Genomic DNA, 72,089 nt, shown 5'->3' with positions numbered 1-72,089 from the left:
TAAAGGCAATGCACGGCAGAAGGTGAAAATAGTTAGGAAATTGTTATAATATTGTAATCATGTTGTAATATGTTGTAATCATGTTGTAATATGTGTTATCATGTTGTAATATGGCTATTTCTCGTTGTGGAAGTTTAGCTTTATTAAAACAACCAAACTAGATGAGTGTGCGGAATTTTTTAAACTTGTGAGTGGTTTGGTTTGTTTTTTGTATATTTTAAATTACTTAATGGTTTACATGTTTTAGGTAAATGACTGGTTTGATGTATTTAATATAAGAACTCATTCGTGTGATAGTAGAGATCGAATAAAAGCATATGGTTTAGTATTAGATCAAATCTGCAAAACAATATAATTGACGAAATGACAAACTTAATGATGGACCTTACAGTAAAGGGAAAAACAAGTGTACTTCCATTTCAAAAAGGTAAATTAAAAGAAGGTAATTATGAACCTATCCCATAAAAATATAAATCTAAGCAAGTAGATACTTTTTAGGTGTTATTATGACAAATACATCCTTAAACTTACTATTTGATGACCTTAAGGTGAGATTCTAAATAAAATATCTTCTGACATATAGATTAAACCAAGATGTATTGGATAATTTTTTTTGCACTATTAGGTCAAAATGAGGACTCAACGAGCATCCAAATGCTTTGGAGTTCAGATACTAACTGCGTTCTTATCTTATATTCTTGGTAAGAATGAATGATCGTTGTCCAGCTTTGGAAATACTGAAGTGGATCCAACACCTGATATGTCTGACGAAGAAATTAATGTATGTGTCAATTATTTTTCTTCGATTAAGAATAGTTATAAACGAAACCGAAGGTCTACAGAATACTGTAGATAAAGAGTTAACGACACTGAATATGACGGATTGGAAAATTTGGCAGGATACATTTGCCACAAACTGAAACAGCCAGAAGACTACCTCTGCGCACGCAACCAATATACTTTGATGTCTCATTTAAATCATTGATGGTGTAAATGGGAGAACTAAAAAAATATTTCAGGCCGTCAATTCTTATATTATCATAGTAATTTGTAAAAATTATTTAAAAACATTACTCGATATGAGTGCTTTTGTTTCTTAAATGTTGTTTGTAAATAGCTAAAACTATCTTGGAAAAATCCCTGTTATTGACACGCTAACGGTCGCTAACAAAAACAAATTAAAAAAAAGCGATATTTTGGCTTTGACGAATTTTCTGTTTTGCATGACAAGACTATATTCTTAACTGCCATTTTTAGTTTTGCTATAGTAAACTTAGCGCCATTATTAGTGTTTAGTCTAGTTATGCTAAACTAAGCTATTTGGCTAGAAGTGAGAAATTAAGTGAGTTTTTCTTTATACAAATAAAACATTTCGTGGATAATAATGATACACTACTGATTTTTTAGAAAAGTAAAATATTTGCATTTGGAAACAGCAAAAAAGCACAAAATAAAAGAAGACATTTTTGCAGCATAGAATTAACTTAATACAGAAACTCTGCCTCTTCCTAGAATCCCGACTAATATAGTCTACTATAAAAGGCATATTCTCTTGTATATTTTAACAGTTCCTCATCCTGTCGCAGGGTTCTTCCCAGCAAGAGGACACAACGCATGCAATGCAGTGGACAAGGCATGACACACTTTGTCTGCTGCATTTGTACAATGAGTACAGGAAACAGGTGGGCAGTCTCCGCATAAAAAGCCTGCGACGGATGTATGAGGAAATCGCGAAGGAGATGCGACAGGAAACAAAAAAAAAAAGGTGTTAGTCCTTCCAATTGCGAAAATAGATGGAAGCATTTGGAAAGGATGTATAAAAAGGTCAAAGACAACAATGCCAAAACTGGCTGCGGTAGGAAGACATTTGAATATTGGGAAGAATTGGATGATATTTTAGGAAAACAAAAAAATATTAATCCAATTTTAGCTATTCCATCAATCGAAGTAGACAACAACCTGCCTGGGTCAGCGGCGGCGTCGACAGAAGACGAAACTGACATGTCAAATGTAGATGTTGACATGCTAGAAATTACAATGCATTCAAATAATTCAAATATACTGCCAACCACATCCACTCAAAAAAACGAATAGAACCAGAAAACAAGACAACAATATTTACGGCTGATGAGAATTGAAAGTAAACAGTTCTATGATAAGATCCTCCTACAAAAGACAAGAAAGAATGATATCTTAGAGAAACAATGTAATCAGTTAACAGATGCAGTAAATATTTTGAAAGAAATCAAATCTAAATTTTTGCCATAGTTTGTAGTAACGTTTTGAATACAGTGATGAGTGTACTAAGACCACCAAATTAAGGCAAAAGTCGGAAAACATAATCCGTTGTGGAATAAAAGAGATGAAATTAATAGATGTGGGAAATTATCAATAGAAACATAAATTTACATTATATTGATAGTTGCCACTGTTTGACTCTGATACATCTAAAGGAGGAAAACTATTATTATACTGTAAATTTATAGGTTTCTATTGATAATTTCCCACCTCAATAAGTTTCAACTCTTTCTATGTCACAACATATTGTGTTTTCCATCTTTTCCGTTATTTTGCTGGTTATTAGTGCGCTCATCACTGTAGAATAGATATTTAAATTTGTATATTATGGTGTCGCGAAAAAAGGTCGCCAACAATTGGTCGAGCGAAAAAATGTCGCGCACATTTGAGCGCGTATCAAAAGGTCGCCGGCGAAAAAACAGCGCCGACGAAATAAGGTCGCGTGCAATTGATCGCGCGAAAAAAGATCGCGTCATGTTTTACATTATTAAAACCATTCAATTGGTTTTCAAAAAGGTTCTAAAGAAATTCTATTTGCATACTTTAACTTTATGCATTATGAGCCGATTAGTCTTGGAATTCCATCTAATTACTTTTTAATGTATTTTGGATGTATAAGAAGATAGGAAAAATAACGTATATCTAAATACTTTTTAATGTATTTTGGATGTGTAGGAAGATGGGAAATATAGGAGAATGGGAAATTATTTCATATGGTATTTTCAGGTTATTCAAGTGAATATACTTGAAAATTGAACAATTTTTAACATGAAGAAAGTATTTTTTTTGTTCTACGTGAATAATTTTAATATATGGATCTAAATTCAGAAAGGTACTTTCCTTCACACTTTTTACAGGCTTAGGACTGTCAGCAAAAAACTGGCGTGTTTAAAAGTGTTTGCTCTTCCTAATCGGATATCGTTAAAAATGTACAGTAATAATAGTTCTATTTACAGTATATATTACATACAAACGAATACCAGGTACCAGTTTACCTATTTTTGGTATTTTCAGAGACCGGTAATTAGCATAATTGGTTCTTAGTAGAAAGTCGTTATGCAGATTAGTGAAGAATAAGTAGTTTAGATAAGGGCACCTTATTGTGTAGGTATTTATTAGGAATTCCATGAAGTCATTACGATAAGACATTATTGGAAATGCTAAAATAAATATTGTACAAAAGTTCTTTGTCTAATTGTGCGTTATTCACTAATGTGGTAATTATTATTCCATATTCGTGAAACGTACTTTTATTACTTTTTAATGTATTTTGGATGTATAAGAAGATGGGAAAAATATCGTATATCTTGTCATTATATATGTCAATATTCATTAGCTTGTCGATTTGTCAAGATGGTCTTAACTTACGTAAAGAGTCAAAAAGGTGCCAATATGTTGGTGTATAATGGATATATCCATAGAAAGGAAAAAACGATTGATCAAAAGACAATTTGGAGGTGCGCTCAGTACAATAAGCATAAATGTACCGGGAGAGTTCACACAGTGGGAGATGAAGTAGTGAAAAGTACAAGTCACAACCACGTTGCCGATGCGTCAATATTAGAAGCAAAAAAGGCTTGTAACAGAATGAAAGAACTGGCTCATCAAGTTGAACTAACAACACAAGGGATCATAGCTACCGTTTCACAAGAAGTGTCTGTGGGTGCAACTGGGCAGCTACCTTCTATTTCATCCCTAAAGCGAACTATTCAGAACACACGCCAAAGAGTGGAAGCTATTCCGGCAAATCCAAGAAGCTTAACAGAGCTTATTATTCCGGAAGAATACACCAGAAACAATAACGGCGAACCGTTTCTTTTATTTGACAGTGGTCCAAACGAACAGAGAATTTTAATATTTTCCACTGAAAGAAATTTAACTTTGATGGCGAGCTGTGAACACTGGTATGCCGATGGAACATTCACATGTACTCCTCTATTGTTTGGTCAGCTGTATACAATACATGGCGTACAGTATAGCAACGTTATTCCAACTGTTTTTGCTCTACTTCCTAATAAAACTCAGGCAACATACACTCGACTCTTCCATGAATTAAAAACGTTACGACCAGGTTTACGTCCTACAACAATAATGGTGGATTATGAAAAAGCAGCAATTAATGCTTTACAACAAGAGTTTCCTGAAGTCAGAATCCGTGGATGTTTCTTTCATTTCACACAATGTTTGTGGAGAAACATGCAAGGTACAGGACTGCAACAAGTTTATACAGAAGACGCGAATTTTGCTCTACATCTGCGACAATTGGCAGCCCTAGCCTTCGTACCTGAAGTAGATGTTGTTGCAACATTCGGAGAGCTACTGGACAGCGAGTTTTACACTCAAAATGAAAATTTACTAACACCTTTAATAAACTACTTTGAGGATGTATGGATAGGCAGATTGGATCGACGACAACAAAGAAGACCGCCAATGTTTCCAAGGAATCTTTGGAATTGCTTCGAATTTATAGAGGAAGATCTACCGCGTACTAATAATGCTGTCGAAGGTTGGCACAACAGCTTCTCCTCGATATTAAATGCAGCACACCCAAATCTATGGAAGTTTATTACGGGGCTAAAGAAAGAAGAGAGTTTAAATCGATTAAAAGTGGAGCAATACATAGCTGGAAACCAACAACCTCAAAAAAATTTATAAAGATACAGCGCGGCGAATAAAAACGATTTGTTTGCAATACGGGAACCGGCCAAATCTAGAATATTTAAGAGGAATTGCCCAAAATTTTCAACTGCAAGTATAAAAAACTAAAAAACAAAAAAAAATTTAAAAAAAACAAAAAAAAAATAAAAATTAAAAAAACACAAAAAAATAAAAATAAAAAAAAAATAATAAAAATTAGAAAAAAATAAAAAAATTAAAATTAAAAAAACTTTTAAACACGCCAGTTACTAACTGCCAGTCCTAAGCCTGGATAAAGTGTGAAGGAAAGTTAAAGTATGCAAATCTGTTATTAATATAAATGTATTCTTTAACTATGATATCTTCAATAAGTACTCACCAGTGACAATGTATTAATGAAATTGTGCCTGTTATATAATTTTTAATCACAATATCATTATTTTATTTGGGAAATTTTATTTTAATAAAGATGGTAGCCCTTAACCTACCCTATCTATATGTAGTATATACCCTGTAAAATATATTAAGCTTATATTAAAACTTACTCTTAAATAACCAAGGGTAAATTTTGCGACACTGCCAAGTCGTGAAATAATACCTCTAGGTACTTTCCCTACAACATTTACAGTTAAAATTACCTTAATTCGACCATTAAATTGGTCGAACATTTTACATGATCAATTTCAAATAGGATTATTTACTTCCAATTATTTTCCTATTATTTAAAGTGGAAAATAAAACTAAAGTCATTTAGAAGTCAATATTGGGTTGACGAAATATTTTTTACCAATAGGTTAAAATTACTAATAAGAAAATATTTAAGTGTTTGGGTCATTATTTAACAGCAATCCTTTAGTTCTATTGCATCATCTAAATCTGACCTAAGCCTGGATTAAGTGTGAAGGAAAGTTAAAGTATGCAAATGAAAACATATTTTCTGACGCGATCTTTTTTCGCGCGATCAATTGCACGCGACCTTATTTCGCCGGCGACCTTTTGATACGCGCTCAAATGTGCGCGAAATTTTTTCGCTCGACCAATTGTTGGCGACCTTTTTTCGTAGATCCGTATATTATGTATTATATATAAGGTTTTAAGTAGGTTTGGTATTTTAAATTTATTATTTCAATTATGTTTGGGCTTTTTAGATTTTTTAATAAAACAATTTCTTTTGAAATTATTGATGATTTATTATTTACCTTTAGACTACCAAATCAATAGCCCTTATCAAAGAACTTACAATGTGACACTTATTAAAACTTATCTCAATAACAATTTAAAAAGTTTATATTGTATGTTTTGGATGAAGGCTACCAATTTGATAGATTGTGGTTTTTTAAGCCAAAAACAAGAAATAGTTTCAGAATAAGTTTTATGTGTTGTTTGTGTTTCATTATAACCAAAAATAAACAACAATAATACTTCCTATCTTCTCTTATTTCATTTCTAATGGAACCCATACCCAAACTTCCTCATACAGTGTGTCCACGGATGGGGTGCTTAAGAGGAAACTATTTTATTTTTAATATTAGCGAAAAATGTCATTGACAAAAAGTTTTGCTTGTTCTAAAACCTCATAAAACGAAATAAAATTAAAGTTTTTCAAAACCTGCTTAATTTAGTCAATTTTGTTACGGTTTTTTTGTTAAACCTCCACAATTCATTCACATGTGTTGGACTGAAAGATATTTAAATGCTTTAAAACCCCCTGGTTACGCATATGGTAGATCTTTTAAAACAGTTGCTTCGTTCGCAACAGGTTGTGTTCTGTTGAGTTGTTTTAGGAATGTCTGAGAACATAGAACTGTGTGTGCCTTTTTATGGCTCACGGTCTTTGTGTAGGTTCTTGTCTCGTAACTGAGTCAACCATGGTGTACTTCGATGTTCGTTTGGGGATCGAATGGCATTGAGGTAAGACGGATGACATTCGGTCTGTCCATCTTGGTTTTTGGTCTTGACCACAGTGCTCGGTGTGTTGGCTAATTCTTTTTCCATCGGTTAGAAAATACGGTCCAAGTTTGTGAAAACTTAGCGTCTGGAAGAGTTTTGCCAGTGACGGATTTGGGGCCGTATATTTTGTAGTGCCGGTGGAAATTGTGACCTGTTACGAGCATAACCTCAACAACCTTCTCTGTTGGCCGCATAACAACCTCAGGTAAATAACTTTAAAGCTATATTAGGCTTATAGCATCTAGTATTTCTACTGTCTCGTACAGTCCCTGCTGACAGTGTATTTTCTCTCCTGGGTAGGCCAACTTCCTGGGGACACACTTGGGGACCAGTGGCTGTCCGCTGTCCAAGCACCAGTACCCAGCATCAGTAACCAGCGCCAGTAATCAGCACCAGTAGCCAGCCCTAGTAACCGACATCGACATAGTACCAGAGTAAGCAAGGACAGAGAAAGTCAGTACCCTTACAATATCTTTCTTTTTTTTATATTATACCATATTTTTTTTATACTCCATAGTGTGTCTGTACCTACCATTTTTGTACAGATCTAGGTCCTCCTTCTACCCTCATTGTACACCTGGATATAGCTATAACCAAGCAATTACAGGGTGTATATTGAATTGTACTTAGCTAATTCTACGGGTAGACCTACAGAAGTAGGTATTTGACACTAGAGGGTATAAATATTATTCACATTATTTTGGTATAAGAATATAAATATAGTATGGTACGGTACATATCTGATTCTTGCTGAACGTGGGTAGATTTCATTAATCAGGTTATATTGTATGTGATAAGTTAGGGTTTCTTTTTTTAAGTCATAACCATATTTTATATTTAATATTTAGTTTCAATAGTCAATACATTTTTCATATATTTCTGAGTCAATTCTCCATTTTCTGTTGTATTTTATAGTTTATGTTAAATAAATCTTTGTAGCTATTAGGTTGTTTCAATGCTCAGAAATATCCGGGTCACCTTCTACTAACCCATAATAAATCCCTGAGATGAGATAAAGAGATTTACTGAATTTTGTATTATATATTGTGGAATATATTGATATTCATTTTACTTATTCAGTAACATCTCTCGATCTTTATTTTCTGTAACAAACTGGCGCTTTCTTTTCTTTTGGAGGAAAAACAACGTGGTAGAAGTTGGTCTATGGGATTTTTGAGTATTTTAACACTTTGAATTTCAATTTTTTCTTTTCTCTATTAAAAATACAATAGTTACTACTTGTTACAATAGTTACCTAACTTATTACAGCATACGAACACATGAACACAATATATACAATCTGATTTACAATATTTATTTCCTTTCTTTTTTTTTATAAAAATTTTTTAGAACTGACCAGTACATATATTTATTGATATAGATTGCATACAAATATTTTTCCTTTATATCATTTATTGCTTTAACATTGAAAAAGGTGCTATAGTTATAAAAATATTTCCTAATTACATTTTAATAACAGTAAAAAATGAATAACCATTTTCAATTTCGTTGCAAAACGAAAATACAGCCGAACCATATTCCAGTCCAATCAGAGAGTGCTGCAAGCACCTCTACCGGTTTCGAAACTTATTAGTCTCTCATCAGGAGGCACATATGCTGCTCTCCCTGATCCAACCAAAACAAACCCCAGCATGCAGTCCCGAATTGCAACGAACGAAATGCCATAATAAGTTTCGAAACCGGTAGAGGTGCTTGCAGCACTCTCTGATTGGACTGGAATATGGTTGGGCTGTATTTTCGTTTTGCAACGAAATTGAAAATGGTTATTCATTTTTTATTTACATTTACTCTGTGTGGAGTATGAAGGGAACAAGTCTCGTTGGAACTTTACCGCGCTGAGCAGATGGGACGTGAATTGTAAATTGTAGAATTCCCTCATCTTCCTTAGTCTCAGCATCCGTATGGCTTGCAAATTGTAGAAGCCTCGGAGGTGTAACCAGAGAAGGTTCCCATTGTTTTCATTCTGGTGGGATATGCTATATGCCATTAGAGTGAAAACTTAGTCTTTTGCTAGCAGTTGCCGCTAGGGCATCTATGCCATTTCGTTCGTTGCAATTCGGGACTGCACGCTGGGGTTTGTTTTGGTTGGATCAGGGAGAGCAGCATATGTGCCTCCTGATGAGAGACTAATAAGTTTCGAAACCGGTAGAGGTGCTTGCAGCACTCTCTGATTGGACTGGAATATGGTTCGGCTGTATTTTCGTTTTGCAACGAAATTGAAAATGGTTATTCATTTTTTATTTACATTTACTCTGTGTGGAGTATGAAGGGAACCAGTCTCGTTGGAACTTTACCGCGCTGAGCAGATGCGACGTGAATTGTAAATTGTAGAATTCCCTCATCTTCCTTAGTCTCAGCATCCGTATGGCTTGCAAATTGTAGAAGCCTCGGAGGTGTAACCAGAGAAGGTTCCCATTGTTTTCATTCTGGTGGGATATGCTATATGCCATTAGAGTGAAAACTTAGTCTTTTTAATAACAGTGTTGGTTACTGACAACATTTGCTTTAAAGTAAGTTTTTATTAAATTTTACCATTCCAAATTATCAAACATTGCTAGGTCACCTTAATTTTTTGTCCTCAGGTAACATTGAGTAATTTTGTTTGTAATATTTTTTTCTATTGTTTTCACCCATTTTGAAAAAATGTGAAATATTTGTATTATCCACGTCCGTCTGTCTGTAACCACAACTCCTCCGGCAATATACCAGCTAGAATGACAAATGAGGTGTCAAATGAAAGCTGATAATCCAAGGATGGTACTAAAGGTGAGATATTTGACCTTGGCGGTCTGTCCGTCGGTCTGTACGACCGCGAATATAACTCCTCCATCATTATACCAGGTAGAATGACAAATGAGGTGTCAAATGAAAGCTTATAATCCAAGGATGGTACTAAAGGTGAAATATTTTACTTAGGCGGTCTGTGCGTCGGTCCCTCCGACCGCGAATATAACTTCTCCGTCATTATACCAGGTAGAATGACAAATGAGGTGTCAAATAAAAGCTTATAATCCTAGGATTGTACTAAAGGTGAGATATTTCACCTAGGCTGTCTTTCCATCGGTCCCTCCGACCGCGAATATAACTTCTCCGTCATTATACCAGGTAGAATGACAAATGAGGTGTCAAATGAAAGCTGATAATCCAAGGATGGTACTAAAGGTGAGATATTTGACCTAGGCTGTCTTTCCGTCGGTCTGTCCGACCGCGAATATAACTCCTCCATCATTATACCAGGTAGAATGAAAAATGAGGTGTCAAATAAAAGCTTATAATCCAAGGATGGTACTAAGGTGAGATATTTGACCTGGGCAATCTTTCTGTCGGTCCGTAGGACCGCCAATGTAACTCCTCTGCCATTATACCGGGTAGAATCACAAATGAGGTGACAAATGTCAAAGTTTAGTAAGAATGACTCAACATTAGTAAATTCGTATATCAATCCACGCAAAGTTACACGTAAAATTCAAATATCGTCTTCCAGTTCTACTTTCGATTACTTTGGGTGAAAACCTAGGACTTACGAAGTCCAATTACTTGTTTCTTAAGTGGAATTGGTTTCGTTCATTCCTTAAGAGGCTAGGTTTTTTAGTTATTTCTTTTGTGAAATAATTTGTATATGGTATGTCCGGATCTAGAGAAAGGTTTCCTAGGGATCATATAGTTACCTCCACAGAAGATTTTTATCAACCTAGGACAGATGTAGGACAGAGTAATGTGGGTTCTCGTACCTATGGGTTACCTGACTATTCTGAAGACAGAGCTTCTGATGTTCATCAACGGGGTAGACGTGGTAGTCGTGTTCATTTTTCTGACTCAAATTTGGCAGTTAATAACTCTACTAGGGTAACAGGTACTCAGTCAACTCCTTTGTTAGGTTTTAATGATCGGTTGAATGGGGATCAGTTTTCTTCAATGCGTGATGACTTTACTGTATCAGGTAATCTACAGGGAACACAAACTTCATCTACGAACAATACTAATTTACAAACAAGTTTGGGTAATTTTACATCGTCGACATCTACATCAAATAATTTTCAAGGAACACACTCATATGTGCCTAACTCAGACAATTTTAATCAACCTTTACCATCAAGCACATATTCATTTCAAAATATGCCAACTATATTAAACAACAACAATAATTCAGGTACACAATCTGTTATTCCAAATGTTGGTAACTTCACTCAAGTATCACCTTTAGCTTCATTTCAAGTTCCTCCTGGGAACCTTCCTTCAAAGTATATTGCTGTTCCTTACATTTTTCCTCAAAGTAGTTCAAGTTGTTGTTCGCGTGGTAACGGCATTGATGTTAGTAGATGGAATGTTAAGTATTCTGGAGAAGGTAGTGTAGAAGATTTCCTTGAGAGGGTAGAAGAGTTGCGTATTGCTAGGGGTGCTTCTAAAGAACAACTGTTTAGTGCTGTCCCGGATTTGGTGACAAATGATGCTCTTCGCTTCGTTAGAACACGACAGTTTGCAGATTGGGATGATTTTGCTAATCAACTTCGACTCATGTACCAGAGATCGGACGAGGATCGTTGGGAGGAGATTAGGCATAGAACGCAAGGTAGTGAAGAGAAAGTTTTAAGTTTTATTCTGGCTATAGAAAGCATGTTTAGAAAATTATCAAGTCTTCCTTCTGAAGAAACTCGCTTCGCAATCATACGTCGTAATCTCCTTCCATATATCCAGTCCCATCTTGCCATACAGCAGATTAAGAGTATCGAAGATTTACTTACGTTAAGTAGACAAGTCGAAGACACTGAAGTTAGATTGCAAAGGTTTGCTCCCCCTCCTACAAACTTTAAGTATCTTGTGCATCCCGACTTAGCCTATCACTAACCGAACAGGACTACTGTGGCCTCTGTTCAAGAATCATCAAGTGTTCCTGATTCATCCAATATTGCGGTTGCTGCTGTTCAACCAGGTTCTTGTCGTAGAGCTCCGTTGTTTGTTGGAACTGTCGAGAGACTGATCATAGATTCCAGAAATGCTCGAAGCCTAGACGTCGATTTTGCTTTAAGTGTGGAAGAACAATGTACTTTTGGCGCAATGTGGCTGTTCAAAAAACTTGAGCACGGAGGGGAGATAGGCCAGTCGTCATTTCCTTTGAATAGCTCAATGGCCACAATTGATCCAGCTCAGCATGCCGTATTGGATTTCATCATATCTCACGCAAAAGGTGACGAGCGACCGTATTTGAATGTCTCTATTTATGGTAGATCTGTTCTTGGTTCAATACTAAGGTTCGATGAATAAAAAACTGTGAACATACCATGAATAAAACATAAAGATATAAAACTATGGATCATTGTCTACATCAAATATTGTTAATAAGAATATAGAACATCAAAATATAAAAATGCTATATAATATAAATATAATGTTCTTGAACTCCTAAGTGGAGCATACCAAAACTTTCCTTGACCTCTTATCTCGTCCATGATGGATCTTCTCTTAAGTTTGTGCTGGGTGACCTCTTTCTCTTTTTCCTTGAGGATTCCACTCTAGAGCAGTCTTTGCAATACTGGAACTATTTTTTCTGAGTGTGACCAATCCAACCTCACTTTTTGGACTTTTTATTCATTTTCTACCCTCTTCTGTTGAGTCAGGTGTAGTAGATCTTCGTTTCTGATGATGTTTGGCCAGAAAATACGAACAATTCTTCGTGGACGTTTGTTAACAGAGACCTGCAGTTTGTATGTAAGGGTTTTTGTGACTTTCCAGGTTTCACATCTGTAGAATAGAATATTTGGATCTTTGTCCTTGTAGTGTAGGTACTCGTCAGACCTCCAGACATGGTTGAGTATACTGACAGCTTGTTGAGCTTTTCGTATCCTCATACGAATATCATCTTCTGTACATCCGTTTTCTGTTACGACACTTCCAAGATACATAAATTTTTTTCACATTTTCAATCTGCATGTTGTAGATAGTAAATAGTGTGTTCCTTGCATTTATTCACATGGACTTGGTTTTACTAATATTGATTCTCAAACCTACTTTATTGACTTCAGTGGAAAGTGTTTCCAATTAGTTAGCCACATCTGGGAACATTTGTCCCAATCGACATAGTCGGCATAATATTCTAGATCGCTTAGGCATGTGGTTAGTTCCGTTGTATCCCTCTTGTGTCAGAGTCTATTTTGGAGAAAACTTAGTCTACAGCTATGTTAAAAAGAACCAGAGAAAGCACGCATCCCTGTCTAACTCCAGTAGGTACGTCAAATTCTGCACTGTTGATCCCTTTGTTTGTCACGCTACATTTCGCCTCAGTGTACAGTGACTTTATAATGGAGATATTACCCTAAGCAATACATTCATTATCACAAATTTCCTCCACTAAAAATTTTTGATTAAGTTTGACAACTCTTTTACTTATTATTTGTACTTCGATTTTCAAGATTATTGTATCAAAAATGAATAACCGCTAATGCTAGCAGTTGCCGCTAGGGCATCTATGCCATTTCGTTCGTTGCAATTCGGGACTGCACGCTGGGGTTTGTTTCGGTTGGATCAGGGAGGGCAGCATATGTGCCTCCTGATGAGAGACTAATAAGTTTCGAAACCGGTAGAGGTGCTTGCATCACTCTCTGATTGGACTGGAATATGGTTCGGCTGTATTTTCGTTTTGCAACGAAATTGAAAATGGTTATTCATTTTTGATTTACATTTACTCTGTGTGGAGTATGAAGGGAACCAGTCTCGTTGGAACTTTACCGCGCTGAGCAGATGTGACGTGAATTGTAAATTGTAGAATTCCCTCATCTTCCTTAGTCTCAGCATCCGTATGGCTTGCAAATTGTAGAAGCCTCGGAGGTGTAACCAGAGAAGGTTCCCATTGTTTTCATTCTGGTGGGATATGTTATATGCCATTAGAGTGAAAACTTAGTCTATTATTGTATCAGTTTGTAGGTACATGTATTGATATCGTTTGTTATTATTCCGGTAACAAAACAATTTTGCTTGGATGTTATTATACGGGGTTGAATGGAAGCGTTATATTTTCTCCTGATTTTAAAAAATTCTGTGGAAAAATTGAGGAGCTGATTTTGTTTCATAGTATTTTCGTATTATCCCGGAGGAATCACTAAAATGTTGTTTTGTAGTGATTCCTCTAGAATATTTTATAGATAGATGTTCTGACTATAGTTAATTAATAATTAAAAAATTACTTTTTTTTATAAATTTGACTGACGTGTTTATCAAAAAAAAAAATTAACACTATCAGTAAGTGCAAAGCCTATAGGATATATAAACATAGAGCTGCCTATTTTTATCAGGTCAAAACGATTGGGTTGCCAGGTCTAAACAGGTGTCTTGTTCATAGGTATTTGCACCTACTTATTTAATCTATCAACCAAACATAAAAATAAGCACTGTTTAATTGCAAATACGATGATATAGGGTTGTCCTTAAAAAACCTGTTCTAAATGAGGGTTGCCTAATTTTTAAAATTTTACAGCGTTTACTTATGGATAATTGAACATATTATGTAAAAGTTTTACATATTATGTAAAACTTTGTTATTACTAATTCTACGAAAAAAAGTTATTCTTTATAAAAAGTTCTGTATGATGTAGATCTTATGATTCGACCATTAGTTGTCAATTTTTGTAAATCTTATAAGAGTTATGTCAAAAAATGTTAATTTCGGTCAAGAGTGACTTCGGATTTTATTTTTCACAAATCTAAAATTGTTATTATGAAAAAGTATTAAAAATCAAAAAATATGTTTTAGTGCGCAATTACATCATTATAATTGTAAAAAATTTGGTAGTCTTCGTTAGTCAAGACTTGGTAGTCAACGTTGGCTTAAGATGGTTGATTGAGTTTCTTGGTAGAGTTTCACCATGTTCCCTGGGGTTATATCTTTTAACATCCGCGTTTAGCCTGTTCAATATTACTGCAACATAATGTAGATTGAATTATAATTTCATCCCTTGTTTGGTTCTGGGGCTATTTAGCAAGTATTTGAATTCACTGATGATGGACTGATAGGTCCGAAAACGTTCTGAATTGGACACATTTTTTCAATCCATTGGGATTTTGAAAATTTTTAATAAATATACCAATTACATAAAAGTGGTTTTTTACTTCATGTTAGAGTTTTTTAACTATATGGTATACAGCCACCTAGGGAACTAACCCCTTTTTAGTTTTAGATAATATAAGTGCTCTTTAATATTGTAAATATGATGATATAGGGATGCTATAAAAACAAAAAAATATTTTTAACTGTTGATAATCACTAAAATCAGTGTACTCGTATCAAGCCCACAATCATTATATTAAAAAAAACTGAAGAAGCTGATTTTACGTGTTATTTATTACGAGGAAGCGGATACGCGGATTGTTTTTCACGCTCAAAAAATTATCAAGGATTTTAATTAGATCTTCGGGTACTGATGTTGGTGATTTTGTTGGGAATTATGCATAAAATGTCACAATCCGCAATTTGGCTAGCCTCTTCAGCAACTAAAAAGTTACACAACCAACACCTTGATTGCATCAACCGCATCGATTTGGCTCAGAAGTTGCGGCATATACAGGTTGGGATTACACATCAGCATTTTTTAATAAAGGAAAAATTAGACCATTCAAACTATTTTTTCAGAATGAAAGGTATCAAACCGTTTTTGCGACGTTAACGGATGAAGCCGACATATTCATTGACGAAAAAATGGATGTTGGCATCTAGATGATTATTTAAAACCAACAGGATTTATGGGGGACCAAACGCCTTTGAAACTGGAGGACACTCTGGAAATGACGGAAGATAATGGTGAATGTAGCGAAGGCAATATTAAAGATTTTAGTTCCGATGAATCTGATGTGGAGTAAAAATACTGGAACCAATGTTTTACATTTGTAATATTTATACTTATGGTTTAGAATATGTAATAAAATCTTTGTACTGAATAATAGTACATTGTATACCTAGTAGGAAAAGCTTTAACATTCCCGGACGATGTAAATATTGCCGTCGAGGCGCAAGCCGAGACAAGGCAATACAGAGTCCGAGAATGTGGCTTTTCCTACAAGGTATACATACTATTTTTCCGAATATCGAACATTTTAAATTGACATATTATTATTTTGACTCAAATATTCGTGATGCCACCAAATGCAGGTTTTGTAACTATAGAAACAAAAATATGGAATTGTCAAATTTGACGCATTTGCTTATTTTTGGCAGTATTTTGGCTGTAAGGAAAAAATATTTTTCTATGGATGCTATACAATGTGCAACTTCTCACTACTTACACACGTTCAAAACGAACAATTTCTCATGCAGTGAGAAAAGTCGGCCCTTGCAGTAAGAAATATTTTTTCTCAGGTGTTCTCCTACGGTTTACATACATATGATCGCATGGTAACATATACAATATAAACACAATTAATGTTGTCAAACAAAATGTGTTGAAGCAAACCTTACCAGGAATCACCTTTCAAAACTGCTTAAAAATAACTGTTAATTAGAATCTCAAATAAATAACGTATAGAAATTTTAAACAATATTTAATGCCTTCATGTATATATATTTTATTTAAATTTATGCATATAATATACTTAAAAGCACCTAAATTATTTAATTTTGAAGTTTGAACTCATGACAAAACCGCATCCATAGAAAAAGTACAGTGTACAACACATGAGAAAATGACATATTTCTCCCTCGCTTGATTTGCTTCCCTCGCCTCGTGCCTCGGCTCGTGCCAACAAATTTCTGCGCTTGTGAGAAATATGTATTTTTTTCTCACTTGTTGTACAATAATACTATTTCTTTCAGTAAGGAAATAATATTTCCATACAGATATTTTTCGTTCCCAGGCAACAGCTAAGTATAAGGAAATATTGAACTTTTATTTCAAAAAAGTTGTCAAAAATGTCTAAATTCCTGATCGATTTTTGGAAAAATACCTTTAATATATACTAATGGTTTTTTTATTTTTTAATTTAAAATTTTCGAAGACACACTTTGTTCATTTTTATTTACATTCTTGAAAAAACATAAAAGTTTCAAGTAACTATGTGTTGCTTTCTGATTGCAATTTATAACGACATTTAAATGCTGCATTTATATTGAGTAATATATTATAATATATTTAAATATTTAATTATTGGATATTTCATAGTACTTTTTGACAGAGTTTTTGCCAATTTTGCCAATGAATTTCGCTCAAGAGTTTTTTATACCTTTATATTTCAGAATATTCCAATTACATAAATATAAGGATATAATTCTATATTGCAACATATTTTTAATGCTGAATAACTCTCCAGAGCGAAATTCATATTTTTTGACATACCTCGTATAAAATTTATAAAATTGACGATGGCTGCACCTTAGGTTTTAGACAATTCAAAGCTCTTTATGAACAATTGCTTTTTTTCACAAAATTGATAAAAAAAGAGTTATCCTACTTGTAAGAAATAAAAATGAAGTCTATTCATGATTCCGTATTCATGGAAAAATGACGATCACGTTGCTACTTGGGACATAGATACCTTTTGCCAGAAAACAAACGACACTTTGCTACACAATCCATTGTCAATGATTTTCAACATAAACTTCTTAGATTCAGTTCGCTTATATCGGATCTTAGACTACTAGTTTTGGAGTATTGTTTCTATTTGCCCAGTTAACTTAGGGGCGGCATTTTTAGGGCGGAAAATTGGTAAATCCGGCACTGCATAGAGCCAAGAGTATTTAACTATCCCTAATCTTATATCACAAAAAAGCATTCAAAATCTATTAATATTCAAGAAAATCACCATTTCGTCATGACCAATGTCAGTAAGAACTTCTCAAACAAATATATTAAAGAAAAATTAACTCAATGTAATTATTTTTTCGCAAAAATTCAAATTACGGCACGTTCAGTAATATTTCCACAAATTTCGTCAGTGTGTACAAATACTCTGGACAAATTTTGTTGTAAAACCAGGTCGAAGGTATACATGCAAAAGTTCTGGCAAATGTAGCTGGCCAATCCTCTTTTTATGGATTCGTTGACTGTGGTACAAAGCACGAATGGGAACGAAGCAAAATATAAGTATTGTGACAAGATTATCATCAGTCTGTATGTCGATCTAAAAAGTCATGCCGAATCGAACTAACACAAATTCGATGGATCAAAATTTTGAAGATCGCAGCCCCGCCTTACGTTTATCAGGGATACAAAGTTGGATCATGCTAAAGTGACGGAATGCAGGTTAGCCCTTTTTATTGCCCAACACAAATCCATTAATGTTGTGGACCATCTTACAAATTTATGTAAGGCCTCGTTCAAATTTAATGCCGCAGAATACTTTCAAATGCACAGAACTAAATGTGGTAATGTCCTGAAAAACATTTTAGCACACTATTTTTTCAATGAATTATGCGTAGATAATGTCGATCGATCATATTATAAGTCTTGTGTTAGATGAATCTACTGACATATCAACTAACAAATATTAAGGGTGCACAATTTTATACTAAAACAATAAAAAAATAAAGAAAAACAATTATCAATTCATTTTTAGATTTATTAGCATTAGACTCGGCTGATGGAGTTAGAATTATAGCGGGATTAAATTTGAATTTACAAATATATAAAAAATTAAATTTAGTGAATTTAAAAGGGATTTGGACAGACAAACGCATCAGTAACGTCTGCGGTTCCTGCTATGGGAATGAGTGGTCTCAACATCTCCGTCAGAGCCGTTTAAATTATACAAGGACAGGGGAAAGTAGTTTTCTGTGGTTTCCTACTTTTAATTTTGCACTGATACCTGATCATACGTGAGCAAATTGCCACAGCAATCCTCCACGCGCTTTTTATTAAAAAATACACATATAATCTGAAACGAACCGTTTTTGGAACGGATCGTTACTGGTATCAATTGATCACCTCTACTCTGCACATCCCGATTTCTTATAACTAAGTTAATCTATAGTTCAACTGACTGAGGTTCGACCTTGAACTTCTGTTACTTTTATAAATCCAATTCTCATTGACAGTTTAGTTGTAGTTCACATTCTAAGTCTTAATGAGGACAACACTTGTCCTCATGAAGTGTAAATCAAAAGTGAACAAGATATGACACTAGACAGGTAAAGACAAAGAGATGACACTTACTAGACAGGTAGCAATTTATACCTAAAGCCTACTTCATGCCTGATTTCCTATATGATTTCGGACTTAAAAATGGCTTGATATCAGCTAGTATTCAAGACAATATAGAAGCTTGATTTTTATAATTATTTAGGCCAGTACTTGTGACAATAAAGCAAAAATTATAACAATCTGATTTATAAAAATCGTTTCTAGTTGCTTAGCGACTTTTAACCCGTAACAATTAATTCTTAGCTTGTACGGACATGGAATTTGTTAGAAAAGTTGCAGTTGGTATTTCATATTTGTTGTCAGTCATTTAAAAGACATTTTGAAACATATGGAACGATCATAATTTTTTAAAACACAAAATTGAAAAGAATCTCAGGTACATTTATTGAAAGCCACCAATAATCCTTCAAAGGACCGCATGTGGCTCGCGAGCCGCAGTTTAACCACCCCTGTACCACAGTATATAGAGGTTCCACAGTAAAACCACTCTGTCGGCACTTTGATCTCAAGAAGTAATACCGGCAGTACGCAATTGGTAATTCACCAGCGGTGGATGCGGGTTTTCCCTGTTAAAATCCGTACGTTTCTATGGGACTTGCAATGCGAGAGTGCGACAAAAGCGAATACGAACATTGCGCGGTCGCCATGCGCGACTACAGACTTTACTTCCAATTTTTCGGAGAGTGGTTCTACTGTCCCTCTTTATACTGTGCCTGTACTATACCATGCTATATGATACCTGTAACATAATAAACAAGACAATGTAGGGAACGATCTAAAATGCGCGGATAATTCACAGAGAGCAACCAGTGATATTTTTAAAGACGAGTGTACTAGAGGACATATTCTTTTTACATATTTTTTTTATGATATCAGACATTTAAACAGTAGGTATCCTACAGCTGCATGATGGTTTTTTCCCGATATGCAGTAGTGAAAAAAATTTCTTATTCCGCTTACTTGCTACTTTCTACTAGAACCAACTTTTCAACTTTCTAGCCCATTGTTACCAATAAGATTTTAGGATACCCCCTCTAAAAAGCAAATTAGGAATTAGGGAAACTATAGTCCAAAATGAAAGTCAAAGTTTCATTTTGGACACTTTTCATTAACATTAATTGTGTTATTAAGTCAGTGATATTGATATCGAAAATGAGTTTCAAAGTACAAAAGCGACGTGAAGGATACGGAGACTTTACTTGCAAGTGACGCATATTTATTCTAATATTTTGTATAATCCGAATCCTAATGAACCAAAGGTAAATTGCATTATTAGATACAACACATGCCTACGTACATAAAAGCAACTGTTTTCAAGTACTTCGACAATCTTATTCAATGTACAAAAGTATTGTTTGAAAATCAACATTAATTGCAGCACTATATTTTATCGATTTCTGGACCATACTTTTCTGATTCGTCCAATAATGATGCTAACGTTCTCCAACATGAATAGCCTTAAGATGGAATGACGATGGAAATTATTTAAGAGATTGGCTCCAAAATGGAGACATACTCCTAGTAGACAGAGCATATCGAGATGATATACCATTTTATCGTATTATATTGTATAATTATAGCTATCGACTTTTGCCACGTGGACAAAAGCAACTTTGAACTAAAGATGCTAATAATTCACGCATTATTACGAAAAATAGATGAAATGTAGAAGGAAGAAATGGACTATCTTTAACTTCTTTGCCAATCCTATAAAAATGCAACGTGCAAAAAAACTTAACGATTTTTACCGTATTGCTGGTGCGCTATTAAATAAGTATCACCCACCGATCCATATGGAAGGTGCTACAGCTGAAGCTGCTCAACAATTATTACAGGGGTTATGAATTCCCAATATTGTAAAAGCTAGAGTTGAGACTGATAATCTGATTAGAAGAAATGGTCAATAAAGGAGGCTTCATAATCATGATTTTGCCAACTTTCCTGTTTTCGACTTAAAATACCTAAAGACCTTACAATTGGGATATATCAAATTAAACTGGCACCGTCTTACATACAAGATAAAATAATTAGAGACAATGACGAAGAGTTTCAAATTGAGAATATGGATTAACCGGGATTCATAAGGTTTCGAATATTTTATAGGTTTCAGCAAGCTACAAAACACCAAATATTCATTTCCTACACGGTTGATGAAGAGAATGATGAAGATGAGCCTGCAGAAGAACCGATTAGCGGGTACTACTGTAACTGTCAATCTGGTGCGACAACTGTGGGTACTTGTGCTCATATAAACAGTGTGTTATGGTTTTTAGGCTTTGCAAGACATCAACCCAATGTTAAGTATCCCTGATAGGTCGTTAGTTAACACGACATAATAATCTGATGCATCTAGCCGAAATCAGCGAAATCTTAACGTAAATCGAAGATGATTTAAACCCGACTTTCCATAGACAAGTGTAATTAGTTTACTGACTACCAGGTACTTTGATTCTTTCGTATTTAGATCAAGTCCATGTTCTCTACTTGTCTTATATCTGATGTGCGAGACAAGCTTCATGTCGGCTAATGTATTTTTTGTTTCAACAATTTTTTCTTTAGATTTGGACCGTGTTACGGCGGGAATTTCCCAGTCCCCCCTAGATCCGTCATTGTTCAGTAGTTTTCTAAAGATATGGCCGAAATGCAGCTTTGCTGGCATTGCATAATTGTGAAGCATTCATGAAAACATGATGTCTTATATCTCTCTAGTAGCACATTTTATATAGAACTTCTTTAGTTTTCTGAAGACTTTTCGGAGGTTTTCTAAAGACTAAAATACGGTGCATCTATTTTTGACTAGGAATTCATATACAAGGTGTCCCAAAAGTAGTGAAACGGTCGAATATTTCGCGAACTAAAGATCCGATCGAAAAACTGAAAAATACGTGTTCAATCATTTTTAAAAATGTATCCAATGACACCAAACACCAACCCCCACTACACCCCCTGGAGGTGGGTGGGGGTAACTTTAAAATCTCAAATGGAAACCCCCAGTTTTTCTTGCAGATTTTAATTTGTTACGTAAAAGTAAGCAACTTTTATTCAAGACATTTTTTTGAGCTGAAGATAGATGGCGCTATAATTGGGAAGAACAATTTATCCTGATACCATAGGTAAATTATAGAAACGGTCTAATATCTCACGAAATACACTTCCAAATGATAAAGTAAAAAACAAGTTTTTAAACTTTTTCGAAATAGAATAACACCAAACATGACCCTCCAACCCACCCCCTGGAGGTGGGGTGGTGGGTAACTTTAAAATCTTAAATAGCAACTCCCACTTTTATTACAGATTCGGATCCTCCATGAAAAACTAAGCAACATTTATTCGAAACATTTTTTAAAATTTCTGATAGATGGCGCTTTAATTGGAAAAATACGATTTATTAGCGGCATCTATCAGAAATTTTAAAAAATGTTTCAAATAAATGTTGCTTAATTTTTTATGACGAATCCGAATCTGCAATAAAAGTGGGGGTTGCTATTTAAGATTTTAAAGTTACCCCCCACCCCACCTCCAAGGGGTGGGTTGGAGGGTCATGTTTGGTGTTATTCTATAGGTTTTCGAAAAAGATTAAAAATATGTTTTTTGGTTTCTCATTTGGAAGTGTATTTCGTGAGATATTAGACCGTTTCTATAATTTACCTATCAGGATAAATCGTTTTTCCCAATTATAGCGCCATCTATCCACAGTTCGAAAAAATGTCTTAAATAAAAGTTACCTACTTTTACGTAACGAATCCAAATTTGCAAGAAAAACTGGGGGTTTCCATTTGAGATTTTAAAGTTACCCCCCACCCCACCTCCAGGGGGTGTAGTGGGGATTGGTGTTTGGTGTCATTGGATACATTTTTGAAAATGATTGAACACGTATTTTTCAGTTTTTCGATCCGATGTTTAGTTCGCGAAATATTCGACCGTTCCGCTACTTTTGGGACACCCTATATAACACGCAAGTAAGCATGAAGGAAATGAGTCTCTCTTCTTTTTGGACTTTTCGGAGGTTTTCTAAAGACTAAAATACTATGCATCTATTTTTGATCACGAATTCATATACAACACGCAAGTATACATGAAGGAAATGAGTCTCTTTTGTTCCAATAATAAAGGTTTTCGTTCACTTGATCGTAAATTAGTGCACTTAACGTAAATCAAGCACGCGAATCCAATAAATTCAGAAGGCTGTAGCTCGAGAATAGTAGATATTCAGACCCAGGTCCCACGGACTTTTTTAATCTACACATCGAGGAGTATTATTGACAAAAATTTCGTTAAATTTGACCGGGGACCACTTTTCCATAAAGAGTGTTATGGGGTCCTTTACACATTTAGGCACTTTTGTAATTTTATCGTTATATAATTTTTTTTTGAGTATAAATATAATATTGATTATTATAGAAACAAAAAGACCTATTTTTATTATCAAATAGATGACGAAGTGGAGTATAAATTATCATTTTTATTTCTTTTAATTATCTTTGAGAAATTATTCAGTTTTTCGTTTAGTAAAGTCATTATAAACGTAGTCATCTATTATATCTTGTTTATTGAGGTTATTTTGTTGTGTTGACCAAATATTAAGTAAATATATTTGAAACTTTCTTTTCTTGGTCAGCGATTTTGTAGTTATTTATCCCTGTATATATTTGCATATAAGATTTTAGAGCGATTTAAATAAAAATAGTACGGTATAGTTAGACCCAAACCCAGACATCCAAAGTGAAAGTTATCCTCCAACACCAAATTGTTTTATATGGTCCACATAATGTTCAGAAAAAAGTCACGCCATTTTGAGCGTCGGGTTTGGGGGGGAGAGGGGGAGAAATCTGCAAATTCGTAGTTTTTTACGTTTTTCGCCAATATTTCTAAAACTAAGCGGTTTAGCATGAACAACCCTCTACACAAAATTGCTCTACATTAAATTTGAGATAAAAAAGTCCCTATGCATAACCCTTCTAAAATGAACGGTTCCAAAGTTATGGAGGTAGTATAGTATAATTGGTCCAAAAAAATGCCTAACCCAGACATCCAAAGTAAAAGTTTTCCTTCAACACCAAATTGTTCTATATGGTCCACATATTGTTCAGTAAAAAGTTACACCATTTTGAGCGTCCGGTTTGGGGGGGAGATGGGTGAGAAGTCGGTAAGTTAGTAGTTTTTTTAAGTTTTACGTCAATATTTCTAAAACTATGCTTTAGCGTAAGGAATGTTCTATAGAAAAATGTTCTACATAGAATTTAAAACAAAAAAGGTTCTATACATAATTGTTATAAAATCAACGGTTCCAGAGTTACGGTGGGTGAAAAGTGGAGGTTTTCGATACTTTTATATTTACCGATTTCTCCCCCTCTCCCCCCAAACTCGACGCTCAAAATGGTGTGACTTTTTTCTCAACATTATGTGGATGTGGACCATATAGAACAATTTGGTGTTGGAGGATAACTTTCACTTTGGATGTCTGGGTTTTTGGTATAGTTATATCATAAATATTGCCCAAAAAATATAAAAAGTATCGAAAACCTCGACTTTTCACCCTCCTTAACTCTGGGACCGTTGATTTTATAACAATTATGTATAGAACATTTTCTATTTTAAATTTCATGTAGAAAATTTTTGTATATAACATTGTTTACGCTAATGCATAGTTTTAGAAATATTGACGAAAAACGTAAAAAAACTAATAATTTACCGGCTTCTCCCCCATGTCCTCCCAAACCGGACGCTCAAAATGGTGTAACTTTTTACTGAACAATATGTGGACCATATAGAATATTTTGGTGTTGGAGGAAAACTTTTACTTTGGATGTTTGGGTTAGCCCTTTTTTGGACCAGTTATACTATACTACCTCCGTAACTTTGGAACCATTCATTTTAGAAAGATTATGCATAGGACCTTTTTTATTTCAAATTTAATGTAGAACAATTTTGTATAGAGGGTTGTTTGGCGAAAAACTTAAAAAACTACAAATTTACCGATTTCTCCCCCTCTCCCCCCCCCCCAAACCCGACGCTCAAAATGGTGTGACTTTTTTCTGGACATTGTGTGGACCATATAGAACAATTTGGTGTTGAAGGATAACTTTCACTTTGGATGTCTGGGTTATGCCATCTTTTGGATCAACTATACTAAACTAAAAGTATTTTCCGTTGGAACTTTACCAGCTGCAGACGGGGGATGTGAATTGCATAGTGTAGAATTCCTCCCTCTCGTCTTCACTGCAGCATCCATTTGACTTGCAAATTGTAGAAGTCTTGGAGGTGTCACCAGGAAAGTGTACCAATAAGTTTTCAATTTAAAAATCTTTTAGTAATATTTTTAATATTTTCAATATTAATAATTTACTATTAGGATTGAAAACTACTTCGTCTTTCAATGCCAGATGGCGCTAGCCACCTACTATCATCACTTCAGTTGCAATGGGTGGGAAAACCTCTCGATACGAATCAGTTAAAATATGGAGAACAGTGCCTACGTTCCTTCCGATGAAGGCTCCAATAAGAGCCGAAAATCGCGATTCAAGGGACTGGACTGCACTCCGTATTCTAATTGAAAAGTACGATTATTTTGCCTTCGCATTGCAACTGAATAAAAATGGTATACATTTTTATTTTTTAAAAGTATTTTATTTGAAATTTTGATGATTTATTTTACTTCTATTATTTAAGTCTATTTTACAGACCAAGATTGGTAGGTTGTTTTTTCGTAGCAGTGTTAATTCCTCTGTTGTTGTGTTATGTATCGTTAATTGTTTCTTAGTAAATTTAAGTGTTTAAAATTTCATGGCGCCCATTCATTTTTTATATATATTCAGTATTCTCGTTTCTTTTAGTGCAAGAATCTTTTGTCTATTATCGTTGCATTAGCCCTATTTAATTATTATTATGTATTAATATTCCATCCATTATGTCAACATAAATCCAACCCAAAAACCACGCCCACATCTCTTCCGACTGAACAACGTGGCCTTCGTATAGCAAATGTAAGCAATTGGACCTTTCCATCTTCGGTCAACCCTTTTCCATCTAAGGATAATATCGTCCTGATCCTTCTGGTTCAGCTTTCATTAACTTTTGTCCATCCGATCGTTATAAAGGATTACTGCCAAATGGAGTATAAGGTCTGGGCTTAACCAACTTTTACTTAAAGCTCTCAAAACACAAGCGAAAATGCTAGCCAACATTTTCAGAGATTGCATTATATGCTTGGACGAAACGTCTTTAAAATCTTAATTAATTTATGTTATTGGTCAGGATGAGATTGTTTGATTTCATGAAACTCCCTTGAAGAAGTCTTTTAAACCTGCTCAAAATGTTTTGGTGTTCATTGCTAGACGTATCAGTCAGAACTGTAAACAACCATTTGCTTATGTTTGTGTCGCTTTAATGTTGAACTAAGTTGTCTAGTTAATGACTTAAAAACTATTTTAGTTCACTATTTTAGTAAAAGTTCATTGCTAGACGTATCAGTCAGAACTGTAAACAACCATTTGCTTATGTTTGTGTCGCTTTAATGTTGAACTAAGTTGTCTAGTTAATGACTTAAAATCTATTCTCTTTGAAACCATCAGAAAATTAAAAAATGTTGGGAGCCAATGTTCTCTTGGTTGTATCGGACCAACGCAGTAATTTTTCTGGCCTAATTGAACACCTCAATATTTTAGTGGAGAAACCTTATTTAATTTGTCTGACAAAATTTTTTTATGATAGACGTACCTCATTTATTGAAGTCAACTAGAAATATTTTTTTAGAAATAATTTTAAATTTGATAATGGTCTTACTGAGAAAAAAATAAATAGAGACATTTTATTACAAAGATAAACAACAAAAAATTCGTTTGGTCCAGAAACTTACAGATTCACATATTTTTCCATAGAATTAAAAAAAATCAAAGTTGAATATGCAGCCCAAATTTTTAGTTCAACATTAGCAGCAGCAATGAATAAGCTTCAACAACTTCCAGCTGCAGCAATAAAAATGCTGAAATTATAAAGAAAATGGACAAACTTCTTGACTTAATTGACTCTTAAATTCGGTAATGGCCAATCTCTAAATGGGCCTATTTATGGATAGCTGCATAAAAGTAGAATTCTTAAAGTAAGAATTTTTCAATTCATTAATAGTTCTTAAAGGAACCCAAGGTGTGACAAACAAAATGGAATTTGCATTTGGTTGGAGGTTAACCATATCATCTTTTCTAGAGTTGTGGGATGTATTGAATGAAAGCCAGACAAATTAACAAAATATTTACACAAGACGATTAAACCAGGATTGTCTTTAGAATGTTTTTGGTAAAATCAGACAACAAATTGGAATTGCCGGAATACTACATCAATTCAGTTTTAAAGAGCGTTCAAAAAATTATTGCAGTTACAAAGTTATTTTAATAATTCTGAAGGTATAAATTGTCTTGATCACTTTGATCAAATTTTGGCCACTACAACACCAGAAGTAATCGCAATATGCAAAGTGGTAATGCCTGGGCTAAACATTTCCAAATCTCTGAAAATAGAATGTAACGATTACACCAATTTAAACCTAAGTAAAAAAATGGTTTTGTATTTGTGGGAGGTTAATTTAAGAAAACATTTTTAGAAAAACGCAAAGGTCCTTCATATTTACAATATAGTAACGAACAAACAGATTTAACTAATTCAAAAATATATAGTTTATTTAGGAGATATCCAAATGCAGGAAATGATACACTTGGGAATATATAAGCTAAATGATAAATAAAGCTTTGCATTATCTGCCTGGCCGAAATGTTTACAATAGGGTGGCCCAAAAATTTCAAAATTGTAGAACATCCCTAGGCACCCTCTCATTTTTTTACTTTGCCTAATAGAAGTAAATCCCTAAAGTTTCAATGTCATAGGTGGAGTGGAAAGCAGTGCTCAAAGTCTTCAAAGTTTTGAAAATTTCGCAATTTCGTCGAATTTTCAAAAATTAATATCTTACATTATTTTTTTGTTTCAGATGCTGAAATTGTGAAAATTGTGGATTTAAAGACTTAAGTAATTGATATATATATATATATATATATATATATATATATATATATATAAAACTGATAATATTTGTCTTAAAAGACTATTTTGTTACTAGTAGAAAATACGAGTCAAGTGCAAAAAGTGAACAAAAGTAAGAACTGTGATTTGTGCATGTGCGTAGTCATGGCTTCGCCCTCCACTTCAACGCGTAAAGCAGACAATATTTTTTAAATTGGAATAAGAGAATTAGAACCCATATCTCAGTTGAACCAACTACCTTCTGTAAGGCAAGTTCTTCTCAGATTTCATTTTTTCCTAAACGAGAAAAAATCCATAAGGAATGCTAGCCACTTAACCTTGGAAGAAGTGATGTCAGTATGGCAAAAGGCTGCGATTCCTACCAGATTAAAAAACATTGTATTGAAAAAGTTGAGAAAATACACAATGAATGGCTTATGCTAAAGAAAAATAAAGGAAGAAACTCCGATGCCCAGAACAAAAGACAAAATCTGTTTGTAGAGCAGCTCGATCAGCTTTTTGATATTGCTCACAGTGAAGCCCTGGTTATGTGTAAAGTAGATGAGGACAGACAGTTTCTAATAGATCAAGGAACTGACAGAAAAATGATCATAACATCAGAAGACAAGGAATATAAAAAAAAACAGGAGAGAATCCTTGAAAGAAAGTTAAAAGAACAAAAAAGACTTCAAAAAGCTCAAGAGGGAACCGCTTCGCCTCTGGTGACTCCGACTGCTTCCTGCCAAAGTTCAGAGGATGATTCATCAGATGAGTGTACTCCAGTAAAACACAGCTCATCAGAAGAAGAGCTGTATAAACCATCATCATCATCTTCGGCATCCCAAAGAAACAAAAGAGATTCACACACAGACTTGTCATCTCCACCAATCGCAAAGAGAAGTTTGTTTTCCACACATGTTGTTAGTGCATTGGATCGCAACAAAGTTTCTGATAGGGAAGCTTTAAGATTAATGGCTCCTATCGCAGCAGCTCTCGGTCATGATCCCAGTGAATTGCCGCTCTCAAGAAGCACTATTCAACGGGAAAGGAAGGAAGCACGAAAAACTATATTTCAAACTATTAAAGAATCTACCTCTTTTGATAATCCCGTCATTGTACACTGGGATGGAAAAATTCTTCCTGATATTTTGGGAAGTGACAAGGTAGACCGTTTGCCTGTCATAGTATCTTGTCCTGCTGACAATACAGATAAATTGCTTGGTGTACCAAAATTAGTTGGTGGTACTGGTGAAAATTCAGCTAATGCTGTTTACAAAAAGCTTACTGAATGGGGTTTGGGTAAAAAGGTAGTGGGTATGTGTTTTGACACAACATCTGTAAACACAGGGTTGAAAATGGAGCTTGTGTTCTGATTGAACACCTAGTTGAAGGAGAATTGTTATGGCTAGCATGCAGACACCATGTTTTAGAGATTGTACTCAGTAAAGTATTTACTTTCTGTTTTGGTCCCTCCAGTTCACCTGATATACCTATATTCAAAAGATTCAAAGCAGCATGGCAATATATCAGACAAGATAGTTATCAGTCTTTGGGAAACATTCCTGGCAGTGAAGATTTCAAACAATCTGCAGTTGATGTTCTCCAAGTTGCCTTAAAAGGCAAAAATCAGCCTCGGGATGACTATATGGAGTTGATTGAGCTGGCTTTAATTGCTTTAGGCCACACTCCAGCCAAAATTCATTGGAGAGCTCCTGGTGCGGTACACCACGCCCGTTGGATGGCTAAGTTGTTATATGGCATCAAAATCTATTTGTTTCGTGATGACAGTGGTTTCGTGACAACGCAAAGGGAGAAAGCTCAGCTTGAACGCTTTGTGAAATTTGGAGTTCTTGTCTACGTCAAGTACTGGGTAGAAGCTCCTTTAGCTTCAAATGCTCCATGGTCAGATCTCTCACTGTGGAATGATATGACAAAGTACCATGATATTGATCCTGAAGTAACTGAAATTGTCAAAAAGGCTTTCAAATCTCATCTTTGGTATCTTTCGGATGAGTTGGTTGGTTTGAGTCTGTTCTCAAAAAAAGTATCTGTTGATGATAAGGTGGAAATCGTTGAAAAAATGAAATGTGAGCCTGCTGAACGGAAAGTGAGAGGCAATTCAGCACTCCTAACTGAGAAAGCGCGTTTGGCTGATTTTGCTTCAAAAAGATCACTGCAGTTACTTGAGAAATTGGAAATCAATACCAATTTTTTCACCAAAAACCCAGATGAATGGACCGATGACCAAGAGTATATCAAAGGTCAAAACATCATCAGAAATCTGAAAGTTGTTAATGACTTGGCTGAAAGATTAGTAAAGCTGTTTGAAGAGTTTAACAAGCTGTTAACAAATGATGAAGATGAAAAGCAGGTGCTTCTCCAGGTCATAGAAGCTAACAGAAAGATGGTGCCTACAAAGACTACAAAACAAGCGATCGTCGATAGTTTGAAAATATCAACAAAGGATTGATCGCCCACAGCAAATTCTTTTCATGAATATCATTGCATTGTTTTATTGTACCTTTATACTGTAAATAAAATACATTTAGTTTACTTACTTTGAGCTGTTTTTTCTTGATTTTTAATTCCCTCAAATATTCCGATTTTCTAAAATTATGCCCAACATAAAATGTCTTTGAGCACTGCTTTCCAAATGGAATATCATCTTGAAATTTTGCATAAATACTATTAATATTATAAGTAAAAAAGTTAGAGGGTGCCCCGGTGTCTAATATAACTTTGAAAAATTAACATTATAATGTGGGCCACCCTAGTTTACAATATCTTAATTAACTTATGATATTGCTCAGGATGAGATTGTTGAATTTTATGAAACACCGTTGAAGTTCAAAAGTCTGTCAAAGTTTGGATTTCCTAAACAATGAGGAGAATGCTAAAGAGAAAGCGGAGATAGAGAGGCAACTGTGTAAAAACTTAGGGCTAGTCAGAGAGCGATTAAAGGATTGAAATAGAGACTATCACGTACTACCAAAAATCTATAAACATTTGTAAAAAATTCCAATTCATTAAACCGCTCTGAGGACCGTAAGGCCCTAGAGGAGATATACAGTCGCTTGAAGCAAAAAAGGAAAATCCTGACTGTAAAAGTTAAACTTTCGACCCTCTCAAATTGTTTTGATTAATTTGATAAAATTTCGGCCACTATAACACCAGAAATAATCGAAAGATCAAAGTGCTAATGCCTAGCTAAGCATTTTCAAATTTCTGAAGATATATTGTGGCGACTACACCAATTAAAACCTAAGTAAAAAAGGTTTTGTATGTCTGGGAGGTTAATTTAAGAAATTTTTTTTAGAAAAACACAAATATCCTTCATGTTTACAATATGGTAACGAACAAACATATTTAACTAATTCAACAATATAAAGTTTATTTACGACATACCCAAATGCAGAATATGATACACTTGGGAATATAAAAGAATGCATTATATGCCTGGACGAAATGTCTTCTAAAATCTTAATTAAGCTCTTATATTGATCTGGAAGAGATTGTTGAATTTCATGAAACACCGTTGAAGTTTGGAAGTCGGTCCAAGTTTGGATTTTCTTAACGACGAGGAGACGGTTAAAGAGAAAGCAGACATGGAGAGGCGACTGTGTAGAAGCTTAGGGCAAGTCAGAGAGCATTTTAATGGATTGGTACAGAGAAATCACGTACTACAGAAAATCTATAAAAAAAATGTGAAATTTGTTAAACAGCTCTCTGTGAAGGACCGTAAGGTCCTAGAGAAGGTATATACGGTCCCATGAAGGAAAAAAGGAAAATTCTGACTGTAAAAGTTACACCTCCGACCCTCTCAAAGTACTAATGCCTAGGCTAAACATTTTCAAAGCTCTGAAGGTAGATTGTAGAGACTACATCAATTTAAACCTAAGTAAAAAAAAATGGTTTTGTATACCTAGGAGGTGATCTATTTTACTGGGAAGTAAGCCACAATTTTTCCAAAAAAATGATAACGTTTCGACGTCCAAATCGGATGCCGTTATCAAAATACAAAAAATATTAATAAATTAAACGAAAATGTTGTTGCTTAGTAAAAAATTCTTCTATTAATTTATTTAATTTGACTCATTTATATCGGCAATTCAGACATATATGTATTATACATTTTAAAGTAGAAGACTTTAAAATGATATTACCAATATTTGAGTTGCGTTCCTGGGACGACTTTACTGAAAGATAGTTCATTCGATTACATGAAATCAACCCAATTATGTTAAATGAAACCAATTGTGTCGCAAATTTCTCGGTAGAATGCAGTAGGATGTGGTTAAAGTAGGAAGTCAATAGAAAGAAAATACCACGATTAGTAAGTCAATAGCATATCGAGTTAATACATTTTATATTTTAGTATTATTTATATATCTAAGTTAACGATACGTATTCCACAAACTCAGCTGTAATATGGTAATGACCGTGAGAAGATGGAAGTCCATGAACCAAAGAACGCTGATTCAGACATCATACGTTCGTAGTTGTTATCAAAACATTACATTTCATTTCTTATTTAAAAATTATAATTGTTTAGTTCAGTTTCTGCTTTCATATTGTAAAGACTACTTTTTTGTGTTACATAAATCTTTTTAAAAAATGACTTTCGGAAGGATGTTACATTTCTTCTATGTATTATTAATATTTATATTTTAAAATAACATATATGTACATATTAAGGTCAGAATTTGGTATTAGTTTTGAGAGTAAAATAAAGTAAGACCTAATACTTACGCCGTCGGGCTAGTATCACGAGTTTTTTCCTGGTTTTCCTCTTTGAGTTGGGGTTGATTCCATGTAATCGAATGAACTATCTTTCAGTAAAGTCGTCCCAGGAACGCAACTCATAAATATTGGCAATATCGTCTTAAAGTCTTCTACTTTAAAATGTATAATGCATATATGTCTGAATTGCCGATATAAATGAGGCAGATTAAACAAATTATTAGAATAATTTTTTACTAAGCAACATTTTTGTTTAAATTATATTTTTTTTGTATTTTGACAACGGCATCCGATTTGGACGTCGAAACGTTAATAAAATCATTTTTAGTAAAATTGTGGCTTATTTCTCATTAAAAATAGTTAATTACAAAAATGCCACAAATAGATTCAGAATGTCGTCAATCGCGACATTCGTTATTTAGCTACCGAATAACGAGGTCCTCAACTGGCCGGTGCGCGCGCTCAAAAAGTATTCAAACTCGCACATCCAACGTACCGGCATTCTCGTCCCAGCCGTCAGTGTTGCCAACCGGAGGGAAATTCCCCTTTTTGCGGGATTTTTTAAGGCAAAAGGGAAAAAGGGATAAAGTTAACTCAAAATGGAATTTTTATACCAGTGCAAATTTTTTTAGGCAAACACCACACGTATACCTTTTAAAGTTCAAAATACAAATATGCTCATTTCAAAGTTGTATACATGTTTAAAAAATCTTTGTTTAAAAGAATTATATTTTTTTATAATAAATAACAGTTACAAGTTATTAACATTTATAAATAACTGCAAAAATAGGGGTTTTTTGCACTTATCAGTCAACTTATTAAGATCTACAAAATTTATTTGAAATATTTTTCTCGAAAATGCACAAGGAACGTGTTATATGCAAAAAATGAGTTTTTTACACTTTACAATTATTTAAAAACAAAGCAAAATTACCTGTATGCTTTCACGGAATTATCATCAGTTATCCCTGATCTATATTTTAAAACCTTCAAAATGTATAACATTTTTACGTGGAATCGATAATTTTTTTCCAGATTAACTGTCGAAATGTTGAAACTGTCCTAATTATGTCGAAATACCAAGATTTCAGTATGTACTTATAAATAATAAAGTTAAAAGATACAAAATAAGTTCCTTCGGTTTTAAAATTTTAATATATAGGTGCCTATTTTTAGTTTGAAATTATCTTATACAAAAATAAGCCGTAATCCTTAACTTAACAGTACAGTATTCCCTATTCAGGTACATTAGTCAAGTCCTAAATTCATAAAATTGATATCTGCTGAACATCTGTGGAAGCTTAGCAACTGCAAGTAAATTCAATTCAAGGGTTTTTGAAATTTGCCTAAACTATGTTGCCAAATCTATTCGCTAATCTATCAGGGAAACTGCAAAAAAAGTTTCTAATAATGAACTGCAATTAATATCAAAACAAACAACAAATATTTATTAGTTCAAACAAAATAACTGGAGAATAGGGAAAATTAAGAATTTTGATTTTTCGGCAGAAAAAAAGACATCGGTAGATCCATAGATTTGACAGAAAATCGGTAGATCTACCAAAAAATCAATAGCTGTGGCATCACTCGGACTTCGGTCCCAATCATTTTGGTACTTAAATAAAATTTGAATTTAAATTATGGTTCTTTGAATACATATTGCAGTGGAAGTGCAAAACCAACCCAAAATTGTCTTATTTGGTACTTTGTAGAATTATTAATTATTGGAGTTTAGAGCAGTAACAATAAAAATGAGTGACACTAATAACAGTAATTTTAGTGATAGTGGGGCTTATAGTAGTCAGCCAATAAAAAAATGAAAATAACCAAACCTAAAGAAAAAACATTTAATGTTAAGTGGTTAGAAGATCCTACTTTTAAAATGTGGCTTAAGGCTGTACCAAACAATAATAAAAAATGTGTGTGTAAAGTATGTAACACAGAACTTTTATGTGGCAAAAGTGAATTGCAAAAACATGCTGCAGGTAAGAAACATATAAAAAATATGACTGCTATTAAATCTACTTCAAGTATTTCCTCATTTTTGGCAACTGGTAGTAATAATACATTAAAACATCAAAATGCCGTGAAAGGCGCTGAAATAAGATTAACTGCCTTTTTTGCCGAACATAACGTGGCTACACATTTAATTGATCATTTGACGGCATTACTTCAAGACATTTTTCAAGATTCAAAAGTGTGCCAAGACGTACAATTAGGAAGAACTAAATGTACGGAAATAATAAATAATGTAGTGGGAAATTACGAAACAAATTTACTTATCAGGGATTTACGTGATGCGTCTTTTTCGGTGCTTGTTGATGAGACCACGGACATTAGTGCAAAGAAATTCATGCGCATTTTAGTTCGCTATACAAAGCAATGTAAAGTAGTGACCCAACGTCTAGAGCTGGTCGAACTTAATGCTACTGATTGTAGTGCGGTTCAACTGTATGACTCTTCTAAAAACTGTTTTATTAAACACCAAATACCCCTCACAAATATAGTTGGCGTGGCTTCGGATGGAGCGAATGTGATGATAGGAAAAAACAATTCTTTCTTTTCGCATTTAAGAAGTGAAATTCCAGACATCATATTAATGCGCTGCATTTGCCATACCTCAGCTCTTGTTGCCAGCAATGGGTGCGCAGAACTACCATCATCGGTAGAAAATTTAATTAGGAATATATCAACATATATTTCTGGAAGCGCAAAAAGATGTGCCACTTTACAAGATATTAGAAAAAAGAAAGTTAAGAAAAAAATGGCAGAAATACAGAGCTCCACAAGACAAAACTAGTCTAAATAATGCTACACAAAAACTAAAAAGGGAGATACAGAATATAAAAAATTCAACAATTGATTCTTTTTTAAGTAATTTAACAGCTGACCAGAACACAGAATATTCGTTATGGAAGGCAACTAAAAGAATGAAGAGACCAATTATTCATTCTCCTCCTATCAAGTTGGAAAACGGCAACTGGGCTAGAAGTAACGAACAGAAAGCAGAAAGATTTGCAGATCATTTAGAAAGCACGTTCAAATCCAACGACAATGATGGTGAAGAACTGAGATGGGAAGAACCATTCCAAACGGAAGAAAGAATAACGTTGGCATCAGTTAGAGAAGTATCAACAGAGATAAGAGAGAATATAAATCCTAAGAAAGCTCCAGGATATGATCTCATAACAGGAGAACTATTAAAAAATCTCCCAAGAAAAGCCATAGTTAAGCTGACAAACCTAATAAATGCTGATTTTAGATTGAGATATGTTTCGACACTCTGGAAAGTAGCCGAAGTCATTATGATCGCTAAACCAGGTAAACCTCCTAATGAAGTGACATCGTATCGACAAATATCACTCCTTCCGGTGATGTCAAAATTATTTGAAAAACTCCTATTGAAAAAATTAAAACCAATAATAGTAGTATAGCTATAGTGGTTCTGGGCCCAAAATATCGGGCCCAGAATTCCTAGGACTTTTCCATGTTAATTTTTGGACCCAGAATTCCTAGTACTTTTCAATGTAAAATATCGGGCCCAGAATTCCTAGGACTTTTCAATGCTTTTTCTCTCTAGGACATATCGTCGAGGTTCGGTGAGGCTCGGTGAGGCTCGTGGTGGGGGATTTGGTTTATTAGCAGAAACATAAGAATATTTCAGTTTAGTATTATTAAAAATTAAGTCTATGTGTAGCCCACCAAAAATGACAGACAAAAAGGTAGTGCAAGATAGAGTATTGGAATTGTGTAAAGTTTTTTCAGAATTATCAATACAAACATGGCAGCAGTATTTCAAAAAAGATACCCATGTATATAAACTATTAGCAATCGATTATGATGAAGCTGTAGAATTTTGTAATCGATTCCTTCAAGATCAAATTAATTTGAGTACTTTATATGATAAATTATGTTATTTGGGATTTATGTCATATTGTAATAACCTATGGCCTAGTTTCATTAATCATGAAAATTATAACTCAGTGCCAGTGGAAAATGATTACAGTTTTTTTAGTAGAGAAGAAGAAGGTGCAAAGAAAGATGGTAATGAATAATCATGTAATGAAAATTTAATGTAATTTTGTAAATAAAAAAAATCTAACATTTCTATTCTTTTATTTAATAAAATGTATACATGTTTTTATATTAATTCATTTTTATGTATCCAACTGTTGTGTGTGTCGGAAAATCCCAACCATTTTACAAATAATCTGTCACCTCTTCTTTGGAGAACTTTTTCGACGAGATATACATCAGGAAATTCAACTTTCTGGAGCTGTTCAGTATAAAATCCTCCTTTGATATCTTTGTGTTCAAAATCTTGAAGAAGGTAGGTGGTAGGATTTGTAAGTTGAACTTTGTTTATTGTAAAAATTTCTGTACTCCAGTTTGGTGTATAGTGTTTATCAAATACACCTCTATGTTTAGATATGCGAACGTGATCTCCTAATTTAAATTTGTTCTTCTTATGTGCTATTTTAATTCGATTGAATACTGTACGTAATAGATGTGGTTCATCTTGTTTAGTAACAGCAGCTGGTTTCATTTGAATCGTTGTATGTTTTGTATTATTATAATTATTTACAATATCATCTAAAATATTAATCCATTTGTAATGTCCTTGATAGTTAAATTCTTTCCATATATTTCTCTTTAAAGTTCTAATTACTCTTTCAACTATTGATGCCTTTTTTTCACTATATGTACTGTAATGGTTAACCTTATATTTTTTAGTTACATTTCTGACATGTGGGTTATAAAATTCAGTACCCATATCAGTATGTAAATTTTTTGGATGCTGTTTTTTGAAAGTTTTTTCCAACATAATTGCAACGTTGTTGCCAGATTTATTTTTAAGCGGCCATGTCCAAACAAATTTTGAAAAACAATTAATTATCACTAAAATGTATTTATATCCATTATTTACATCTTGATATTTTTGCATATCAATGAGATCTGCTTGAAATAAATCACTAATTGATTTTAAGATAACTTTACGACTTTTAAAATTAATTCGTGCTGTTTTATGTATTTCATTTACTACCTTCCTTTTTGTATCATTCTGGTTAGAAGACATTGTTAGATAATTATATTAAGTTCACGTAATTCCTCGATAATCGAATTTATTTCGTTAGTATGACCAGTATGTCCTGCTTGTGTTGAAGCTATAAGCAATTCTAATCGTTTAACCAGCTCGTTTGGGTCATCAAAATATACATATTGTATTGGAGTATTAGTGGATTCCATTAACATACCCAATCCAAACATAGGCGCTATAATGTTTTTATATTTTTCGGATTTATTACCATCAATCTGCTTTGAAGGATGGTAGTGTCTTTTATGGGCATGAGTTTTAGATACTATGTCTTTATATACTTGTAGGTCTGTTTCTAAATAATTCTTTGGATTTTTCTTAAAGATAAGTTCAAATAATCCGGGAGTTCTTTAATTTTGTTTATGTTTAAGTACTATATTGGAATTGTCAAAATGTATTTGTGAATCTCCTATAAAGAATTGTTTTTTATCATTAATATATCTCACACCATATTTAGAATCAAATTCTTTATTATCAGATTGCATATTTTGTAAATATTTTCTAGGTAGTGCATGAAAATTTTCTAAATCAACATCATTCCTTTTTTCTTCGGTTTCTTCTTCGTTTTTTTCTTCTTTTTCTTCGCTTTCTCCTTCTTCTTCTTCGTTGTTAATTCGATCTAATGGTTCATCATAGTTGGTTCCAAATTCCTCTTCTTTATATGGATCTTTCGGTTTGTTAAGTTTTGTTTCAATAACCTTTAAGTGTCTTGTTATTGGTGAGAAAATTTTTTCTTTTATAACTTCTCCATGTTTTAAAAGTTTTAATTTATTTCTAATAATTTTACGTTTTGCAATAATTTGTTTTTTCAAAATACGATCTGTCATCATAACAAGTGTCTGAACTGCTTTGAACTGTTTTGAACGGTTCCTCTCTTAAAGGGTACTGATCTGATCTGTTCAAATTGTTAATTATATATTTGTATGAAATGATCAAGGTCCTTTCTGTATCGTCCATTATTGATTGGTTTATCTTTAAAAATGCTAAAGAAACCATACGGTTCTTGCCAACACAGTGAACAGATTTGTTTTAGTTCTTCAAAAGTAATATCCGGGCTTACGTGGTCATCAAATATATGTTTAAGATTTCGTTCATCTTGTCGAAACGTAAGTATAGTATTGGCATTATCACGTAACAAATGTTTTGGAATCTTGGCATATGATTGATTTAGGTAAAATGAATCAACTCCATTATGTCGACCCATACTAAAATATTCTTGAATTACTTTTTGTTTTTCACAAGCTACGTCATCAAATATAAAAACTGAATTCTGTCTCGCTTTACAGGGTGGTATAATATCTTCGTTGTTAGTAAACGTGAAAAACTTAATACCTTTAATTGGTTTTAATAAATCTTGTAAATATAAATATTTTGGTTGGTCTTGAGATTTTGAATATAAATAAATGTTTTCAAACTTTAACCCATTTTCATGTTCTAATAGACTAATCATCAAATTTGTTTTTCCACAATTAGATTTTCCGACAATTAAACATTGAATTGTATTTGGAAGAAGTAACCCATGTTTCGGTGTATTTTCTGTTAGAACATCATGATTGCATATATTTAGTTTAGTTTTTTGTTTAATAATTTTAAATTTGTTCATAAGAGACAACGATATCGTCAAACACTAACTTATAAAATGACTATAAATATCTAATACACTAGTTTTATAATCATTATGTAGAAGTTGGTCAAATAATGAAGTATTATTCAGGAACTGGTGTTGTAAACAGTTTAATTAATAAACTACCATTTGAACTTCATATACCAGGAGGATACAGATATTGTGGACCTGGTACTAAGCTTAGAAAACGACTAAAACGTGGAGATGTTGGTATAAATCCTCTTGATGATTTTTGCAAGAATCATGATATAGCCTATAGTTCTACAAATGATTTAAACGAACGCCACCAAGCTGATAAAATTTTAGCTGAAAATGCTTATGGTAGATATAAGTCAAAAGATGCTTCTTTAGGTGAAAAAATTGCAGCTCTAGGAGTAAGTGGGGCTATGCATGCAAAAGTCAAATTAGGAATGGGGTATACAAAAAGTTGTCCAAAAGTACTTGAAAGTTGTTATAAGTCAATATCAACTGTTAGAAATATAATGAATAAATCAATGGAAACTATGGAACATTGTTTAAGACAAATTGATGATTTTAAGGCTAATAAATCATTAAAACGAATCAACAGAAAACCTAAAAAAATTATTATGCCTAAAATTAGACCACCACCAATTAATTTTAGAATTAATAAAGGAGAAGAAGAAGCCCAACAAAAATCTCTAACTGTACCAAAACATGTTCATACAAGTTTAAAAAGAAAATTATCGGTATCAGATGATGACGATGATGATGACAATAATAATAATAATGAAAGCACAAGAGATAAAAAATAAAATTGAATGAAATTAGCACATATCCAGTGCTAGCAGTAGCAAAAAAGCGAAAACGAAAAAAAAATATATAAGATAGTTTGTGTAGAACAATGTTGTAGTATATATTGAAACATCGTATAGAAATGGTTGCAGTACAAAACATTAAAAGAGGAAGAACGAGTGCTAAGACGAAAAAACGTAAAAATGTCAAAGTTAAAAAAAGAACAAAAAAAAAATAAAATTTAATGTATTATTAAGAGAAATTAGAAAAGCGTTAACTAGACATAAACCAAGAGATTTATATAGCGGTATTTCGCTTGCTCTTAAAGTTATTGAAAAATTTAAGAAAAAAGTATTGCCCGCTCGTGTGATTCCAGTACCGAAAAGTGGTGGTTTTCTTCCCTTGATTCCCATTTTTGCAGGTCTCTCAGCGTTAGGAGCCGTTACAGGAGGCGTTGCAGGAGTGGCAAAAGTCATAAATGAGGCACGTGCAGCTAAACAACAATTAGAAGAATCACAAAGACCCAACAGAACCATGGAAGCCGTAGCAATGGGAAAAGGACTCTATCTTAAACCTCATAAAAATGGAATGGGTCTTTTTTTAGGAAAAACTGTAATATAAACATGCCTAAACGTCCTTTAACTAATATTGATATAAAATATTTTGCTACTAGTGCTAAAATTCCATACTTTCGTGGTGTATATATGAAAAGTCAGTTACCAAAGAAAATACGAAATAATGAATGTGCTGTTATAAACTTAGATGATGATACAGGTTCTGGAACTCACTGGACAGCATACAAAAAATTTGGAAAAACAGTTATTTATTTTGATAGTTTTGGCAACCTTCGTCCTCCTCTGGAAGTAAGAGATTACTTTTTATCAAATGGACCTTGTAAAGTACTATATAATCATGATAGATATCAATCATATAATAGTTATAATTGTGGTCAGTTATGTTTATCATTTCTATGTCAATAAAAATAATAATTTTACCAGTGTGTTTTCATTTGAACGAAAGTCGTCACGATGTCATATACTTTCACTGTTTCAGGGAGAAGTTCTATCCTTTCAGTTAAAATCAATCCTCCTATAACGTTTGTAACGTATGATTATTCTGTTTGAATGGGGTAGCTTAATCAATGACTAAAGTTTTACAGAAATAGGCTAGCTGGAAATTGAAGAGACTAAACAGTAGGGCTCAGGGAAGGATCAGGCCGTATTTGCACGCCCTAGTAAGACGGTACCTACTGAAATACTTGAATGATAAAGAAAATAAATTAATATAAGGAGTAATGACAAGAAGAGAACTATTGACCAAGAAGATATTCAGAAGTAGTGTTGAGCGCCAGGGAAGAATTGAATAAATTCTTCTCCACGTGACCTATATTGCTGTACCTAACTAATACTATTAATAGATACTATTAAAATGATAGGACAATAAAACATATAAGTATGTACAACCACATTTAATAAAAAAAATACCTATAAACCCTATATACAATTTTATACACTAGCTAAATATCCGACGTACTATGGTAGTACACTCCTGTCGATAATGCAGGTTTTACAGTATGAAAAAACTAATATACGTAATGAATTTATTCTACTAAGGAAGTGATTTGATCTAAATATGCATGTACAAACTAATTATTACTGTAGAATACAAGATTGGCTGACAATCCCGTATCTGATCGGAAGTGACAACCTGACAATATCTGGTGAATGGAATAAATATTATTGAGTAGGAAATAAACCCTTCGATAGTGTGCACAGTATCGTCCCAGATAGTTTACAATCCTGAGATTATTTTAAATACCTGATACAATCATGAAAATGAAATATAAAATTCGTTGACAAAAAAAAATTATTGAATATTATAAAGATAATATGGTTTAAGAAGGTGAATTTATATTATTATTAAGGTTATGTATTTGAGTTATTGAAAAAAAATTGAAAATTGAAAACTATTATTTAAAAGGATTGAAAATTCAAATTTTATTATAAAAACCTGGCGTTTCTACAAAAGTAGGCCTGTGGCTTCTCCAAAATCCTGGTGAGGTTGATGATGAGAGAGCCAGGTACGTATCCTCCGATCTTCCCAATCCTCGGGAGGTAAGGAACAGCAACACAGAGTATTGACGAGGAGGTACTTGCTAGTGTCGGTAGAACTCAGTGTCTATTCCAGAAACGAAAAAAAAACATCCAAAACTCTTCCAATCCAAACCCAAAATAATACCAAAATGATTGTTTATTCCATAAATAAATGAAGCATCCAAATGTGACTTAAATTTTGTTATAGTCTCCCTCCAGTGGCTAAAAGAACAGAAAACCTTCTATTAGCTGGTTTTCCTTAAGTATCTAAGAAACAGGGCCTCTATAAAAAGGTGTTTCACCTTATCAGAACTTGACAGAGAAAAAAACTACGGAAAAAGTGAGGTTTGATGTATATGTTTTCATTGACCTTGATTCTTCTTGACTGGAAAAAGCCTTTTTAAACGAATATAAGGAAGTATTTGGACAAAAAAAATGTGGATCTTGTAATCAAAGATTACTATATGGAGTTATATACATGATAGAATAAATATTATCATTGATTTTCAATTTATTTGAGAGTGAAAATGTAGTTCTAAGAATATTTTTTCCTGTGAGTGTATATTAGAAGTATTGAAAAAGTGATAATTAAAGAATAGCAATGCTTTTCATATGATCTAAATATGGTATTAAAAATGATTTAGATGGTTATTTTTTCTTAGCATGAAAAAGAAATGGCAAACCATAGTTAAGTGATATTTTTTTTCATACATACCCATTGTTTTCTTCAAAAAATATTGGAACCAAAAACTCTTCACAACCCCAAACAAAAAAATAAAAACTTCCTCCAACGTAAATTAATCTTCTTATAACTTATTTCAACAAAAAGGTAAATTCTTACAATGGCCACCGGAGGACTTCTTGATCGGACAAGAACGAAAATTCAAGTGAAGTGCCAGCCGCTATGGCCGATATGATATACACCCCTGCCGGATATCGTCATTGCCAACTGCTAGACTCTAATCTACCAGATATTACCAACTTTATCGTCTATCAACTGCAACCTCTAATACGAGTGCTTGTAAAGTTGGTTGCATACCTAGTTCCCATCGGAATAACATTTTAGTAACGATAGTAGTAACTCATCGTTACATTCCCCCATTACTTGTAAAAAAAAATTGATCCTATGATCAATCTTTTTTTTTATTATGCATATACATATATATACTCATATAGATACTCCATACAAGTATCCACAGAGAAAAAATCACACGCTGTGGGATCCAACACAGGCGTGACCAAACCAAATTTCTAAAATATAATACGAACCTACGAATACTTCACTACTCTAAACTAACCTACCGTAGGACATCGTCCAAACTCTGATATATATCCTAAAGACCAAGTTGTGTTCAAGTTGATTCAGTAGATTTCTATAAAACCCCAAATTATAGTCAACAAGAACACCATAACAACAATATTCGAATAGAAAACTCAATATAACCTATACGACGACTAACTTACACTTACAGCTGACTCGATCGATCATACCTAACCGCAAATTATGAGTCATGTAAATGGAGTTGTCTTAATGCCCGATATATCTCATATGGTACCAACATACATACTTAAGGTTTATTATAACCCTTTACTAAATTCCATAATTTAGAAAAATTCTATTCTCAAAAAAGTCAAGTGGGACGAGTAGTACAAAATTGTTCTATCGATGGACAACAGATTTAAATAGAGCATATCCAAAGTGAACAATCAGTAGAAATCTCGTAGCCAGTTCCAAAAAGCTAAAACATAGACCATAGTATAAACCAAAATAAATATAAGAGTTATGTATTGACAAGAAAAGAAATTATTGTAGCAAGCCTTTTATCCTAAATTGATCCGACTGTGGACAATAGATTTATATGGAAGCATATCCAAGGTGGAACAATCAGGCAGATTTAATTAAGCAACGCTACAACCTAACACTCAATGTGCTAATAATGATTACATATTGGGTAATATGACCCTCACTCAACTGATCATCAGATTTGTATCAGATGCAACGGGAGGTCTACCTAATTAAATGGTGGACATAACAGAAGTTAGCTTACTCTGGGATTCTCTAACTATAGCTATAGCTACAACAAATTTATGGGAATAGCCAGAAAAAGCTAACCAATATTTCGGAATCATCTCTCATGAAATACTTCAAGAAGTCACATATTATTAACTCTTATAAATAAATCCAATTAAGTAAATACTAGAGAACAAGTAAATCAATTTCTAAAGAAACTGCAGATTAAGGAAATGTTCCCTAGTCACGCACAGACAACAGGACGTTGATCCTGACTCTAATTCACATACAAACAAAAATAATGAGTTTTCAGGAAAGCTGATGCTCGAACACAATAATCCCTTGGTGTAGGCAAAAGCTACCATATTTCCATAGGACTGATATCCAAGAAGTTACCATTATTATCAGAACAATAAATTGATAAAACTAAAGGAGAGTAAGTATACAATAGACAGACAAGTTTAAGACTAAGTCTCTATAGAATGATCATAAACTGAACATGGAATAAGAATGCCTAGTGCATGATTAAAATGATGATTAAACATTCTATCATAAAAATTCAGCATCTGAACTAATTAAGGTATGACCCAGGACTAGGCAACTGTGAGCCAGGAAATCCGTCTCCTATCATGTGCACAGTTGATAAGTAATACAAGTTTCGAACCCACGTATTTGCATAGCCAAGCTAGGCAAACCATTTTCCTAAGAAATATTCAATACGGTACATAACGAAATGGCTTCATAGTCTTTATCATAAATTTTTATCTCAATTAACTTAATTAAATTTTGACCAATGAAGTATAACTTTGGAATCACACTGTATACTCAAATTGCCTTTACCAAAACAAATATCATGATGACTTCTTTAGACCACAATAAGCTAATGTACCAAGGAATCATACTAAGCATTGGAATAACTTTCCAGTAGAAACTACAAAATTAAACACAACACCAGATAAACATAATCTAAACCTATTTTGTAGATACACTAATCTACAAGTGATGACATATATAAGCATAATCACATACAAGGTGTTACAGTTCCATACCAGTTCAATAATAAGCCAAATTAAGCTAAATCTCAATAATAACTAATGACATCTAACATACATAGAATATGGAAAGCTAGAAAAATTACTATAATAGATAAAACATAGAGTACCTATCTGGTGACTAAAATCAAAATCCAATCGTTAACCTATTCATTGAACAATCGAGTATTTCTAAAATTTAGAAAGAGGAATTAACTTGATTAATATTGTTAAGTTAATCTTCTTCTTCTGACGACGAAGATGCTAAGTCGTTGACAGTATTATCTGGTAGTAAGTCCTTTATATGAAATCGACCAAGTTTCCTGTTGGACGAACTATCTTTTAGTTCATATATTAAAGGAGAGATTACTTTACTGACAACACATGGGACATATTTCTGACAAAATTTGGCAGAAATAGCATCACCTTTGCTTGACTTAACAAAATTACGTTTTAATACCCGATCACCAACAAAGAATCGCAAATCTCTTTTCCTCAAATTGTATTGACTCTGTGACTTAAGGTAAGAAGATTTTAACTTCTTCCTGATGTCTGCAAATATTGGGGGTAAAGTCTGAAGATCATCTAAACGATGGAGTTTCTCAGAGGTTGTTACCACAACCGTGGCAGAAAATCCGTGTTTGGGGTCTGGTACAATCCCGAAATGCGTGACCAACAACCTGACAATTCCAGCAAGACAAAGAATAAGTAGTCACAGACACATTCGGTGTATGGGGTCTAGATTGCCAAGAACGATTTCTCGAGGAGTAAGAGTTAAATCCAGCACCAGAATTAGGTGTTGTAGGAGGATGAAAAGACCAGGATAGAGTTTCCTCTAACCGTTTACACTTATCTGTCAGGTCTTCGATAGTGGCTATATCAACAAGTGCCAATTGGGCATGGTAAAAAGGTAGCAAACATTTTAAAATTATCTTAATTTTTGCATTATCTGTTAAAGGAGTATCTAAACGACTACACATACCCAACATAGTGTTAATAAACATAGTCACTGATTCTCCAGGTTTCTGCTTGCGGTTCTTGATCTCGTCTAAGAGATCAGTTTGGAAAGAATAAGGCAGAAAATCGGATTTTAGTTTCTGAGCCAAACCAGTCCAAGTGGTAAAGCTACCACGGTTGTTCATAAACCACGTAAAAGCATGGCCTGTAAATAATTCGGCAGAAGCCGAAAAAAGATCTTCCTCACTCACACCTCTCGAAACACGAAGACATTCTACCCTATCTAAAAATGAAATTACTTGGTCATAATGACCTTCACCAGAAAACGAAACTCCCCACTTATGTACCTGCACAGGCTTGGGATGTAACAAGGAATTAGAGGCTTGAACTGAAGAAACAGGAGTGGACGTGGCTAGAGGATTTACTCGAGAATCGAGTTCACCTTCTAGACTGAGAATCCTAATGGACATAGAGCGTTTGTAAAGTTGTTGCTCCTCATCTGAGCAACATAATAAGTGGACACGACCAGAGATATGAGCAAGACGTGAAATGTATCTAGAATACATGCTATCATGGACAGTCCCTCTAAAATTATTTATCTTTTGCGTAAGATCCTCTAGTGTCTCATTTATTCCCTGTTGTTGTTCCAGGAAAGGAATAGCTGCAGCTGAAATCTGACGTAAACTCCTATTTCCTTGCTCCTGTTTAAGAGCACCACGCAATAGACTGCGTTTTCTATCACATTTAGCGGCTTCTTCAACCTCTATTTCCCTTATCCTCAGCTCATAATCTAACTCCCTAACTAACAAATGTTCTGGCTGAAAGGTACACATGGTAGTAGGAAAAATTTAGTAACAATAAACCCAACCCAACAACGACAAACCGAACCCACCCCAACAACTAACGACCCAATTAACCGACAATCTACTAAGCGAGCTGCTCAACCAACGAGCTGCTAAACTAACGACCTAACAAACCGACAAACCAAATATAACCGAGATATATATTTGGGGTAGATATTTAAAATAATTTAAGTAAATGTTTAAACGAAAATGTATATAAAAAAATGAAAACTTTATAAATTATATATAGGTATGGTAAGCAAAAATTTAGCTAACTGTAGTATATTGTGGCTGAACCTAAATCAAAAGTAGTAATGTACCTAGATATCAAAAAAAATAAATCATTCAAAATTTTTCAGAATAAATATCCAGGTATCACCAAACCGACCAGACCGAAATGTCAACCAATACACCTGTTCAAATATTATCCTACTCACGATTTACAATTATTATTTTAAATAAATTAAAATAGTACCAATACAGCAATATAAGTGCACTAGTGTATTTTCCAAATAACGTACAAAAGGAATCAAAAATGTATCTCTATATAATTACAAAATATACAACAATAGACCAGAAAGATACTTACTAGAAAAATTTACAATAAGCAACAAAATAAAGAAAGGTACTGTCTTACTGAAAGTCGGGCTCCACGTTGGCGAGCGCCAATTGTAACGTATGATTATTCTGTTTGAATGGGGTAGCTTAATCAATGACTAAAGTTTTACAGAAATAGGCTAGCTGGAAATTGAAGAGACTAAACAGTAGGGCTCAGGGAAGGATCAGGCCGTATTTGCACGCCCTAGTAAGACGGTACCTACTGAAATACTTGAATGATAAAGAAAATAAATTAATATAAGGAGTAATGACAAGAAGAGAACTATTGACCAAGAAGATATTCAGAAGTAGTGTTGAGCGCCAGGGAAGAATTGAATAAATTCTTCTCCACGTGACCTATATTGCTGTACCTAACTAATACTATTAATAGATACTATTAAAATGATAGGACAATAAAACATATAAGTATGTACAACCACATTTAATAAAAAAAATACCTATAAACCCTATATACAATTTTATACACTAGCTAAATATCCGACGTACTATGGTAGTACACTCCTGTCGATAATGCAGGTTTTACAGTATGAAAAAACTAATATATGTAATGAATTTATTCTACTAAGGAAGTGATTTGATCTAAATATGCATGTACAAACTAATTATTACTGTAGAATACAAGATTGGCTGACAATCCCGTATCTGATCGGAAGTGACAACCTGACAATATCTGGTGAATGGAATAAATATTATTGAGTAGGAAATAAACCCTTCGATAGTGTGCACAGTATCGTCCCAGATAGTTTACAATCCTGAGATTATTTTAAATACCTGATACAATCATGAAAATGAAATATAAAATTCGTTGACAAAAAAAAATTATTGAATATTATAAAGATAATATGGTTTAAGAAGGTGAATTTATATTATTATTAAGGTTATGTATTTGAGTTATTGAAAAAAAATTGAAAATTGAAAACTATTATTTAAAAGGATTGAAAATTCAAATTTTATTATAAAAACCTGGCGTTTCTACAAAAGTAGGCCTGTGGCTTCTCCAAAATCCTGGTGAGGTTGATGATGAGAGAGCCAGGTACGTATCCTCCGATCTTCCCAATCCTCGGGAGGTAAGGAACAGCAACACAGAGTATTGACGAGGAGGTACTTGCTAGTGTCGGTAGAACTCAGTGTCTATTCCAGAAACGAAAAAAAAACATCCAAAACTCTTCCAATCCAAACCCAAAATAATACCAAAATGATTGTTTATTCCATAAATAAATGAAGCATCCAAATGTGACTTAAATTTTGTTATAGTCTCCCTCCAGTGGCTAAAAGAACAGAAAACCTTCTATTAGCTGGTTTTCCTTAAGTATCTAAGAAACAGGGCCTCTATAAAAAGGTGTTTCACCTTATCAGAACTTGACAGAGAAAAAAACTACGGAAAAAGTGAGGTTTGATGTATATGTTTTCATTGACCTTGATTCTTCTTGACTGGAAAAAGCCTTTTTAAACGAATATAAGGAAGTATTTGGACAAAAAAAATGTGGATCTTGTAATCAAAGATTACTATATGGAGTTATATACATGATAGAATGAAAATTATCATTGATTTTCAATTTATTTGAGAGTGAAAATGTAGTTCTAAGAATATTTTTTCCTGTGAGTGTATATTAGAAGTATTGAAAAAGTGATAATTAAAGAATAGCAATGCTTTTCATATGATCTAAATATGGTATTAAAAATGATTTAGATGGTTATTTTTTCTTAGCATGAAAAAGAAATGGCAAACCATAGTTAAGTGATATTTTTTTTCATACATACCCATTGTTTTCTTCAAAAAATATTGGAACCAAAAACTCTTCACAACCCCAAACAAAAAAATAAAAACTTCCTCCAACGTAAATTAATCTTCTTATAACTTATTTCAACAAAAAGGTAAATTCTTACAATGGCCACCGGAGGACTTTTTGATCGGACAAGAACGAAAATTCAAGTGAAGTGCCAGCCGCTATGGCCGATATGACATACACCCCTGCCGGATATCGTCATTGCCAACTGCTAGACTCTAATCTACCAGATATTACCAACTTTATCGTCTATCAACTGCAACCTCTAATACGAGTGCTTGTAAAGTTGGTTGCATACCTAGTTCCCATCGGAATAACATTTTAGTAACGATAGTAGTAACTCATCGTTACACGTTAAGTGATCAAAACGAATATGTGTTAGGTCTTATTGATTTCGTAAGTTATAATTCTATTCCGAATGTTGATGAAAGTAATAACACATTTTATTTTGGTAAATCTCAAAAAATTACGATTCCAAATGGAGCATACGAGGTTGAAGATATTGAAAAATATTTAAAAGAACACATTGAATGGCTTGAAAGGAATAATCCTGCAACTGATAAAACAATCTTCACGTTAGTTGCAAATAGAAATACGTTAAGAAGTGAATTAAAATATAACAGGACCGTGGATTTCAAAAAACCCAATAACATTGGCTCTCTTCTCGGTTTTAAACCACTCTTACATACAAAACCAGACAAACATATTTCAGAATATCCTGTAAATATTACAAGAGTAAATTCTATAGGGGTTGAGTGCAATTTAGTTACAAATACTCATAATAATGAAAAGAGTACTCATATGATCCATATGTTTTTTCATAAAGTTCCACCTGGACACCGCATTGTGGAAATTCCTGCTAACGTCATTTATTTACCAATAAATACAAGTCATATTGAAGAAATTAACCTTAAAATAGTTGACCAAGATGGAAATATAATCAATTTTAATGGTGAGGTGGTAACGATAAGACTACATTTAAAAAAGATTTAAAAACATGGTTGTATTATATAATGTACATCCTATTGAGTGGAACAATATAAAAGAAAGAAAAATATTGAGTCCTATTAGTCTAAAGACAACGTACAAACCATTAACACAGAAAAATATTTTATTCTTAATATCCTTAGGATTAAAAGTTAAAAATTACGAAACAGAAGCAGAATAAGAAAACGAAGAAGAAGAAGGAGAAGAAGCAAAGATTTTTGTGTCGCTGTAAATTATTTACTATTATCAAAGAATATTTTATAAAGTGTTTTTGTAGGTGTACAGTTACATACAAAAAAAATGAACGGTAGTATACTTAATGTCATTAAAACTGTACCTGTAGATGAATCTATAATTAACTCTGAATATCATACACACCTTCCATATTCAGCTACATCTTTAGACAATAATGATGAGATTAGAATACCAATTCAATCACAAAATATTTATACATATCCCAGCGAGAGTTATATAATTTTGGAGGGAAACTTGATATCACAAGAAAAAGGCCATTACAGTACGAAACTCAGTTTTATCAATAATGGATTTCTTCATTTATTTGAAGAATGTAGATATGAACTTGGAGGAACAATAATTGCGCGTTCTAGATTTCCTGGAATCACATCAACATTAAAAGGATATGCATCATTTACTCCCAATGATTGTATTAAAAATGCCAATTCTGGTTGGTCCATAACGGAGCATCCTAAAATTGTTGAACCGACAACGGGTTATTTTAACGTTTGCATTCCATTGAAACAAATTTTAGGCTTTGGAGAAGATTTTAAAAAAATTATTATTAATTTACAGCAGGAACTCGTATTGGTTCGCAGTCATACTGATTTTAACGCAACTATAACGACAGATGGCGCTACTGATACTCCAAAAGTTAAAATTACAAAAATTATGTGGAAAGTACCTCATATATCTGTTTCTGATGAACAAAAATTGGTATTATTACAACACTTGGAAATGCAAAATAATTTGGAAATTTCATTCAGAAATTGGTCTTTACAAAAGTTACCAGTTCTACCAAAAACAAAATCTTACGATTGGACCATCATGACAGTTAAACAAAGCGAAGTGCCTCGATACATGATTGTAGGTTTTCAGACAGATAGAGAAAATAGTAAAACACGAGATAATAGCGATTTTGATCATTGTAATTTGACTAATTTAAAAGTGTATTTGAATTCTGAGGCTTATCCATATGATAATTTAAATATTGATTTTAAAAAGAAACACTATGCCATTGCTTATGAAATGTATGCAAGGTTTCAAGAATCATATTATTTTCAAGGTAAAAGCGAACCTTGCTTATCCTTAACCAATTTCATACAAAAAGCACCGATATTCATCATAGATTGTAGTCACCAAAACGAAGCAGTAAAAGGTGGTGCTATAGATGTGCGATTAGAACTAGAATCATCAGAAAACTTTCCAGACAACACTTCAGTATACTGTTTAATAATTCATGATCGTACTGTTATCTACAATCCATTATCAAATTTAGTAAAAGTGCAATAATGTTTATTATAGATATCCAAGGTTTCCAATATAAAGACAGCGAGTTCTTTATTAAAGAAATATGTATATTTAATATATATACACGTGTGTGGCATCATACATTTGTCAATTATCCTGTGAGTTTGGATTGTTTTGCAGAAAAACATAAACACCATCTTCAGTGGATAACCGACAATATACATGGAATAAATTGGAATAGTTCACATCCCAATAATATTTCAATGGAAACTATTAGTGAGTACATTAAAAATATTATTGGAACCAATACAATTGTAGTCAAAGGAAGTCCGAAAAAGAAGACACTCCAAAAGTTTTTGTGTAATAAAATTATAGATATAGAAGCTACAATGAACTGTCCAAAATTATGTGTATTAAAACAAAATTCATGCAATATGTTAATCCATTGCAATGTAAATACTATCAATACCTTAAGTTGTTCTCTAGAAATTGTAAATGTAATACATGATTGGTTAATGAATAAATTTATTACTAATATTGAAAATGTTACTTGTGACAAATAAAACTCATATTGTCAAAATTTTTTTTTTATTTTTTTTTCCTCATGTACAAAGCATAACGCAAACAAATATATATATATATATGTATAATATAGCTGCAATTATCATTATTATTATTCACAAATTGTTTCATCAGAATCATAATCGGACTCCTCTGGTTCAACTGGCAAGTTGAAGTTTTGAAAAAATGCATCTGTTACAATACTTGGGAGTACACGATGTGAGTGGTGATTAATAATCCTACTTAAATCGTTAGGGCTTAACGTTCGTGGATTTTTACAGACTGCCAGTAGTGTTATAAAAATATGTCTTATCATAGGTGCCTTTATAATCTCAACTGCTATTTTCTGAATTTTAGCTCGTTCTTCAGTTTCTGATGCATTTACCATTCTGCACTTGTTGGAAGTGTTTCCTCACAATATAATGAAGTTAAGTGAATTCTTAAGGAAAGTTTGCAGAAACAAAAAACAATTTTACAATCTCCACACAGTACTGTACCTCTAAAACAAAAAAAAACCAAAAAATAAATTGCAGTATATATATATATATATATATATATATATATATATATATATATATATATATATATATATATATATATATATATATATATATTGTTATGACAGTTCCGTAGATTGTTCCTACATAGAAAGAGTCCCTCGACGTGAAAGAAGAAGTAGTCACGTACGAGAATATTCTGGATGTCATGGAATAACCCAGAAATGTCTGGTGACATCTAGAACGTCAGAAAACTATATAAACATTATGTGTTTGACATTCTATAGTTCAGTTGTAATTCAGATTTAGTAGTCGACAGTTGTCAGTTTGTTAAAGTTTATATTGTATTTGAGTTTGAATAAAGTTACTTTGAAAAAGTTGTAACATTGGTGACAGCGGTGGGATTTAAGAGATATTGAAGAAGATATTGAGAATTGTTTATGGTAAATACCAGATCATCTAAAGTTGAGAAGGAAATGGATACATCCGGACCACCAGCATGGTTTTTAAAAATGAAAGAAAATGAAGAGAAACGTAGGCAAGAAGAGAAAGAAAATGAAGAGAAACGTAGGCAAGAAGAGAAAGAAAATGAAGAGAAACGTAGGCAAGAAGAGAAAGAAAATGAAGAGAAGCGTAGGCAAGAAGAGAAAGAAAATGAAGAGAAACGTAGGCAAAAAGAGAAAGAAAATGAAGAGAAGCGTAGGCAAGAAGAGAAAGAAAATGAAGAGAAACGTAGGCAAGAAGAGAAAGAAAATGAAGAGAAGCGTAGGCAAGAAGAGAAAGAAAATGAAGAGAAACGTAGGCAAGAAGAGAAAGAGGAAGATAAAAAGCTTAGAAAAGAAGAGGAGGAGAGGCGTAGACAAGCAGAGGTAGAAATTATGAATAGTTTGTCCCAAATTCACGAGCATTTTCAGTTAGAGGTAAGTCGAATTACTAATAAAATAGATATATTAGAAGAAAAACAAAACTGTTTAGATAATAAAATAGAACAACAACAAAATTATTTAGAAAACAAAATAGACCAACAACAAAATCATTTAGAAAATAAAATAGAACAGCAACAAAACGATTTAAAGCAGCAACAAAACGATTTGAAATATAGTTTAGAAAAACAAATAGTAGAGTTAGCAAACAAAATTAATACCCAAGCTTCTTTATCTCATATTGTTTCAGTTACTAATATCGAATCCGAACAAACAGCCCTTTCCTCTTCCATCGTTGATCCAGGCATAATTAGAAGTAGCAAAATTTTAAAACCACCCACGTTTGATGGCCAAACAGCGTGGGAAACTTATCGTTTCCAATTTGAAGCTGCAGCAAGAGCAAATGGCTGGACTGAGAGAGAAATGGCAGCTTCCTTGGTGGTGTCGCTTCGAGGCCAGGCAGCAACCGTCCTTCAATTTCTTCCTCAGGATTCACCTAGTTATGACTCACTTGTTCAAGCTTTAGAAACAAGATATGGCCAACAACATCTGAAGCAGGTTTTTCAAAGTCAGCTTAAAGTTCGGTATCAAAAATATAATGAGAGCCTACAAGAATTTGAAGCTGATATTAAAAGATTATTACATTTGGCATATCCTCAGGCACCAAGAGATTTTCTGGAACAAATCGGTATACAGGCTTTCATAGATGGACTGCATGATATCGAAATGCAACAGGCTCTGCGATTACAATACCACAAAACGCTAGATAAAGCACTAATCTCAGCTCAGGAGTACGAAGCGGCGAAAAATATTTCTAGATCTCTTCCACAATTAAAAGAAATAAGATTTACAGAAAATAAGCAAGTCACAACCACAGATAATGAACAACTAGTTTTATCCCAGATATTAAGCTTACTACAAAATATCCAACAAAAACCTCGAAATGAAAACAGAAGATGTTTTAACTGCGGAAGAATGGGACATCTAAAATCCAATTGCAGAAGCCGATCCCAAGCACGAAAAGAAGAATACAAGAATGAGATCAGAAGGTCGCCTAGTTCGACATCCAGAAGCCTGTCGCAAAGTCTCACTAGAAATGATGGTAGATGGTCACTAGGAAACAGATTTCCTACAACTGACCATAGAAAGGAAGAAAATACACTGGAATTTGAAGTTAGCCATTTGAAGGAACACCTAGCGATTAGTAAAAATAAAATAGAAAAATTAAGAGAACAGGTGACAATATTGCAAGAAGAGTGTAAGGTAATTCAAAATAATGCAAAAACTACACAGTCCAATCTGGAAAACGAATGTCAAAAACTGATGAAAGAGAAGAATGTGTTAAATAAACAATTTCAAGAATACCAAAATGCATTAAATGAATTACAAGTTCAAAGCCAACATCAGCTAGCACAAAAAGAGAATGTAACCGAAGAAGTTAGTCTGCGGATGACCACAGTTGAACAGCAAGAAGATAATGACCAGATTTCTCTGGAAAACATTAAGAAGAGTCAAAAGAAAGATAACGACTTAAGAGTTATACGAGATTGGCTTAAAAATGGAGTAAGACCTCTTTGGCAGGAAATATCTAAATACAGTCGAACTATAAAGGCGTACTGGGCTCAATGGGAATCCTTGCATCTTTCGAATGGTTTGTTATATCGGAAGTGGGAAAGTTCCGATGGAGTACGTATAGTTCAACAGGTGGTACTGCCAAAATCACACATTAAAAGTGTGTTGCAAGAACTTCATAGCAGCCTGTCTGGAGGACATTTTGGAGTAAAAAGAACACTGGCCAGGGTTCGAGACAGATTTTATTGGATCAATTGTCGCCGAGATGTAGAAGAATGGTGTAAGAAATGCGACTTATGTAACGGTAGAAAAGGCCCTAGAACAAGAAGTCGTGGTAAAATGGCACAATATCTTTCCGGAGAGCCTTTTGAACGACTTGCAGTTGATATTCTCGGTCCACTTCCAACGACAGAGAGAGGTAACAAGTACTTAATGGTTGCAATGGATTATTTTTCAAAATGGCCTGAAATTGCACCTCTTCCTAATCAAGAAGCGACGACTGTAGCAGAAGCATTCATAACACACGTCGTATCAAGACATGGAGTTCCTTTAGAGTTGCATTCTGATCAGGGACGAAATTTTGAATCCGAATTATGGCAAGAATTAATGAAAATCTTGGGTATTAAGAAAACTCGAACTACGCCTCTCCACCCACAATCAGACGGAATGATCGAAAGACATAATAGAACTATTTGTCAATACCTCTCAATGTTTGTTGCTGATAATCAAAAAGATTGGGATACCCTAATACCTCTATTCCTGTTAGCCTACAGAAGTTCTGAACATGAAGCAACCGGTTATTCTCCATCAATGATGATCATCGGAAGAGAAATGAAGCTTCCTCAAGATCTTATTTTCGGAAAATTGGCTACCTGTGAAGAAGAACCTTCATCCCTGACGTACCTAGAAAGCTTAAGAGAAAAACTGGAAAAAGTCCACGAATTTGCTCGTAAAAGTTTGAAGCTTCAAAGTGATAAAGCCAAGTCCAGGTTCGATGTGCAAGCTACAGGGACAACTTTCGAAAGAGGTGATCCAGTATGGCTATACAATCCCACACGCAAGAAAGGACTTTGTCCGAAACTTCAACGAAACTGGGAAGGCCCGTACACCGTCTTAAAGAAAATAAATGATCTGGTCTACCGCATCCAGTTTTCAGCGAGAAGTAAACCCAAGGTAGTTCACATTGAGAGATTAGCCCCATATCATGGAACTGATCCACCTTGTTGGCTTCAACCAGACCCTGATAGACCAGTTATTCGAGGCGAATAACTATAAAGGAGGGAGCAGTGTTATGACAGTTCCGTAGATTGTTCCTACATAGAAAGAGTCCCTCGACGTGAAAGAAGAAGTAGTCACGTACGAGAATATTCTGGATGTCATGGAATAACCCAGAAATGTCTGGTGACATCTAGAACGTCAGAAAACTATATAAACATTATGTGTTTGACATTCTATAGTTCAGTTGTAATTCAGATTTAGTAGTCGACAGTTGTCAGTTTGTTAAAGTTTATATTGTATTTGAGTTTGAATAAAGTTACTTTGAAAAAGTTGTAACAATATATATATATATATATATATATATATATATATATATATATATATATATATATATATATGAGCAATATTTCTACTTTTCGGTGAATTTTGTGGGGAGGGTCCTCAGATTTTCTTCAAATTTTAGTATGTTATTGGACCTATTGAGAAAACGTCATCCTGAGAGTTACAGCCCCCTAGGGGTTTTAGAGCCCTAGATAGGGCCCGTCAAAGACTCAAAAAAGGTCGTTTTTAGCCTATATTTGACAGGCTGTATGTCGACTCCCAGTTACCCGATTTTAACTCACCAAACGTCATTTTCTTTGTAATTTTAAGTGCTTTTCTCAGTGACAATTTCAAGTCTCTAATTAATAACCTTGATTTTTGGGACCATTTTAAGTAACACTAAAAATTTCAAAAAATTGCTATTTTCAAAAATTCGTTAAAAATCTAATTTTAATCCGATTTTCTTTTTCTGGTCGACAGTTTAAAGGTAATAAAAAGGTCTTTAAAACAATATTTCAAGAGTTAAAATCCGTTCGGTAGAAGCGGATATACAACAGATTGAAAATGGACATTTATGTAAAAATCGCATTTTTACGGATTTTTAAAGTGCTGACACGTTTTGGGGTATATATTAAATTGTACAAAATTTTTTTTAGAAGTAGCTTTTTATATAAATAATAACTTCGTATTGGAGATTTTCTTGGCCCGGGCCTCTATCTACCTTATATGACCCTCTAAAAATGAGTATTTTGTTACTCAAATGAGGTGACTTAACAAACAACTTACGGCCTATTTCTATCAATCAGAGAGCCTGAAGACTTTAACTATTACGGATTAGAAAAGTAGAGATCACAACCTTTTATTTGAGGGCTCACACAAACTTCTAGGTAGCCTAGAAGTACAGTTATGATATTTCAAAATCCTAACTAAAATTAAAGTATCAATTCTGTGAACGCTACTTTTATAGACTAAGAGCCGCTATGGGTGAAATTTGTTAATTATTTTAGGCACGATAAGAGGCCATAACTTAAACAATAAAACCTAAAAGAAAACGTATGAACACTATACCGTCACTTTTTAGAGGCACATACCTCGACAGTGGCGCATCAAACTTTCCACTTATGAACGGGATAAATAAATTAAAAGGTACCCTTCCTTACACCCAGAATTCAATTTTGTTAATTTTTTAAAGTTCTACGTTATTAAAAAATAAAACTCAGTGTAATTTTAACCCGCCTCCCCCATCCCCCTTCCCCCACCACCAAAAATCCAAAAAAACTGTTTTTTAAGGGATTTTTGGTGATTTTCCCTATTTTATAGACTTTAAAATAGATTAAATTAATGTTTCTTTATAGGTTATATGTAAATTGAAGTAACTGTGTCCTGTAGAATATTTAAAAATTGGAGAAATACGTTGAAAGTCCCAAAAACCCCCTCGAAAAACAATTTTTTGGATTTTTGAAGATGGAGAACCTTACGGAAACTTCTGAAATAAATTAGAAATATAGCATTTGATAAAATACACAAGATTAAAACAAAATAGTCCAACAGCCATCACCAAAAAAAGTTTTTCGTTTAAAGGTTTATAAAAATAAAAAAATAATTTTTTTAGGTTATGTCACTCAACCTACGTGTCTATAAAAAATAGGCATGTTTTGTAAAAGCCACAAGTATACGTGTGAATTTTTTTAAATTTTAAAATTGATTATATCCCACCTAAAAAAAATAAAAAACGAGAAATGAACTTTTTGATGGTGGGGGTAGGAAAACAGGGGAGGCGAGTTGAAATTACACTGAGTCTTATTTTTGAATCACGTATAACTTTAAAAAATAAAAAAAATTTATTCTGGGAGTGAGGGAGGGTACCTTTTAATTTATTTATCCCCTCCATAAGTGGAATGTTTGATGCGCCACTGTCGAGGTGTGTGCCTCTAAAAAGTGACGGCAGAGTGTTCATAGCTTTTCTTTTAGGTTCTACTATTTAAGTTTTAGGCTCTTATCGTGCTTAAAATAATTATCAAATTTCATCTATAGCGGCTCTTAGTCTATAAAAATAGCGTTCACAGAATTGATACTTTGATTTTAGTTAAGACTTTGAAATATCATAACTGTACTTGTAGGCTACGTAGAAGTTTGTATGACCCCTTAAATAAAAGGTTTTAATCTCTACTTTTATAATCTGTGATAGATAAAGTCTTCAGGCTATCTGATTGATAGAAATAAGCCGTAAGTTGTTTGTTAAGTTGCCTCATTTGAGTACAAAATACTCATTTTTAGAGGGTTATATGAGGTAGATAGAGGCTCGGGCCAAGAAAATCTCCAATGAAACGTTATTATTTATATAAAAAACTACCTGTGAAAAAATTTTTGTACAATTTAATATATACCCCAAAAGGTGCCAGCACTTTGAAAATGCGTAAAAACGCGATTTTTACAAAAATGTCTATTTTCAATCTGTTTTATCTCCACTTCTACTAAACGGATTTTAACTCACAAAATATCATTTTAAAGCCCTTTTTAATACCTTTAAACTGTCGTCCAGAAAATGAAAATCGGATTAAAATTAGATTTTTAACAAATTTTTGAAAATAGTAATTTTTTGAAATTTTTAGCGTTACTTAAAGTGGTCCCAAAAATCAGGGTTATTGACTAAAGACTTGAAATTGTCACTGAAAAAACTACTTAAAATTACAAAGACAATGACGTTTGGTAAGTTAAAATCGGTTAAATGGGAGCCGATATACAGCCTGTCAAATATACGGCAAAAAGGACCTTTTTTGGGCCTTTGACGGGCCCTATCTAGGGCTCTAAGGCCCCTAGGGGTCTGTAACTCTCAGGATAACGTTTTTTAAATAGGTCCAATAACATACTAAAATTTGAAGAAAATCCGAGGACACTCCCCACAAAATTCACCGAAAAGTAGAAACATTGCTCATATATATATATATATATATATATATATATATATATATATATTAATACAAAATTACTCCGTAGGAGGTATCAATGTGGTGGTGCAGTCATCGTCATCGTCGTCGCCGTAGTCATTTCTGGTCTCACTTATTGTCGCTCTTCTGGTATGATCTTCTTTATCATCATCATCATCTATAATGTGTTCATCAAATGACCACACTTGTGAATTTTGATCAAGTTCAATGGACTCAACATGCTGTGTTACTCTCCTCTTCAATTTTTTCTTTAAAGGTTCCTTCTGAATTGATTTAATAGAAGGAGTAGTAGTAGGAGGAGGAGGAAGAGCTTCTGTCTCCTCCTCTAAGTCAAAGTAGTATCTCTTCATTGCTTTTTCAAACAATCCTATCTCATTAGAATCATTTATTTGCATACGGATATATTTTACTGGTAAGTTACCAAATTTTCTCGACAGCGTTGTGGACTTTGGGTTATATACTAAGTCTATTAAGATTCTATCATTCCGGAGAGATATGCTTCTTAAACCATATCTGAAATGGAATGCAAAAACTGATTGTTAAAAAAAAAAAAAAAAAAAAAAAAAAAAAAACATACCTGAATAGCTGCCTTATGACTACTAGAGCCATTTTCGTGGGGAAATTTAATCTATCTTCTATGGATACCAAAATTGTACATGGTACACCAGACATTTTATATATAGAAAAGAACAACAATAAACAATAAATAAAACAGTGACAATAAATGAGACCACGATGAATACACCAACAATGACAAAATGTTACTCACTTAGTACTTATTTCAACCTGTTATTGGTATAATATCATATCCGTTTGCAGGCACCTGTATATATATATATATATCAAAATTTTATCTATTACCTACTAAAATACTACATAAAACATTTTTAATGAGATGCACTTATTGGAAAACAAAGCAATTATATTACATATTTTTTTCTAATAAGTGCATTGCAAGAAAATGTTTTAATGAATAATTAAAATAATTGGTGTTTGTGACATTGTTGTTATCTAATGGTCATTAATTACAAATTGTTTTTTTGTTTAAGCATATCTATGCAATTCCACTTATTTTAAAATAATTAGGATCCAATTATTGTGAAATACCTTATTTTATTACTTTGTTGCTATCTATCTAATTGACAAGAAAAATGTTTTAATGAATAATTTTGCATATATATAATTAGAATCCAATTATTGTAAAAATACCTTATTTATTACTTTGTTGCTATCTATCTAATTGTGAAGAAAAATGTTTTAATGAATAATTAAAATAATGGTTATTTGCAACATTGTTGTTATCTAATGACCATGCATACCTACTTACAAATAATTACTATGCACAAACATGATCAAACAATCATTTACGTACTGCTTGCGGTTCATTTAGAATCGGTAGCTTCAGTGTAGCAGAAGTGCCAATGAGTTGTCAGTATTTTTGAAAATAATATAAAACATACCATGTCTTCACAAACTTTGGATATGTTTGTTTTGGATATGGTGAAGAAAGTGGAAAAAGTTGTAATGCTGTTACGAACAATTGAGGAGTTCAACAAGTGGATCAGATTTATCAAAATAAGTATAAATTTAGTTAAGAAAGCAATCCAAAATAAGTCTCACCATATTAAACATCGTAATAGAATTGAAACGGGTTTGGGTCTTTTAAATTATCACAAACACAATTTGAAACATCGAAAATTATTAAAACTACAGTCAAAAAAACAAAAATCTAAAAAAAAAACTAATAATAATTTAATATGGCGTGATTTAGAGTCAAGTTTTAATAAAAGAATCAAAACTGGTGTAATTATTAATTTAAATTTTAAAGATCCTAAAACATTTTTGAAAAAGGCATTTAGAAGTTTTTCTCTAAAAATTAAAGAGGCACTAAAACAAACACTTTTAAAAGTCAATACTGTATTTTTAGCAAGTTTTATTAAACCTCATAATTTAGAAACTGATATTAAACATTTTGCAACAAAAAACGAAATAATTGATCACACTACTAATTTAAAAGAGTGGTATGAGGAATACGTCATTAATAGAATATTATCAAAAATTGAAGATTTTCAGGAGAGAGATTCAGGATTTGCATTGTATGAAATTTTGAATTTAAAAGTAAATATAAATCAGTATATACCCATAGCAGTAGGTTGTTCTAGTTACATAGAATTACCTGATTTTATTAAAAATAAAAAATCTTGTATTAATATTAAAAACAATGATAATTACTGTTTCCTTTGGTCTGTTGTGGCATATTTGTTTCCTGTACAACCAAATACAAATTCTAGTAGAATATCCTCATATCCACATTTTTCAAGTGTTCTAAAATATGATAACATTGATTTCCCAATGAGATTAAAAGATATAGGGAAATTTGAACAAATGAATAATATATCCATAAACGTTTTTGGTATTTTTGAACATAACAGCATAGCACCAGTCTGTTTAAGTAAATTTGACTTTAGAAAACGTGTCAATCTACTAATACTTCCTTATACAAATGAAAATATTGAATATGACAATCGAGATAATAATATTAATTTTGAAAATATTTGTATTGATCACTATCAGATTTACCATTATGTCCTTATAAAAAATTTATCAAAATTAGTTTTTACACAATTAAATAATAGTAATACTAAAAAGTGGATATGTGATCGATGTTTAAATTATTTTTCATCTGAACCTCTTCTTCAACAACATTGGGTGGACTGTTTTACAATGAATAATACTAAAATGATAATTCCCAATTGGAATAAGAGAATCTTGAAATTTTCTAATTTTAAGAACAAAATTAAAGTTTCCTTTGTCATTTACGCAGATATAGAATGTCTCCTATTAAAGTATTCCGATCCTACCATTCCAACGGCGAACATGAGAAAAATTCAACATCATGTACCTTATAGTGTAGCTTTTCTACTAAAATGTTCATATGATGATTCATTAACACAATTTAAAATTTATACAGGAGAGGACTGTATATCCTGGTTTGTTAAAGAATTAGGGTTAATCAGTAAAAAACTGGATGATATCTATTCAAACGTTGTTCCAATGACACCTTTGACAAATCTAGAAGAAAATCAATTTTTAAATGCAGAATTATGTTATATTTGCACACAACCCTTTTCAGATGATGATATTAAATGCAAAGATCATTGCCACAGGACTGGAACCTATAGGGGTCCTTCACATCAATGTTGCAATTTACAGTTACGTGAAACTTTTATGATACCTATAGTATTTCATAATTTGGGATATGATAGTCACTTCCTAATTAAACATTTAAATACGGACATTGAAGGAAATTTTCAAATATTACCTCTAAATAAAGAAAGATATATTTCCTTTACAAAATTTGTACAAGGTACTAAATGCAGTTTACGATTTATCGATTCCTATAGATTTATGTCTGAAAGTATCGATAAGCTTGCCTCCTATTTGACTACTTCTCAAAACAAAATTTTAAAATCGTTTTTCCCAAATGAAATCCAATTTAATTTGTTGACACGAAAAGGTGTTTTTCCTTATGAGTATTTAGATTCTTGGGAAAAACTTAAAGATGAAAATTTACCTCCTAAAAATGCTTTTTATAGCACTCTTACTAAAACACATATTAGTGATGATGATTACAATCATGCATGCAACATATGGACAGAATTTCATAATAATACGTTAAAAGATTTTTCGGAAATTTATCTAACTACAGACGTATTATTATTAGGTGATATTGTTGAAAATTTTCGGGAAACTTCTTTAAAAACATATGGCTTAGATCCTCTTCACTATTACACAGCTCCAGGATTATCATTTGATGCATGTCTTAAGATTACTGGAGTAGAAATTGAGTTATTAGATGACATAGATAAAGTAATGTTTATCGAACGAGGTCTACGAGGAGGAATTTCACAAGTATCCAATAGATATGGCAAAGCAAATAACAAATATATGAGTAAAGACTATAATGAACAAGATCGTGATTCCTACTTAATATATTGGGATTTTGTAAATTTATATGGTACAATAATGTGTTTTTCTCTACCTTATGGAGGTTTTGAATGGATAGATCCTAATGTGATGCCAGATATTACAACCGTTGATAAAAACTCTGATATCGGATATATATTAGAATGTGACATTATTTATTCAAAAGAACTATTTAATATACACAAAGATTTACCCTTATGTCCTGAACATCTAATACCACCAAAATCAAAATCCAAAGTAACAAAATTATTAACAACTTTATTTGATAAGAAACACTATATAATTCATTACAGAGCTCTTCAACAAGCAGTAACACTAGGTTTAAAACTTGATAAAATTTACAGAGTCTTAAAATTCAATCAGGCACCTTGGGTGAAGAAATATGTTGATCTAAATACAGAACTTAGGAAAAAAAGTAAAAATGAATTTGAATCAAATAATTACAAAATGATGACAAATTCCTTCTTCGGCAAGACCTGTGAAAATGTACGTAAATACAAGGACTGTAAATTACTATCAAAGTGGGAAGGCCGTTATGGTGTTCGAAATTACATTTCAAAACCCAATTTTCATAGTCTATCTATTATTAATGAAAATCTTGTAGTTGTAGAAATGAAGCGAACACAAATAACATTTAATAAACCTCTTTTTATAGGTTTTTCTATTTTAGATTTATCTAAAGTTTGGTTGTACGACTTCCATTATAACTATACTAAAAACAAATTTGGAGATAACGCAAAACTCCTTTATTGTGACACTGACTCTTTAATTTATCATATTTTCGACGAAAATGTATATGAGCATATGAGGGCTGATATAAATAAGTTTGACACATCAAATTTTTCAGTAAATAATGCCTATAACATGCCACTATGTAATAAAAAAGTTTTAGGATTAATGAAAGATGAAAATGGTGGTCGAATTATGACTGAGTTTGTAGGTTTACGATCAAAAATGTATGCATTAAAAGTATTAAATGAAAAAGAAGAATATAGTATTAAAAAAGCTAAAGGCATAAAAAAAGTGAATTAAAATCTATAACCTTTAAAGATTATTCTGATTGTCTATTTCATCACACAGTTACGAACGCTACCCAAAATCTTATCATTTCTAAAAAACATGAGGTTTACACAATTCAACAAAATAAAGTTGCCTTAAGACCTACTGATGATAAAAGAATAGTCAATTATTTTGAAACTGATACTCTCCCTTGGGGGTGGGAAGAAGAAGAATGAACTCCTCAATTGCCATTTTAGAAGACCTTCATACAAGAATACATCAAGATCCACACTAAAAAACGTAAAATATAAAAAAATTAATACAAAAAGAATCACTTTTAATTTTATATTTTTTTCTTGTTTTAGTTCATGCGAAGGCGCTACTACCCCCTCCAGTTCTCTCTCTCTTTAAAAGATATATACAGCTACAAGAGATTTTCAATTTCACTGTGTATTGAAGAGCCACAACAATGAAGATGTATTTTTTTTATTTATTATTTGCTATCGTTCTTGTTACACAAATTATTGGAGTTCCAGCATCCAAAACTGTGTTTGTTAATACTGAATACCAAATTGACGATGGTGACTTTATAGTTGCAGAAGTATATCACAATGAAATAATTTTAAATGAATATTTAGCGTTCCGTTCTGAAAATCCAGTACCAATGTATTCCTCAGTTACCTGTAAAGATGAGAAAGTAGGAAACTATTCCTGTGGTTTTACAATGGGATCAAATGACCATTATTATCCTATTGTTCCATTCAAAAGCCCAATCTTATGTGGACACTATAAACTTACACAATTTCAAAATAGACCTATCAGCTACAGAGATTATTTTTGGAAGAACGCCGAAAGCTTTTACAAACAAGCTGCTGCTCTGAAGATATCGAATCTATATAAATATACTACATTGAATGACATTTGTTTTGTATACCTATGAATTTAATAAAAAGAATAAAAAAAAATTTCTTTTATTTCTTTCTTAGTCATACTTCTTACCTAAAACCAATCTCAGATAAAAAAACAATAGTATGAAATTTTTATTTTATTTTAAAATCACGAATCTATATAAATATACTACATTTGAATGACATTTGTTTTGTATACCTATGAATTTAATAAAAGAATAACAAAATATGTCTTTTATTTCTTTCTTAGTCATACTTCTTACCTAAAACCAATCTCAGATAAAAACAATAGTATGAAATTTTTATTTTATTTTAAAATCACATACACACACAAAAGTAACATTTTTTGTTCTTTACTATTCTTAATAGACTTCATCTTCCTCCTCTTCTTCCTCTTCACTAAAAAACCCTTCATCTGGCATTAGAGCATTACAATATTGACCATATCCTAAATCAGTTATGTCCTCACATAATGTATTCAGATTAATATCATTGCTCAGGAACGCAGCACAAACACCTACCGCTTCATCATAATCACATGCTAGATACAACTTTGAACGATCTGACGTTACCTTATACTCATGCCATGCTTCTCTTGATAGGCTCCAAAAAACGTTATACAACTCTGACACTCTTATCTCGCACTTCATAATTCTCTACCATTTTTTTGTTGTTACTGCCAACACACAATTCACACATTTCTGCTAATAAACCAAATCCCCCACCACGAGCCTCACCGAGCCTCACCGAACCTCGACGATATGTCCTAGAGAGAAAAAGCATTGAAAAGTCCTAGGAATTCTGGGCCCGATATTTTACATTGAAAAGTACTAGGAATTCTGGGTCCAAAAATTAACATGGAAAAGTCCTAGGAATTCTGGGCCCGATATTTTGGGCCCAGAACCACTATAGCTATACTACTAATAATAGAAAGAAAAAAATCTTATACCAAATCATCAATTTGGTTTCAGACATAAACATTCCACTATAGATCAAGTTCACCGAATAACGAATATAATAGAAAAAACATTAGAAGAAAAGAAAGTCTGCTCTACAATCTTCTTGGACGTAGCACAGGCATTTGATAAAGTCTGGCATGAGGGTTTAAACTATAAACTAAGAACGTTCATGCCTAAACAGTATTCGGAAATCCTAGAATCATACATTGCGAATAGATATTTCAGAGTTAAACAAGAAGAAGTGTACACCGATTTAAGGGAGATCAAAGCTGGCGTGCCACAAGGGAGCGTATTAGGTCCGGTCCTGTACCTATCGTATACGTGTGACATTCCAGAACTAGAACAGAACACTATTGCCACCTTCGCTGATGATACAGCTATACTAACGATAGGAGACACTAGTGAAGAAGCGACTGATAAGTTGCAACTCTCAGTAAATACAATACATACCTGGACCAGAAAATGGCGAACAAAATTAAATGAGTCTAAATCGGCACACATTAACTTCGCAAATAAAACAATAGAACATTTCCCAGTTAGAATAAATGATACCCAAGTTCCTTATGCAACATAAGCAAAATACTTGGGCATCACCCTAGATGCGAGACTGCGCTGGAAAGTCCATGTCAAAAAGAAAAGAGGGGAGCTAGATATGAGGTATAAGAAATTGTATTGGATGATTGGAAAAAATTCAACATTATCCATTCATAATAAATTATCCATTTATAAACAAGTACTGAGGCCAGTATGGGTATATGGGTGCCAACTCTGGGGCTGTACCAAAGCTGGTAACCTACATATTATCCAGAGATTTCAAAACAAAGTACTGAGGAACATTGTTGATGCTCCTTGGTATATCCGTAACAGCAACCTCCACCAGGACCTGGGTATGGAAACTGTGACCGAAGTAATCAAGAGAACAGCAGCAAGTCACGAGCAGAGGCTGCATAGTCATGTGAATGTCGAGGCAATCCAGCTTCTTGACAACACTGAACTAAAGAGAAGACTCATGAGGACAAAACCATTTGAGTTGGTGTAAATGTGTAACAGTTTAGTGTAAAAAGCAGAGCATAGTGCTGTGATGTTATTGCATGTTAATTGTAGTGCATTAGTTGATAGATATAATAAGAGTAAGCCATAGGGTATGCCCTTAGATTTAAGTATTTGTTATTAAGTTAGGTCAGAGAATAACTGATAATTGATCATTTGTGACTAGATAGCAGTATGCATACATCGTACAGGTGTTATAATAAAAAAAAAATATAAGAAATTCAAGAGTTCATGCAATTGGACAAAACAAAACTCTTTCATTTTTCTTCAACACGTTGGCTTAGTCGTCATGCCTGCATTGTAAGAATTTTAGATAACTGGGAAGCTATCATACATTTTTTTACTTTGGCAGTTTTTGACGATAAATTAAAGTCAGCAGAAGATATTTTGAATGAAATGCAGAACACGCGTTCTAAAGCTTACTTATTATTTTTTAAAGACATGTTTTAAACTTTTTGAACACTTTTAATGCTCTATTTCAGTCGAGAAAGATATTAATTCATAAGCTTTTTGATTCATCGGAAAAATTATTTAGGCAAATTTATAGTAATTTTTTAGTTTGAAGTTTACGCTGCTAATCGTAATCTTAACGCAATTGATGTAAAGCATCCCTATAATTTTCTACAGTTGGTAAATATAAATGTTGGTATTGAATGTCAAGAATTCATTGGTAACACACCTCCAATTTAAAAAAATGATTTTTAAAAAATATGTTTACAATTTTACATCACTGTTGCAACCCAGATGGAATCAAGATTACCACTTAGTAATATATTTTTTATAAATTTACAATTTTTAGATCCCCAAATTGCATTTAATTTTAATAACCGCAATAAATTTAATGTTGACATAAAAGAAGTTGCAAAAATGTATCCCAATCGCATTATTGCTACACAATTAAGTGGCAAATCGAGTGGCAAAATTTGCCAAATACTTTTAATGAAATTGAAATTTTAGATTTCAAAAATATGCCTATTGAAGAAATGTGGCTTAAAATAATTGAAACCAAAAATTTTAACGATGAGTACTATTTCCTGATTTAAAACATATAATAAATATTGTACTTTTTTTGCCTCATTCTAACGCTGAGGCTGAAAGAATATTTTCTATGGTTACAGATATAAAATAAAAAAAAACGCAATCGCCTAGGTGATAACCATTTAAATGCAATGTGTGCGCTACGAAAGCCGTTCATTACCATTGTAATTCAGGTCTATGCCCCAACATCATCCAGTGATGAAGATAAATTAGAAGCATTTTACAAAGATCTTACTGAGGCTCTAGAGCTTGTCAAAGCAGCAGAAAATACCATAGTCCTCGGAGATTTTAACGCTAAAGTCGGCAAAGGACGCTGTTTGAACGTTGTGGAGGATTATGGCTTGGGAAACAGAAACGAACGTGGAGATCGACTTGTTCAGTTCTGTCAAGAACACGATTTCATTATATCGAATACTCACTTTAAACTACCACCGAGAAGACTCTACACCTGGAAGTCAAATGCAGAATCAGAGGACAAAATTATTAGGAACCAAATCGACTTCATTCTAATAACAAATCGATTTAGAAACTGCATCAAATCAGTTAAAACTTATCCAGGTGCTGACATTGGGTCTGATCACAACCCCATAGTAGCTGTAACCCAATTAAAATTCAAAAAGGTGATCAAAAAGAAGTCTCACAAAAATATTGATACAGCCCAATTACAAGTTAAGGAATCAGTTCAAAGACAACTGAACGAAAATTTAATTTGGGAAAATATTGGTGAAAATGTCGATGAGGGCTTAAATAAAATCGTAACAACAGTAAAAGAAATCTGTGTGAGAAATTTACAAGGCAGGTCAAAGCTAAAAAAGCAGACTTGGATGACAGATGACATATTGGATTTGATGGAACAACGGCGACAAGCGAAAAACAACGAAACACTTTATAACAGCATACAAAAAGAAATTCGACGTAAAATACGAGAAGCAAAGAGTCAACGTCTACCCAAACAGTGTCATGGCATTGAAGAACTTGAAAACAGATAGGACACGTTTAACATGTATAAAAAAGTGAAAGAAGCGGCTGGTATCTTCAATAAGAAACAAACTGCATTGCTACAGGATGAACATGGTAAAGTAATATTTGAAGTAGAGGACAAACTTAAAGAATGGGAAAATTACGTCACGAACCTATTCGAATACGATAGGAGTAGTTCACCTCCCGATATTACTAACTGCGAAGGACCCCTAATAACATGCTCTGAGGTTATAAAAGCCATACAATCATCAAAAGATGGCAGAGCGACTGGTCCTGATGAAATTCCAACTGAAATATACAAGCTTATAAATGATAGCAATGTTTTAGAGGCTATAACTTCTTTTTTCAATACCATTTATACCAGCGGACAACTACCTAATGGTTGGTCTAATTCACTGTTTATAGCTCTACCTAAGAAGACAACAGCAAAAACCTGTGCTGATTATAGAACCATCAGTTTGTTAAACCACTTATTGAAAATTTTTCTGAAGGTAATACATGGTCGTATCTACAATAAATGCGAGGAAAACCTTGATGACACACAGTTTGGTTTCCGTAACGGGTTTGGAACGAGAGAGGCACTGTTTGGAATGAACGTACTTGCTCAAAGCTGTCGAAATGTATCTGTAGACATATACTGTTGTTTTGTTGACTTCCAAAAGGCATTTGATCCTGTTAAGCACTCTATATTGATCGAAGCTCTAAAAGACACTGGCTTGGACGGCAGAGATGTTCGAAATAATTGCAAATTTATATTGGAATCAAACAACATCAGCTTTAGTAGATGGTGTGGAATCACAGGCTCTTAATATTAAAAGAGGAGTACGACAGGGATGCCTCTTGTCACCCCTGCTTTTCAACGTTTACTCCGAAAGAATTTTCAGAAAAGCACTTTCTGAAAAACAAGAAGGAATGCTTGTGAACGGTGAAGTCATCAATAATTCACGATATGCGGACGCTACAGTACTTCTAGCTTCTAGTCAAGAAGATCTGCTAACACTACTTGATAGTGTCGTTGAGAGTTGTAGGGAGGCAGGTGTGGATCTGAACATACGGAAAACCAAAATACTCGTAATAAGTAAACAACAGCATATAAAACCGTCTATATATTATGTAGATAATACCAAACTTGAGCAAGTTAATAAAATCGTTTACCTTGGACAGCAATTAAATTGTAATGCAGAAAGTCACGGCGAAATTGGATCTAGGATAGAGCAGGCTAGAGCCGCTTTTAGAAGGATGTCCAAGGTGTTATGTAACAGAGACCTAAAATTGGCATTGATGATCCGCCTACTTCACTGCTACGTGTTCTCGGTCTTACTTTATGGTGTCGAGTCCTGGACTGTGAATAAAATAATCTAAATCGCCTTAAGGCCTTTGAAATGAATGTGGTGCTATAGAAGAATTTTAAAAGTTTCCTGGGTGGAGAAGAGAAGAATACTAGAACGTCTCCGCAAGACTACTGAGATCATAAAAAGCATCAAGCAGAGAAAGCTGGAGTAATTCGGACATGTAATGAGAGGTCCCAAATATAGGTTGGTACAAAATATCATGCAAGGAAAAATAGCAGGCAAACGCAGTCCAGGACGAAGAAGAACCTCATGGTTAAAGAACTTGCGAGATTGGTATGGTGTTGATACAAGCACGCTATTTAGGGTGGCAGTGAATAAAATTAAGAAGCTATGATGGTAACCAACGTCCTGAAAGGACATGGTACATGAAGAAGAAGTGTGCGCTACGAAGTAGCCTACAAAATAGCAATGTAAACTGCAAAAACTACAAAGTTAATGATGAGATTTTAAAATTGCATAGTAAAAAAATGTGTGATTTTAAAAATAAAGAAAATTAAAATGTTAATAGGGCTTTGACGTGTTTTTTAAATTTTGTTAAAAGATTTATGTTTTTAGGTTCTCTTTACTCTTTATACTTTGTTATGTAGGTTTATTTTTCTTTAATAAATATATTGTTTTGCAAATATACACATCCTGATATATGTTATATAACCTATTTTGTAAAAGGGAGAGAATTTTTTTATAAAAGTGGGAATTTTTAAGGTAAGTTGGGGGAAAA

The 72,089-nt window shown here is 33.2% G+C and overlaps 2 protein-coding genes and 1 long non-coding RNA gene across 3 annotated transcripts; 1 reads left to right on the top strand and 2 right to left on the bottom strand.

The window, feature by feature from the left end:
• Positions 1 to 41,699: 41,699 nt before the first annotated feature.
• Positions 41,700 to 49,931, bottom strand: LOC126892679 (uncharacterized). Its single transcript, XR_007700964.1, has 2 exons — positions 49,175 to 49,931; positions 41,700 to 42,668 (listed from the first exon to the last, which is right to left on the bottom strand). It is a non-coding gene; the product is annotated as an uncharacterized LOC126892679 (long non-coding RNA).
• Positions 49,932 to 60,103: 10,172 nt separating this feature from the next.
• On the bottom strand, positions 60,104 to 61,532 carry LOC126892678 (uncharacterized). Its single transcript, XM_050662318.1, has 2 exons — positions 60,675 to 61,532; positions 60,104 to 60,610 (listed from the first exon to the last, which is right to left on the bottom strand). Exons 1-2 carry the CDS (start codon positions 60,767 to 60,769, stop codon positions 60,136 to 60,138), a joined length of 570 nt encoding a protein of 189 aa, XP_050518275.1. The 5' UTR covers positions 60,770 to 61,532; the 3' UTR covers positions 60,104 to 60,135.
• Positions 61,533 to 62,836: 1,304 nt separating this feature from the next.
• Positions 62,837 to 65,116, top strand: LOC126891303 (uncharacterized). Its single transcript, XM_050660482.1, has one exon. It carries the CDS (start codon positions 62,837 to 62,839, stop codon positions 65,114 to 65,116), a length of 2,280 nt encoding a protein of 759 aa, XP_050516439.1.
• The last annotated feature ends 6,973 nt before the right edge of the window (positions 65,117 to 72,089 follow it).

The sequence above is a fragment of the Diabrotica virgifera genome, chromosome 9 (assembly GCF_917563875.1).
Source record: "Diabrotica virgifera virgifera chromosome 9, PGI_DIABVI_V3a".
NCBI classification, from domain to species: Eukaryota; Metazoa; Arthropoda; class Insecta; order Coleoptera; family Chrysomelidae; genus Diabrotica; species Diabrotica virgifera.
Note: the sequence above shows the minus strand (reverse complement) of the source record. Positions and strands in the feature narration are given on the sequence as shown.

What these genes read in the sequence shown, in the direction of transcription:
- LOC126892678 (XM_050662318.1), bottom strand. Translation starts at nt 60,769, where the DNA reads ATGTCTGGTGTACCATGTACAATTTTGGTATCCATAGAAGATAGATTA. An exon ending in GTCATAAGGCAGCTATTCAG is followed by an intron (nt 60,611 to 60,674) that starts GTATGTTTTTTT and finishes ATTCCATTTCAG; the next exon opens with ATATGGTTTAAGAAGCATAT.
- LOC126891303 (XM_050660482.1), top strand. Translation starts at nt 62,837, where the DNA reads ATGATAATTCCCAATTGGAATAAGAGAATCTTGAAATTTTCTAATTTT.